Source organism: Cryptomeria japonica, chromosome 6 (assembly GCF_030272615.1).
Source record: "Cryptomeria japonica chromosome 6, Sugi_1.0, whole genome shotgun sequence".
Lineage (NCBI taxonomy): Eukaryota > Viridiplantae > Streptophyta > Pinopsida > Cupressales > Cupressaceae > Cryptomeria > Cryptomeria japonica.
Window position 1 is genome coordinate 446,149,852 of NC_081410.1, and position 60,948 is coordinate 446,210,799.

At 35.9% G+C, this 60,948-nt stretch overlaps 1 protein-coding gene across 1 annotated transcript; it reads left to right on the forward strand.

The window, feature by feature from the left end:
* Nucleotides 1–21,436: 21,436 nt before the first annotated feature.
* Nucleotides 21,437–38,493, forward strand: LOC131037491 (endoribonuclease Dicer homolog 3a). Its single transcript, XM_057969645.2, has 27 exons — nt 21,437–21,641; nt 24,318–24,381; nt 24,580–24,760; nt 24,876–24,971; nt 25,074–25,208; nt 25,283–25,352; nt 26,168–26,232; nt 26,335–26,544; nt 28,344–28,473; nt 28,957–29,062; nt 29,148–29,337; nt 29,562–29,722; nt 30,046–30,431; nt 30,964–31,241; nt 31,343–31,848; nt 31,950–32,241; nt 32,374–32,583; nt 33,549–33,983; nt 34,128–34,403; nt 34,683–35,012; nt 35,830–35,934; nt 36,049–36,463; nt 36,661–36,891; nt 37,317–37,397; nt 37,658–37,738; nt 38,086–38,212; nt 38,295–38,493. The coding sequence occupies exons 1-27, from the start codon at nt 21,437–21,439 to the stop codon at nt 38,470–38,472; spliced, it is 5,544 nt and encodes a 1,847-aa protein (XP_057825628.2). The 3' UTR covers nt 38,473–38,493.
* Nucleotides 38,494–60,948: the final 22,455 nt, after the last annotated feature.

Here is a 60,948-nt window from a genome sequence, read left to right on the forward strand (position 1 = left end):
CCTTACTAAAAATGAGAATATCATCTAGGTATGCCACCACAAATTTACCTATGAAGTCCTTCATCACCTCATTCATGAGTCTCATGAAGGTGCTTGGAGAATTGGATAAGCCAAATGGTATTACAAGCCACTCATAGAGACCCTCTATTGTCTTAAAGGCAGTTTTCCATTCATCACCCTCCTTAATCCTAATTTGGTGATATCCACTTTTAAGGTCAATCTTGGTAAAATACTTGGCTTCCCCTAAACAATCCATTAGGTCTTCTATTCTAGGAATTGGGAACCTATATTTGATGGTGATCCTATTTATAGCTCTAGAATCAGTACACAATCTCCAAGTACCACCTTTCTTTGGGGCTAACACGGTAGGGACAACACAAGGGCTAATGCTTTTCCTAATTAGGCCTTGGTCTAAGAGCTCTTGGATTTGCTTGGAAATCGCAACATTTTGTTGGGGAGTCATTTTATAAGCTGCCTTGTTAGGTAAGGATGCTCCGGGAATGAAGTCTATTTGATGGCTTATGGTTCTTTTAGGAGGTAATGTGGCTAGTTGTCCATCACTTACTATTCCTTTGAATTTCTTCAACAAATCTTGCACCTCTATTGGCAAATCTGGTTGCTCTTTCTTGTTTTCCTCTTTAGGCTTCATTACTAGTGCAAACCCTATATCTTCACCTTCCTCAAGTGTCTTCAAGAATTGCTTTTCACTTACCAAAAGAACATTAGGACTTGTTACCCTCTTTTCACCTTCCTCAAGGATAGACTGAATCTTGTAGGTGACTCCATCTTTCTTGAATTATTATGCATTCTTGGCTCCATCATGAATAGCTTGTCTATCAATTTTCCATGGTCTTCCTAGTAGAAGATGGCACGGGGTAGGACATCACATAACACCTTGTCCTTATACCTCCCAATAGTAAAATCCACCCATGCTTGCTCATTGACTAGGACATGTTGGCTTATGTTCAACCAAGTGACTCTATAAGGGTTGTTATGAGGTATCCTTTGAATTTTGAGCTTACTCACTATCTCTTCTGACACAATATTGTCTGATGACCCTGAATCAATGATCACTTTGCAAATTTTGTCCATAATCTTGCATTTGATCCTAAATAAGGACCTTCTTTGGCTTGACTCTTCTCTGACCGGTTCTTTGATCAAAGTTCTCCTTATCATCAAGTTGTCACCTACCTCTGACTCTAAGGCAACCTCTGAAGTCTTTTTGCTTGAAGAATCTTCTTGAAGATAGTTCACTCTTCTTTCACTACCATGTGATGATGTTCCCTTCTCTGGACACCTATATGCTAGATGACCAAGTTGGTTACAATGGTAACACTTCATTGTTGCAAAATATGAGGAACCTCTACCTTGGCCACTGGATCTTCCTCTGAAACCACTGTTGGACTCCCTTCCTCTATTGAATCCTCCTTTACTAGTACCACTCTCTTGCTGCTTAGTGAGTTTAGACTCTCCTTGTGTTCTTTGTTCAGAACTTCTTCCTACAAAGCCTCCCCTATGGCCTCTATTGTCTTTTCCTCTACCCCTGACCCTATTGTTGCTTGAGTCATGTCTTCTTTTCAGTTTTTCTTCCACCTTAAGAGCAAGTTGATAGGTTTGATGGACTATTTTTTGACTCATTAGACTGATTTCTTCTTGGATGTTCCATTGTAGACCATTTAGGTACCTAGCAACCTTGAGACTCTCTTCTTCCACTACATGAGATCTAATGCTAAGTTTGTGAAACTCCTCTATATAGCTACTGACATCAAGGTCTTTTTGTCTTAATTTTTGCCTCTTCCTATGAATTTGCACTTCATAGTCATCATGGAGATAGACTTCTTTGATGATGACTAACATCCCTTTCCAAGAAGAGATGGGTGCTTTACCCATTTTCTTCCTCTAATCTTGCACAAATTTCCACCATTTGAGAGCATCTCCTCTCATCCTTGACTTGGCTACCTTGACTCTTTGGGCTTCAGTTATGCCTTCACATTCAAAATGGTTCTCCATGCCTTCTATCCATTCTAGGACCACTTCTGCCTCTATCTTACCAGTGAACAATGGCAATCCTTCCAGTGATTTACCACTCAAGGCCATCAATGCCTTCATGAAAGGTTCTTGTTCTAGGATGGGATCAATTTCAGGTACTTTGTCTATCTCTGACACTTCTTTACCCTTCCCTTCTTCTCCTTCAACCTTTACCAACACTTCATCTGCCTTGGTTTCAATCTCACCAAGCTTACTCTCTAATTCAAGCAATTTCTCCTTCAGGAGTCTATTTTCTTCCTCCTGATCATCTACTTTCTTTGCCAACTCTACATTGGTCACCATGTTTTTATCTCCTACAGATTCCACTGAGGACATCTACTCACCTAGCCCAAATCTTATAGGCTCTGATACCAATTTGATAGGGGTTCACCTAGTTTGCTCAACACTTCACCCAGTTGGTGTTGCTCAATTCCACCAACTCTTCAGGACTAATTGCATCCTAGACCTCCAATTCCTTCTGAATCTCTTCTAGGGCTTTCTTCTTAACCATTCCAAGGTGTTTTCTTCAAGTGTTTTAGCTAAGAACCCTACCAAGTTACAATGCTTCCCATGTGCTCAACTATGGCTTTCTTGGCTTCAACTTTATTGTTGTGAGTTAATGTAGAGGTGTGGAGGTGGCTACTAACATGTTTTTAATTCCTTTTGGGTCCATTTGAGGTTTTCAATCTTTTCCCTCCTTGCCAATTTCACCATTTTGCCTAGAAAAGGGCTACAAGGAATTAGCCCTATTAGGCCTCCAAAAGCCAGTTTTCTAGGGCTTGGAGGAAAACGGTCCAAAAGACCCCCTAGAAAGTTTGAATTTTCTTCAAATATACACCTAACCTCAATTTATTTTTTTGGTTTTGGCTCCTTACTCCACCGTACAATATGCTAACCCCAAAATGAGGGTTTTGAAGGGTTTTTAGGCCTTCTAGCCGGCAGTGACTGGTCAAGTTGGTGTTTGGGCATCAAATGATTTTTTCAAGGCTTCTCCTTGCATTGGAAACTCTATCCCAACTTAATGGACCCTTCCAAAATATTAGATGGTGGTTTGGCATTCACCCCTGCACTTTGCACCTCAATTTCACCCAGTTTCCTCTAGCCAGGTTGCTCCTGGACTCACCTAGAACAAGGTGACATTCATATTGAAAATCATCTCCAACACTTTTCCCTACATATGTACACTATAAAAGTGGTTTCCCTTCATGTCCCAATAGGCCATGATGGTAGCACATGTGGAATTCATGGGGAAACCATTTTACATAAAACTGTTATATACAAGCCAAAACTGGCGGTGTGCAAACCAAAGAAAGAAAACACTAATGTAAACTATCTACAAAGATTGAAATGGAACTAAAAAATCTATAACACACCAAATAAACTCAATTCATTTCTATATTAATGGATTCAATCCATTTGCATTTACAAAAATGAACAAAACAAGCCAAGATGTTGCCAACTAGTCTAAAAATGAGTAGTTTCAAATTGTTGAACTTACAAAACCAAGTCTCCAACCTTGGTAACCATGCAAGAGAGGGTTCTTATATAATTTCCAATGTGTTGAGTCTTTCTAGGGCATTGGAAAATCCCTAACTCCATCTCTAATCAAATTAGGACAAAAGTTGTCATGACAACTTTTTGCAACTTTGCACTTTTTCTCACTTTTTGGCCTTCTCAACCTATGAGGCCTATTCTAAGTCATCACACGTGACTTTTAAAACATTTATAAGACTAATTTAACCCTCCCTAATTCCTATACCAAGTTTTGACACTTTTGACCATCAAGAAGGTCAACTACCTACTCAAACCACTATTTAGCATAAAATGCAAACCTAAGAAGAATGAACTCAACCTAGGCCTACATTGACTCTAAACACTAACTCTTGGACCCTCCTGGAGTCCTTATTCACTAACTAACTTGGCTAGAGTCAGTACAAGACAAAATTGATAAATCACTACTAGCCTAAGTCCTAGGTGCTCCTGCACCATCGGTAAAACACTGATGGGTTTCATCGATATCATTTCGGTCAGATTAGATACTTAAGTAAATGACTAATATGCATATCTGATGGCTTCAGCTTGAGTGATAATTTTTTTAATTTTGATGTCGATGAAAGTGCTAAAGGTTCTATTGAAATTCTTAAGGGCATGGTTAATTTTTATATCTTTTTAAGAAAACTTTTGTAGCTTTAGTTGAAACTATGGGATTCTATTGATTTCAAAATCAATGGTTAACACCTTCTATGTAGCGAAAGAGAAGATCTTTGGAGTCTTCTACAAAATTCAACAACACTTATTAAGCACTCATCAAGCATTCTTTCATCAATTGGGGTCTTTTGAAGATATGGGAAAGCAATAGGAGATCACCGACTGAAGATTGGCTTGTACCTTTCCCTTGGGGTTGGGTATGATTTCATGTTGTTTCTATGTCTTTGTATGAGCTTCATTACATCAATTTGATTTAAATTTATGCTTTAGATCACTTTGCATCATTGATTTGGAGCATTTACTTTGTCAACTACAATTATTTAGGGTTTACTCTTTAGGGTTGCTCTAGATTGTTTATTCTCATCCTAGGATCTTACACACACAAGGTTCTTGCACACACTATTTTAATATACAAATCATCTATTTGTTGAGGTGGAAATCACCAAAACAGGGGTTTGATTACGGCAAAACCTCGTATAGCCACCCAAAACCCTATTTTTAGCTACATGTGTAGATTCAGGATCCAAGCGTCACTGTAACTTTTAGGACTGGGAGAGCACACAAAAACTGTTCTGAGGGTCAGATTTGGTCAGAAACCCCTCTGATAGGGACATGGCACCCTGTTTCTCCTTGTTTTCAGCAGAGTTTGGCAGATCAACAGTTCAGAATCCAAAGATCTCAGTCTGTCAGGTATAGCTTCTAGTCTACAAAATCAAGACAGGGGCACAACACTTTGGTCCCGAACATTTTTGCTCAGATTTCTACTATAGGTGCACATCTGAATTTGTCTCTTAATCTGTACTTTGCAGCAGTATATCAGTTATTCTCAATTTTGCATTTCTAGATTAGGGTTGTTTATGCATACTTGTATTCTAAGTTAAATCATTCAAATATGCACTTTTGTATCACTTCTTTCTCTCATTTACAACAAAGAAATAGAAACCCTAAGAGGTAATCCTTGACTCTCTCTTCCTCACAAGAAGTAGCCAAAGTGTGTTACCTCCCTAGGCTCCTTCGTATTCTATAGTGTGTACATGAGAGTGGGATTAGGGCTTGTTTGCTTAGTCTCACTTTTCCCCCTACACACTTTCATAAAAATTTGTTTGATTCGTATCCCAATAGTGTTTTTCATGTGGCTCATGATTTCTAGATCCAATTCGCCTTCTAATGACATCTCTTTGGTTGGGCAAAACCCATGTGTTGTCATGCCAAAAAATTTCAATTAATGTTCTTAGTTCTTTTGAATCTTTGTGGTTGATGTAATAACACGTCGAGTAACATTATGGTTGATGTAATAACACGTCGAGTAACATTAGAATATTTAGTACGTGATTTTGAACCAATAGCTTGATATGCATCAAATAGATTTCTCACTATAATTCTTTCACTATTACTTTCATATGATCTTAGGCCTAGAATTTTCATTATCTCTCTAAAATTCAAATTTTTAATCATTTCAACAATTAATTGTCATCTTCCAATTTAATTTAAGTTCTCAAAATAGTGTTTCCATATTCTTTTAACCATTCTTCTACAAGTTCATTCATGTAATTTATTGGGCATCAGCTTTAAAATATTCTCATCGATGTCAATTAGATACTTTGGTTTCCTAAGAATAATTCTAGGAGGTGTTAACATTGGTGCATTACATGCATTAGGTACATTCATCGCATCAAATTGAGTTGGTGTATGTTCATCATTTGATTGATTATTCATTGTGGTCTCTTCTTCAATTGCATTAGGTTCATTCGATAAATCAAATGACCATAAAAATGAGTATTATCATTATTTTTAATAATCAAAACTATTAAACAATCTAAATAACATTGACCAAACTAATTAGAACAACAATTCAATCATTTGAAATCATGCAAAACAAAACTTTCACTTACTTTCACATATAAAACTGTCACAGAATCACAGTATCAGTTGCAATGAGGCCTTCAACGACTGCAAAAACTCCTTTTGTGGTCATTGAGGCCATTGACAAAATAAAAATTTGTGCAAGAAACACGTAAATGTAACCCATACGTGTATTTAGCCCCTAAAAATACCTCAACAAGCCAATGTTCATAATTCCCATAACCCATACATGCTTCTTACGTTAAAAACCCGTACGCATATTTAGTCCCTAAAAATACCCTAGCAAACCAACGTTCATAATTCCCATAACCCGTACGTGCTTGTTATGTTCAAAACCCATACACGTTACTTATAGTAAAGAAATGGTGAAGGAAAAGGGGGAGAGAGAGAGAGAGAGAGAGAGAGAGAGAGAGAGAGAGAGAGAGAGAGAGAGAGAGAGAGAGAGAGAGATGGTAAAGGGAGTGAGGGATAGGGAGATAGAGAGAGGATGGGAAAGGAAGGGAGATAGAGGGGAGAGGGAGAGAGAAAGAGTGGGGAGGGAGGGAGACACACACACACATAAAGACAGAGAGAGAAAGGAGATAGAGGAGGGAAGGAGAGAGAAAGAGTGGGGAGATAGAGAGAGAGAGGAAGGGATGGGGTATGGAGAGAGAGAGAGGGATGGCGTACGACGTTGCTTTTTATATTGTAATAATGGTTCACCTTGCCCCCTTAAGACACCATATGACCCCTTAGAACACCATACGACCCCTTAAGATATCATGTGGTCCTACTTGGGGTCATATGGTTTTCTAAGGGGTCATATGGTGTTGTTAGGGGTCATGTGGGGTTGTGTGTGTTAAGGGCCTAGGTGATCTAAACTTATTTTTGTAAGTAGTATTGGCACTGCTTTTTATATTGTAATAATGGTTCATCTTTCCCCCTCTAAACACCATATGACCCCTTAGGACACCATACGACCCAATAGGACACCATATGACCCCTTAAGACACCATACGACCCCTTAGGATATCATATGGTCCTACTTGGGGTCGTATGATATGTTAAGGGATCATATGGTGTCGTTAGGAGTCATGTGGAGACCTAATGGTGCCACACATGTGTTACAACACCATATGACCCCTTATGAGAACATATGCTCCTAAGAGGTCATGTGGTGTGCTAAGGGGTCACATGATATCATTAGGGGTCACGTGGGGTCCTAATTGGGTCACACATGTGTTACAACACCAAATGACCCCTTAGGACACCATATGACCCCTTATGATATCATGTATGTCCTAAGGGGTCATATGGTATCATTGGGAGTCATGTGGGGTCTTAATGGGGCCGCACATGTGTTAAAAATCACATGACCCCTTAGGACATCATATGGTCTTACTTGGGGTTGTATGGTGTGCTAAGGGGTCATATAGTGTCATTAGGGGTCATGTGGGGTCGTATGGTGTGCTAAGGGCCTAGGTGATCTAAACTTATTTTTGTAAGTAGTATTGGCACTTCTTTTTATATTATAATAATGGTTCATCTTGCCCCCTCAGGACACCATATGACCCCTTAGGACATCGTATGGTCCTAAGGGGTCATGGGGTGTGCTAAGGGGTCTTATGGTGTCATTAGGGGTCTTGTGGGGTCCTAATGGGGCCACACATGTGTTAGAACACCATATGACCCCTTATGACACCATACGACCCCTTAAGACATCGTATGGTCCTAAGGGGTCCTGTGATGTGCTAAGGGGTCTTATGGTGTTGTTAGGGGTCATGTGGGGTCCTAATGGGGCCACACATGTGTTACAACACCACATAAACCCTTATGACACCATATAACCCCTTAGGACATCATATGCTCGTAAGGGGTCAGTGGTGTGCTAAGGGGTCACATGATGTCATTAGGGGTCATGTGGGGTCCTAATTGGGCCACACGTGTTACAACACCATATGACCCCTTAGGACACCATACGAACCCTTAGGATATCATATGGTTGTAAGGGGTCATGTGGCATGCTAAGGGGTCATATGGTGTCTTTAGGGGTCTTGTGGGGTCCTAATGGGGCCACACGTGTGTTAGAACACCATATGACCCCTTAGGACACCATACCACCCCTTAGAACATCATATGGTTCTAAGGGGTCACGTGGTGTGCTAAGTGGTCATATGGTGTTGTTAGGGGTCTTTGGGGTCCTAAAGGGGCCACACATGTGTTAGAACACCATATGAGCCCTTAGGATGCCATATGACCCCTTAGGACATCATATGGTCCTAAGAGGTCATGTGGTGTGCTAAGGAGTCACATGGTGTCGTTAAGGGTCTTATGGGGTCCTAATGGGGCCGCACATGTGTTAGAACACCATATGACCCCTTCGGACACCATACAACCCCTTAGGACATCATATGGTGTGCTAAGGGGTCATATGGTGTCATTAGGGGTTATGTGGAGTCCTAACAGTGCCACACATGTGTTACAACACCATATGACCCCTTAGGACACCATGCCACCCCTTAGGACATCATATGGTCCTAAAGGCTCATGTGGTGTGCTGAGGGGCCATATGGTGTTGTAACACCATATGATGTTAGAACACCATATGACCCCTTAGGATGCCATACGACCCCTTAGGACATCATATGGTCTTAAGGTGTCATACAGTGTCGTTAAGGGTCTTTGTGGGGTCCTAATGGGGCTACAGATGTGTTAGAACACCATATGACCCCTTAGCATACCATATGACCCCTTAGGACACCATACAACCCCTTAGGACACCATTAGGACTCTACATGATCCCTAACGACACCATATGACCCCTTATCACACCACATGACCCCTTAGGACCATATATGGTCCTAAGGGGTCATGTGGTGTGATAAGGGGTCATATGGTGTCGTTAGGGATCATGTAGAGTCCTAATGGTGCCACAAATGTGTTACAACACCATATGATCCATTAGGACACCATATGACCCCTTAGGACATCATATTCTCCTAAGGGGTCATGTGGTGTTTTACGGGGTCACATGATGTCATTAGGGGTCACGTGGGGTCCTAATTGGGCCATGCATGTGTTACAACACCATATAACCCCTTAGGACACCATATGACCTCCTAGGACACCATATGACCTCTTAGGATATCATACATGGTCCTAAGGGGTCATATGGTGTCATGTGAGGTCCTAATGTGGTCACATGTCTTAGAACATCATATGACCCCTTAGGACATCATATGGTCTTACTTGGGGTTGTATGGTGTGCTAAGGGGTCATATGGTGTCGTTAGGGGTCATGTGGGGTCCTAAGGGGTCGTATGGTGTGCTAAGGGCCTGGGTGATCTGAACTTACTTTTGTAAGCAGTATTGGCACTTCTTTTTTATATTGTAATAATGGTTCATCTTGCCCCCTTAGGACACCATATGACCCCTTAGGACATCATATGACCCCTTAGGACACCATACGACCCCTTAGGACATCATATGGTCCTAAGGGGTCATGTGGTGTGCTAAGGGGTCTTATGGTGTCGTTAGGGGTCATGTGGGGTCCTAATGGGGCCACACATGTGCTAGAATGACCCCTTAGGACACCATACAACCCCTTAGGACATTGTATGGTCCTAAGGGGTCATGTGGTGTGCTAAGGAGTCTTATGGTGTCATTAGGGGTCATGTGGGGTCCTAATGGGGCCGCACGTGCTAGAACGACCCCTTAGGACATCGTATGGTCCTAAGGGGTCATGTGGTGTGCTAAGGGGTCTTATAGTGTCATTAGAGGTCATGTGGGGTCCTAATGGGGTCACACATGTGTTACAACACCATATAACCCCTTAGGACACCATATGACCCCTTAGGACATCATATGCTCGTAAGGGGCCAGTGGTGTGCTAAGGGGTCACATGATGTCGTTGGGGGTCATGTGGGGTCCTAATTGGGCCACACATGTTTTACAACACCATATGACCCCTTAGGATTCCATACGACCCCTTAGGGCATCATATGGTCCTAAGGGGTCATGTGGTGTTCTAAGGGGTCATATGGTGTCGTTAAGGGTCTTGTGGGGTCCTAATGGGGCCGCACATGTGTTAGAACACCATATGACCCCTTAGGACACCATACAACCCCTTAGGACATCATATGGTATGCTAAGGGGTCATATGGTGTCGTTAGGGATTATGTGGAGTCCTAATGGTGCCACACATGTGCCACAACACCATATGACCCCTTAGGACACCATACCACCCCTTGGGACATCATGTGTTCCTAAGGGGTCATGTGGTGTGCTAAGGGGTTGTATGGTGTTGTTAGGGGTCTTCAGGGTCCTAATGGAGCCACACATATGTTAGAACACCATATGACCCCTTAGGATGCCATACGACCCCTTGGGAAATCATATGGTCTTAAGGGGTCATATGGTGTCATTAAGGGTCTTGTGGGGTCCTATTGGGGCCACACATGTGTTAGAACACCATATGAACCCTTAGGACACCATACGACCCCTTAGGACATCATATGGTCCTAAGGGGCCATGTGGTGTGCTAAGGGGTCATATGGTGTCGTTAGAGATCATGTGGAGTCCTAATGGTGCCACACATGTGTTACAATACCATATGATCCATTAGGACACCATATGACCCCTTGGGACATCATATTCTCCTAAGGGGTCATGTGGTGTTCTAAGGGGTCATGTGATGTCATTAGGGGTCACTTGGGGTCCTAATTGGGCCACACATGTGTTACAACACCATATAACCCCTTAAGACACCATATGACCCCTTAGGACATCATACATGGTCCTAAGGGGTCATATGGTGTCATGTGGGGTCCTAATGTGGCCACACGTGTTATAACACTATATGACCCCTTAGGACATCATATGGTCTTACTTGGGGTCGCATGGTGTGCTAAGGGGTCATATGGTATCGTTAGGGGTCATGTGGGGTCCTAAGGGGTCATATGGTGTGCTAAGGGCATGGGTGATCTGAACTTATTTTTGTAAGCAGTATTGGCACTTCTTTTTTATATTGTAATAATGGTTCATCTTGCCCCCTCAGGACACCATATGATCCCTTAGGACACCATACAACCCCTTAGGACAACAAATGGTCCTAAAGGGTCATGTGGTGTGCTAAGGGGTCTTATGGTGTCGTTAGGGGTCATGTGGGGTCCTAATGGGGCCACACATGTGTTAGAACATAATATGACCCCTTAGAACACCGTACAACCCCTTAGGACATCGTATGGTCCTAAGGGGTCATGTGGCGTGCTAAGGGGTCTTATGATGTTGTTAGGGGTCATGTGGGGTCCTAATGGGGCCAAACATATGTTAAAACACCATATAACCCCTTAGGACACCATATGACCCCTTAGGACATCATATGCTCGTAGGGGGCCAGTGGTGTGCAAAGGGGTCATGTGGGGTCCTAATTGGGCCAAACATGTGTTACAACACCATATGACCCCTTTAGGATGCCATACAACCGCTTAGGACATCATGTGGTGTGCTAAGGGGTCATATGGTGTCGTTAAGGGTCTTGTGGGGTCCTAATGGGGCCGCACATGTTTTAGAACACCATATGACCCCTTAGGACACCATACGACCCCTTAGGACACCATACAACCCCTTAGGACATCATATGGTGTGCTAAGGGGTCATATAGTGTCGTTAGGGGTTATGTGGAGTATTAATGGCGCCACACATGTGTTACAACACCATATGACCCCTTAGGACACCATACCACCCCTTAGGACATCATATGGTCCTAAGGGGTCATGTGGTGTGCTAAGGAGTCGTATGGTGTTGTTAGGGTTCTTAGGGGTCCTAATGGAGCCACACATATGTTAGAACACCATATGACCCCTTAGGAAGCCATACGACCCCTTCGGAAATCATATGGTCTTAAGGGGTCATATGGTGTCGTTAAGGGTCTTATGGGGTCCTAATTGGGCCACACATGTGTTAGAACACCATATGACCCCTTAGGACACCATACGACCACTTAGGGCATCATATGGTCCTAAGGGGTCATATGGTGTCGTTAGGGATCATGTGGAGTCCTAATGGTGCCACACATGTGTTACAACACCATACGATCCATTAGGACACCATATGATCCCTTAGGACATCATATTCTCCTAAGGGGTCATGTGGTGTTCTAAGGGGTCACATGATGTCATTAGGGGTCACATGGGGTCCTAATTGGGCCACGCATCTATTACAACACCATATAACCCCTTAGGACACCATATGACCCCTTAGGATATCATACATGGTCCTAAGGGGTCATATGGTGTCATGTGGGGTCCTAATGTGGCCATACATGTTAGAACTTCATATGACCCCTTAGGACATCATATGGTCTTACTTGGGGTCATATGGTGTGCTAAGGGGTCATATGGTGTCGTTAGGGGTCATGTGGGGTCCTAAGGGGTCATATGATGTGCTAAGGGCCTGGATGATCTGAACTTATTTTTGTAAGCAATATTGGCACTTCTTTTTTATATTGTAATAATGGTTCATCTTGCCCCCTCAGGACACCATATGACCCCTTAGGACACCATACGACCCCTTAGGACATCATATGGTCCTAAGGGGTCATGTGGTGTGCTAAGGGGTCTTATGGTGTCATTAGGGGTCATGTGGGGTCCTAATGGGGTCACACATGTGTTAGAACACAATATGACCCCTTAGGACATCGTATGGTCCTAAGGAGTCATGTGGTGTGCTAAGGGGTCTTATGGTTTCGTTAGGGATCATGTGGGGTCCTAATGGGGTCACACATGTGTTACAACACCATATAACCCCTTAGGACACCATATGACCCCTTAGGACATCATATGCTCGTAAGGGGCTAGTGGTGTGCTAAGGGGTCACATGATGTCGTTAGGGGTCATGTGGGGTTCTAATTGGGCCACACATGTGTTACAACACCATATGACCCCTTGGGACATCGTATGGTCATAAGGGGTCATGTGGCATGCTAAGGTGTCATATGGTGTCTTTAGGGGTCTTGTGGGGTCCTAATGGGGCCACACATGTGTTGGAACACCATATGACCCCTTAGGACACCATACCCCTTAGGACATCATATGGTCCTAAGGGGTCATGTGGTGTCCTAAGGGGTCGTATGGTGTTGTTAGGGGTCTTCGGGGTCCTAATGAGGCCACACATGTGTTAGAACACCATATGACCCGTTAGGATGCCATAAGACTCCTTAGGACATCATATGGTCCTAAGGGGTCATGGGCTGTGCTAAGGGGTCATATGGTGTCGTTAAGGGTCTTGTGGGGTCCTAATGAGGTGCCGCACATGTGTTAGAACACCATATGACCCCTTAGTACACCATACGACCCCTTAGGACATCATATGGTCCTAAGGGGTCATGTGGTGTGGTAGGGGGCCATATGGTGTCGTTAGGGGTCATGTGGAGTCCTAATGGTTCCACACATGTTACAATACTATATGACCCATTAGTACACCATATGACCCCTTAGGAGCATTGTGGTGTGCTACGGGGTCACATGATGTCATTAGGGCTCATGTGGGGTCCTAATTGGGCCACACATGTGTTACAACACCATATGACCCCTTAGGATATCATACATGGTCCTAAGGGGTCATATGGTGTCATTGGGGGTCATGTGGGGTCCTAATGGGGCCACATGTGTTATAACATCATATGACCCCTTAGGAAATCACATGGTCTTACTTGGGGTTTTATGGTGTGCTAAGGGGTCATATGGTATCGTTAGGGGTCATGTGGGGTCCTAAGGGGTCGTATGGTTTGCTAAGGGCCTGGGTGATTTGAATTTATTTTTGTAAGCAGTATTGGCACTTCTTTTTTATATTGTAAAAATGGTTCATTTTGCCCCCTTAGGACACCATATGACCCCTTAGGACACCATACAACCCCTTAGAACATCGTATGGTCCTAAGGGGTCATGTGGTGTGTTAAGGGGTCTTATGATGTCGTTAGGGGTCTTTTGGGGTCCTAATGGGGCCACACATGTGTTAGAACGCCATATGACCCCTTAGGACACCATACAACCCCTTATGATATTGTATGGTCCTAAGGGGTCATGTGGTGTGCTAAGGGGTCTTATGGTGTCATTAGGGGTCATGTGGGGTCCTAATGGGGCCACACGTGTTACAACACCATATAACCCATTAGGACACCATATGACCCCTCAGGACATCATATCCTTGTAAGGGGCTAGTGGTGTGCTAAGGGGTCACATTATGTCATTAGGGGTCGTGTGGAGTCCTAATTGGGCCACACATGTCTTACAACACCATATGACCCCTTAGGACACCATACAACCCTTTGGGATATCATATAGTCATAAGGGGTCATGTGGCGTGCTAAGGGGTCATATGGTGTCTTTAGGGGTCTCGTGGGGTCCTAATGGGGCCACACATGTGTTAGAATACCATATGACCCCTTAGGACACCATACCACCCCTTAGGACATCATATGGTCCTAAGGGGTCATGTGGTGTGCTAAGGGATCATATGGTGTTGTTAGGGGTCTTCGGGGTCCTAATGGGGCCACACATGTGTTAGAATACCATATGACCCCTTAGGACATCATATGGTCCTAAGGGGTCATGTGGTGTACTAAGGGGTTATATGGTGTCGTTAAGGGTCTTGTGGGGTCGTAATGGGTTCACACATGTGTTAGAACACCATATGACCCCTTAGGCCACCATACAACCCCCTTAGGACAACATATGGTCCTAAGGGGTCATGTGGTGTGCTAAGGAATCATATGGTGTGTTTAGGGGTCATGTGGAATCCTAATGGTACCACACATGTGTTACAACACCATATGACCCATTAGGACATCACATGTGACTAAGGGGTGATGTGGTGTGCGAAGGGGTCACATGATGTTGTTACGGGTCATGTGGGGTCCTAATTGGGCCACACATGTGTTACAACACCACATGACCCCTTAGGACACCATATAGTCCTAAGGGGTCATGTGGTGTGCTAAGGGGTCATATGGTGTCGTTAGGGGTCATGTGGAGTCCTAATGGTGCCACACATATGTTACAATACCAGATGACCCATTAGGACACCACATGACCCCTTAGGACATCGTATGCTCCCAAGGGGTCATGTGGTGTCGTTAGGGGTCACGTGGGGTCCTAATTGGGCCACACTTGTGTTACAACACCATATGACCCCTTAAGATGTCATACATGGTCTTAAGGGGTCATATGGTGTCATTGGGGGTCATGTGGGGTCCTAATGGGGCTGCACATGTGTTAGAACATCATATGACCCCTTTGGACATCATATGGTCTTAAGGGGTCATATGGTGTGCTAAGGGACCTTATATGATGTCATTGGGGGTTATGTGGGGTCCTAAGGGGGAGAGAGAGGGAGAGAGAGAGAGATTTAAAGAGGGTGGGAATATAATGTGCTAAGATATTGAGAGACAATATATATGCATATATTTTCCATACATATATGTATACATACACATACGCATATTATATACATATACATACATATTACATATATACACATATTATACATACATATTATATACATACACATACACATATATTTTATATACACATATATATACATACACATACACATATTATATACATATACATACATATTATATATATACATATATACACACATATATATACATATTATACATTTACATATATTTATACATACTCATACACATATTATATACATACATATATATTTCTATATATTATAATGCTTTTATGTTGACATAACCCATACGGGTTTTGTTCTCTCTAAAACATGTACGAGATTTTTTCTTTTTATAACCCCGTACACGCTTTTATTTCTACGAACCCCATACACGCTTTTGTTTCTACAAACTCCGTACGCACTATTAGTTAAAAAAACCCATACGTGTTTAGTGCATTTAGGCTTGTGAATAGGCTTGGATGACAAGGTTGAGGGTTGGGAGTTTAATTTTCCTCCTTTTTGACGTGTTTTGTTTTATCAAATTGGTTTCTCGACTTTGTCATCATCAAGTTTACACCTCATAAATTGGGTATTTCTAAAATTTCCACCATATTTTCACCCATCTTATGAGCTTTCTAACCATATTATTTTTTTAAAATTTGAACAACAATAACATTAATCTTGAATTTCTTTTACCAATGTCTCTATAGTTCTCAGAGACATATGTGTACCATTTTTTTAATAAATTTTGATCTACTTATCCAAATATAAAAAAATTTATATATTATTGTAGTGCACTTGATTATTTACACTTTTAAAAATAAAAAAATTGCATTTTTGATTATTTTGGTGCAAGTTATGCTTCACGCACAAACAAGTACCTAATTTTCAGGATGTGCTCGATTCGAAAAATCACAAAAAAAAAATACTCAACAAAAAATTACAAAAAAATACACAACTTCTAGTGCCCACTCTTAACTATCTTTCTACCAAAGTATTTGTCAAAATACTAAATCTAACTATGACTTTTTTGATATGCACGTCAGACACTATGTTATGTTTTTTAGAAAAAGATCAGGATCTATTTTTCGTGCGTAAAGAATTTGACCCCCTTAATCTTATCCAATTTTGAAAAAAAATTAGTAGTTTGGAAACTAGATTCAGAGTACTGTAATCTTTGTTCTTTGAGTATCTTCATATTTTGAGTGGATGACTCTCAAATTTCTCCTCCAAATTCAGGTTTAGCCGATTTCAGAAAAAAAAAAAAAAAAAAGGTGTCTACTTATACCCCCCTTTTTGCACACCATCTTGGTGCACTTACCCCAACGGAAGGACGAGATTCTGGGTACCCTTGTGCAATTTCAGGTTCTCTATCCATACAAACGACAACACAATGCACAAACATCCACGTGACATGCTAACGTCCTAAACTCAAGGCCAAATCTACCATGTGGTAATATTTGCCTTTCCTGTCCATACAACTCTGTTATAACAAAAAAATCATTTTTGTACTATACGTTTGTGGTATTCAACCATTGTTAGTTTATGTGCTAGTTTGGTAGTTGCTTTATCTTGTATTTGTTCATCCTCTAGCTCAACTTTAGTGCTAGTTTAAGTGAGGTTTAAGTGAGGTAGTGGTGATTGGTTTGTTCTCTGAGATTTGTCATCTTAGAGGTAACAAATCCCCTCCTCTACAATCATATCACCTCACCTCCTCTTTCTTCTCTCCTCCACTCAACTCTCCTCTTCCTTCCTCTTGTCACCTTCATTCTACTTTTGTTTGTGTTTCCCTCAGTCATTTATCTCTCTTCTACTCTTCTTTTTCTCTCCATGTCTCCTTATTCCAATGACCATGTCCACCTTCATTGTTTGGAAGCCTTAACACCTCCTATTGTTGCTATTGTACCTTGCATTCCTATGTATGGTAGTTACATACAATTTACTCCTTCCAACCCTTATCCTTTGTGCATCCATTTCGCTAGCCACACCAACCTTCCCCAATGCCCGCGACAACCTTCTGCCTACCATCTACACGAAGCAAGTAATCCAGGGATTCAAACTGGGAACATAGTATCAACACTGCTTGCAATTTATCGTTGCATTGCAAGGCGAACTCCAATATTACTTTAAATTTTATTTCATAAGTTATTTTATATTTATATTTTTTATGAGATGTTTATGTTAAAAGAAAAGCAATTTCATTAAGCATTATTTTTTAGTTAGTATATTTACTTAAAAATTATTTTATTTATTTTATTTAATTAAAAACTATTTTATGATCTAGTTTTAATTAGATTGAGAGATTTATCTTCAATAGCAATAAGGGGTGAGATGTGAGCATGTTAACAAAAAGTGTCTAGCAAAAAGTATTAAAAAGGCAACATACAAAAATATCGTAGTAAGGTGAGATGTGAGTGTGTTAACAAAAAATATTTTTGTATGTTGGCTCTTTGATACTTTTTGTTAAGAAGCTCACATCTCACCCTTTCTACCAAAAGTAGTTACACCTCCCCACATAGTAAAAATAAAATAAATTTAAAGAAAAAAACACTTAAGCAAATAAAACTAAAAATCATATAACCTTTAAATTTTGTTTTTAGATTTTTTGTTAATAGGCCAACCTATTCACTATAGTTAGGCCTCTCATTTTGAAAAAAAAAATGATTTATGATATTATTTTCATTGATTGGTCCTCACACTATAGTTATGCCTCCCAATGTGATAAATAGTTGTATAATAAAATTTTCTTTATAATATTTTTAAAAATGATTTACCATATTATTTTCATTGGTTGGCTATCTATTTAATTATTTTCTTGTTAAGAGGCCGACCTATTCAACTATAATTATGCCTCTCATTTTGGAAAATTGATTTATGATATTATTTTCATTGGTTGGCTATTTCATTGTTTTATCTAACATTTTTTGTTATTAAGCATACCTATTTATTCATGCTCCCACTCTAGATAATAAATAGTTGTATAATAACGTTTTCTTTATTATTTTATTTAAAATGCTTTGGAAAAATGATTTACAATATTATTTCATTGGTTGGCTATTTATTATTTTATTTAACAATTTTTTTTAATAGGCTGGCCTCTCAATAAATAATTGTATAATAGTACATACACTAATTTTTTTACTATAATTTCTTAGAAAACAAGTTGGTGGTAGAGGTTGTGAGTAACACCAAATTATATATTATTGTCAAATTATATGAGAGTCTCTAGCTTCCATTTCACATTAAAAATATAAATTATCTATTGGGAATTTCACATTATATCAAGTTTCACACATTTTAACGATTTTTTACAAATAAATAGATACACATTGTGAAAAACATATATTAGAAAATTGTATTCATTGTTCATAACCTTTAATTCATATATAAAATAAATATAAATATTATTCATTTAAGATTTCACATTATTCTAAGTTTTAGACACTTCCCAACCTAACCGACATTACACCCATTTATATTAGCATTGCACCCATTCAAAGTTGTATACTATAAATGAAAGTTAAAATTTTACATCTCCATTTTTCACTACTCTAAGAGTTTTTCATAACATTGCCTACAAATTTGAAAGTTTTTTTTTTTTTTCTTCAAGTTTGTTGTAATAGAAGATCATCATGGGAGGTGTGAGTGAAGGTACAGATAGGAGGTATGATAAACAATTTTTAATTTTGTTTTGGGTTTAGGGTTTATGATTTTTCTGTAATCAATATAGATGAGTTAAAATTCTTATTGTTGCTAATGATAGATCAGTGAGTGTGATTCATATTGCTAATGATAGATCAGTGAGCGTGATTCTTTTTTTGTAATCATTATAGACCAGTTAAAATTTATATTGAATTGTCTGTGTAAGTGTTTTTTTATATTATTAATGATAGATCAGTGAGTGTGATTCTTTTTTCTAAGTTTTTTTTATATTGCTAATGATAGATCAGTGAGTGTGATTCTTTTTTTTGTAATCATTATAGACCAGTTAAAATTCTTATTGAATTGTGTGTGTAAGTGTTTTTTTTATAATACTAATGATAGATTAGTGAATGTAATTCCAAATCTAGATGTCTTTTTTGTTTTTAAATCATAAAAGATTAATGCCAAAAATAAATTGAAAACACTTCTATTCTATTATTTTCTAATAATAAGGATAGATCATATCCACTATAGTGGTATAATAAATGTGTTAAAGTGGCTATATCAATCAAATCTCTCTGTAGATCTATAATTAATTGATCCATATTGTTGAGAGAGGGTACCAGATTAAATATTATAATATTTAAGAAGTCCTATCATAAAATCACTAAATATAAAAATCTTTCTAAAATTAATGATAGAAAAATTTATAGTTGAAATGATGTTGCTTTTGAATTAGATTGTGTGTGAGTTTTTTTAATCAATGTTTTAGATCATACTAATCACACTGTATGATTTAGATAATGGAGAGCTTAGAAAGATAAAATATGGATCACAGAGTGTGATGAGAAATGTTGATAAAATAATTCATACATAGCCTAGTAGAACTATTTACATATACAAGTTTTGGTGTGTAATATTTTTGAATTTTAGAGACCTAAGAGAGACAAAAGATGGATCATGAAGTGTAATGGAAAATTTTGTAAAAAAATTCATACAATTGGTAAAATTATTTACATATATATGTTTTCAGTATAATATTTTTGAACTTTTTTTGGTAAATTATTTACATATATATGTTTTTAGTATAATATTTTTGAACTTTTTTTTGGGTAATCTTTTTTTAAAATGATTTAAATTAAATAATATTTTTTTCCTCTCCTTTTATTGGCACGATGGATCATAGAATATGATTTGAAATGTTGATACAAAAACACAAATAAAACTAAAAAATAACAACAAACAACAATATGAATTGTAAGTTTCACTTTAGAGTTTCTAGCTACTTTCTTTAAGACTAATGAACTTCATGGCTTATGTTGTGATATTTTGCCTCTCGTGGTTTGGATAGAACTATGCTTTTTTTGATGTGGACTATTGATAGGTTTTGATTGGGTTTGTTGTTGGAGGTTAATGATTCATAGTTTGCTATTTGCTATTCCTTTTTTAGTTAATGTTAGAGAGCCCTCTCCTTGCTTACTCAATCAAAAACAATATGAATTGTAAAAACCTAATATCAATACAAATAATCTTAATTTTCTACATGTTTTTAATAAATTCTAAAATTATAATTTTTTAAACTTAAAAACTAAATTTAATATAATAAATAATAATTTTATTTTTTTTAAAGAATTTATTTTTAGTAATATATACAATTTAATAATAATGATAAAATAAATTTAATATTTTTAAAAAATATATAACATAATATGTATTAATTAAAAATTTCAAACTTTTTAATTTATCTCTAAATTATAATTTATGTTAGAATTTAACATATTTTTTTTAATATTATAAATTATATAAATCTAAAATCCTTAATTTTTTTTCATTTTTTTATTTTTGTATAAAAATGATAATTATTATTATTTTATATTTTTCAAAAACAATCAAATCAATTATTTTTTAAGTAAAAGGTCACATATTTAAAGATAAATGTAATCCCTGATTTATTATAATATTATGATCATAGGTTATAATATAAATTAAAGTAAGTAAGAATTCAAATTTTATCTTCAGAATGCAGAAATTCAAACCCACCAACTTGTAGATTAGTCTATGGAGGGAAAATCCTCGTCTGAGAATTTCGTAATAATTATATGGACATTGAAGAGCGGCTTTGTTTCATTTTCTGTAACCACTCAATAAAATTCTCTAAATAGAATTGGAGCTAACCAGGAAGATTTCCCTATATGATGTTGGATGGCGGCAAAAATTTAAAACAAGGGTTGTTAGGCCCTTACCTGCGGGACGCCATGATTGCACAAGAACAAAATGCTATATTACAATGGAGGGAGGAGGTAGCCCTGCAAGATTTCGGAGAAATGCGACAAGACCAAGGGCAAATAGAAAAAGTAAACATAAACGAGAACAAATTGAGAAAATTAGCAGGAAACACTAGTTGGAGACTTCATTCTCAGCCAGGCCTTGGGTTTCTTATATACAATGCAATTCAGGCGGGTATTACTCTGGTTTATTTTGTTGAGTCTTTTCTTGATCGTTAAATTGAGTTGTTTCGTATTCTGGCTTAAAACTTTGCTTTTTTATGGGTTTATGGGTAATTGATAGTGACTTTAGAAAAACTGAGGCATTCTCTGTGTGAACGGCAGGCATGTTAGCCCTCTTTTAAGTTTTTTGTACATAGAAACCAAAGAATTAAGAATTGAAGAGCTGAAAGTTACGTATGAAATCATATTGACCGCTATTACTGAAAATTCACCTTTTTTGTACATAGAAACCAAAGAATTAAGAACTAAAGAGGTGAAAGTTGCGTCAGAATCATATTGATCGCTATTACTGAAAATTCAAGCTTCAATCATGGCATATGTGAGGCAATAAAATAATTGGTCTCTAAACTTTTTTGAAATTCATCAATAATGCTAATTGCAAATGGTTCACACATCTTAGAAGATACTGGGGCTCGGCAGTGTCTCAAGAAGCCAAAGGGCAATTCAATTTGCAATTGACAATGTCTCAACAAGCCAAACAGTGGGTCAACAGGCAGCTAGTATTTCAGGGAAAAAAATCCACTTGTCAGCTATTGGATCTTATCAAGGCCTACCCAGTTGACACATTTATGCAACTGTGATATATCAGATTCCTTCTGCATTTGGAAATAGAAAGAGGAAACGCAATGTTCTGTTCTTTTTTGGAGACATTCAGTTACCAAGTTGTATGGGATGTCTTCAGGCCTAATCCAGATTTCTCTTGACTGCCCCCCTCTCTCATGGAATATATAGTCAGGGAAAGCTGCAAGAATTTAGGGAATACCATCTACTTGCCAGCTATTGGGTCTTCCAAACTAGTTGATAATAAATATTGCATGATAATTTGCTTAGCAAAGTTTGTATGTTTGCTTAGGATTCCCTGTATTTGTGTAGAACAAGACTCCCTCACATCTCCTTTTTCATTTTCTATGGCAATGGTCAACATTAAAATGCTTTGAGATAGAAGCTAGTGGTGCTTTGTCATGCTTGAAACCTGCAAATGTGAAAATAATTGATGTTTCCTGGGTGTCCTTCCCATGATCATCTCAATGGTGGTCATTGCTGCTACAACTTTATGTTGTTAGCTGAAACTCTTCATGCTACAACTTCTGTGATGCATGATACATACTACAATTGTTGCCATGAACTAGAAACTATATTGCAGACAATTGCTAGATGTTCTGTTCATGTTATAACTTTCTGGTTGATACTACTTTTGGCTGTGAATGATTTTCTACAATGAAGGCCATACGTTGTTATAATGTTTACTGTCATGTTAAAGTGCTACTAGGAATGCTATAACATTTGAGATCATGTGGATTCTCGTATTACAACCATGCACATGCTATACCTTATGAGATTTTGTGCAATATACAATAATGTTGACCATGTAACCCACTGGTGTGATGCAATCTGAAACTTCCTCTCTTGGAGTGCTCCACTTCTTCCACTTACTTGTTACACACAAGTGATGAGATTTTTTATGCTCCTACTTGCCATTCCCAATCAGTTGGATTTTGTTCCCATACTCAAACATGATAAGCAGGGTGTCTCCCTCAGTTGCCCACACAATCAGTGTTGGTTCCACTTTGTTGCTATACCATACAACATGTGGAACAAATACATATTACAGAAAGTGGAACAAATTCATGCTGCCACGACAAAATTGCCATGAAAAGATATGCAAGTTTACAACACAAGAAAATCTTCTAATGATAGCAATAGTTGTGAACTCTGCACATACATTGGATTCTTATCTCCTTTGACTGCGTTCCGACCTTCCTCTTCCTATTGTCTTGCAGAGTGGCTGCTTCTTTTGTCATCCTTGCTGTGGAGTATAGGCTCCTTAGTGGTGTTTGTCTTGCATAGTATCTTAAGTTATTTCACCTACAAGGAACAAGATGCTTGTGTTCTTGCATAAAATATCCTTCCTTCTTGCAATTGAATTTTTTTACCTTCCTTGGACCATTCTTGGTCTGCACATGGTGTAGATTCCATCTTCCATTCACCAATCTTCAATTATCTGATTCCAATGTCCTCTTATTGAGATCTTTCCTCAACCGTGAGGTGTTTGATTGTTCTTTGACTCTCCTTCCAAAGTTCCATTCCATCATAGCCCATCCGTATTAGCAGCTTGGAGTCTATACCCTTGATATGCTTTTCAAATTTGCCAACGGATTTATCAGATTTCACATCTTACAAGAAAACGTGTTTGTTGTTGCTCTCTTTGCAAGCCTTTTCGTTATTTAAGACTTAGAAAATAGGTTCCTGTTGAATAAATACTAGTGTATGTTTTGCTTTTTCTATAAACAAAATAAATAATTGTATCGAAATCTTATTCCTAATGTTGACGTGTAGAAGGCTGAAAACATTAGAACTGTATTTCAAGATAAGAGCAGTACCGTACTCTCGAACAATGTAAGTGTGTATTTGTGCTTCATGTTCTTCGAAGTCCGTCACATTCTGTGGAGTCAATCACATTCGTTTCAAAGTGCTATAATAACCATTCAATCCATATTTTCACTCTTTAATGCAATCGAGGTTGGTTATGATGAGTCAAAATAACTGCCGAAATTTTGGATTTTGCTTTGGTTCTCTTGTCTGTTATACTCGTTGCTGTTTCTAGTAATATTTATTTAGTGTCTGCTAGGAACATTTTATGAGTCACTAAGCTTTAGGTCTAAATTGACCATTCTTCTGTGTTTGAATACGTTGTGAGTCTATGGCATTTAGTCGTGTCTATGTCGATGCAAAATAGTGTACTAAGCATAAATTGATCTTTATCTTTAGAACGTTCTATGTGTATTTGGTAAAATTCAACAAATAAAGTGTCTTTTCCAATATTCAATTATGGAGATAGAATTTGCTTGATTTCATTGAATGTGACTGGATAAAAAATATAATGTATACAGCTATCAATTGAAGATTCTGGGTACGGCTATTGAGAGGAATACAATTGTTCTATTAGAAACAGGGAGCGGAAAAACACATATTGCAGTTCTCCTAATGAAATATATTGCTCAAAACCTGAAAAAGGAACGCAAGAAATGCCTAATAATATTCCTAGCACCCGCAGTTGCATTAGCCAAACAGGTAATGTTGTACACTTTTCTGTTAATTTAAAACCAAATGAAAGATAAGTGTAGCAAGTGCCTTTGGACTGAAAACACAATTAGTAATCTCTCTTCTTAAACTTTGAAAATTCCAGCAATTTGAATATATAACAAGACATACAAACTTGCGAGTGGCATGTTATATTGGAGGGAGAGCAGTAAAAGATTGGAAAGAAGCAACATTGAATGAGGTATCTCAAATTAAATTTGAATATAACATACCGTTGGATTGAAATTACTTGTTTTCTATTTGTGTTCTGAATGGCCTGGGGTCTTACCTCAATAAATTGCAGGTCCTTGTGATGACTCCTCAGATTTTACTGGATGGCTTGGACAGTAATTCATTAACACTAGATATAGTCAACCTCATGGTCTTAGATGAGTGCCATCATGCATGCAAAAAGCATCCATATGCTAAAATTATGAGAGTAAGTGATGATGCTTGTTTAAAGAATTTGCTAAAATATGAATGTAAATAACATGTTATATGTCTGTGTTGAAGGTTTATCAGACACTGTCTCAAAACAAACCCAAAATATTTGGAATGAGTGCATCATTGGTCACGAAAAAGGGTGAGTTTACTATCTGATATAGGAAGGTAAAAATGAAGTAAAGGACTATTGTCAAATTCAATAAACATTATTCCTGAGATTTCAACTTTCTAGCTGGTATGCATATGCATTATATTTTTTTAGATCATATGTACCTGGACCCGTTAAGAATTTTGCAATTACAGAATTACTGTCTGTGCATCATCTTACAAACCTATTGTTTTCTAACATCATTTATATTCTGGACTGATGTTGATATGGAAGTTGTTAGGTCTTTGGCCCGCCACTTCATCCTATGCTCCTTGTTTCTGGACTTTAATTCTCTATTTGTTTAAGGCTGATGCCTAAATGATAATCTCATTTCAACTTGCCTAAAATTTATTTCTACCCGTAAAAGAGCAGGATGTTTCTTGTCTCATGTATTTAAGAATCAGAAGGATTCATTGCCTTTCATAGGTTTACCCTTGGTACAGGGAAAATAACTGGTACAGAGAAAATAAGTTAATAATATGTAAGTGAATGGAGGCTATTTTTTTGTTTACAGATTTTACACTGAAATATCAGAATATTAACAGTGAAAAACGGGTGCCAAGAACAAGAGTGGTACTGGTGATAAATCTTCCTAAAAATTAAGTCTAAGACTCTAAAGACATGTTTTAACCATAATTTACTGATTCATTCCTTTATTTTGATAATATAATACAATACTCCGTTTTTCACAGTGTAATTAAGAAGTATATATCTCTTGGAAATAATACTTCAACAGTTCGAAATAATATATTTAATGTTGAAGTGAGGATATTATTAGCTATTTATATTTGCGTTTGTTTCCACAGGGGTCTCTTCCAACACTGATTGTGAGAAACAAATAGCGCAAATTGAAGGCATCTTGGATGCTCAGGTAGATCCGATGACCCCTTAATTTTATTGTGAGCAACTAGTAAAATTTTCTTCTTCTTGGATCTTTGTTGTAACTACACTTGTAATTAACATGTCCAAACAGGCCATTACAGTGAAAGATAAGCGTGAGCTGGAGTCGTTTGTACACACTGCAAAACAAATAACTAAACTTTATTCTTTGTCAAGTGAACATCAACCCCTCCAAAAAAAATTGGTTTCTCTACCCCATTTTTTTAGGGAAAACAAAGCAAAAAACATCAGAGCACATATTGAATATTGTCTTCAGAATCTGGGTTCGTTTTGTGCTTTCAAGGTATGTTTTGCAGCCTATTTTAATTTTAACTTCATTAATTATGCTCTTGAAATTTTTGTTTGTCACACTAAGTGTATGCAGGATATTTAAGAAAATTTGTGTACCTCTTATGTTATTTAAGATGGGCAATTGGAGATCGATTTATCGATTACTCTAATTTACTGATTACTTCAACCAAAACCCTTCTCTAATTAAATATCGCCATGCATTCGTTCCTTGGCAAGTCTCAGTATGGTATCTGCCATTCATTACTCTATTGTTGGACCCAGCTCTCACTTGCATCGCTGCCTTTTTGTGCAGTGGCATAGCTTCCTTTTGCAACTTGCTTGAATCACTTAGTGTTGAACTATGCTAATTCTATTATTTTTTACTTTTTAAATTCATGAACTTAAAATATTTTTTATGCCAACATTCCTCCATGTTAGCTTGTTTCTCTTTCTTCAAACAAATTTACTTTAGGATTAGAGTTTCCCTTCCTACAAACTGACCTTGCTAAGAATTCTCAACAAAGCATTCAACTTTTCACACACTGGGCATCCCCTTGTGCACTTCCCCATCTGGTTGTGCATATCCATATGCAACTTATCCGCTATCCTGGTTGCGTATCCCCACTCTAAGCTCCTCCGTGCCACTCATTGACAATCCACACTTTTGCACAATGGCTAAAAATTGTGGTATCCAAATGACCTTGGCCTCTCATGCTAAGAGAGTTGTCGAAGCCTTTGTGCGCAAAGCTTTAACTCTATAATTGTGTACCTTCATTATTCTAATTGCTTAATATTCACATATCACCCTTGTTCCCATCAGGCAATCACACCCATAACCTAAATAACTATGCGCAAGCTTGATCGTGAAATACTTTATCAATGCTTGATTCTGGTTACATTCTTCATGGATGCCTACCTGCATGTGTACTAAACATGCAGGCTGTATCTCTTCCATAGTCATGTAGCTATCTTGCACAAATCAATGACTTGCCTGTATCAGACCTAATTACATTAAGGTGGATTCTTTTGATGTCCACCAAGTAGTTCTGCTAGGTTTCTAATTTTTATTATCTAATGTTGTTCTCTTCTTAGAATTGTGATTTAGTCATCATATAGATTCCCTCCACTTTGTTTTTGGTGGTTCTGTGGTCAATTAAAATTCATCTTTGTGACTATTCCACCATGTGATCCAATGAAAGTTTGATTTCAACTGTGCAAATGCAATTTTTTTTGATGAATACTAAAATATACCTCAAACTGTTGTCAACGATCAAGCTTATCTATATCTACTTGGCTGTCATAGCTGGAGATAAATCTTGGTTTCTGCCTTGAATTAGATCTTAAGATGGTGCAACGATTGAGCTCTCTTTTGCTTTTGTGATCCTATCCTCCTTTACGGTATACTTAGAATGATCAAGATTCAAACTAGATAACAAGACTTTCAAAAAGGGCTTGGCAAACATGAGCTTGTCTATGTTTAAAGAGATTTAAGATACATTCCTATCTGATTTATGCAACCTCTTTTCTGGATAACATTGTGATATTATACCTTTGCTCCTTGAGAACTATGTTTTGTTCTGCTTTATATTCTAGTTGTTTGACTGAGCTATATGTGCACACTTTTACCCACACACACTTTAAAGGACTGCATCAGGCTTAGTGCTTATTAATTATAGCTAAGTGAATTATATAGTTTGTGTTTGATAATAAATTTGTTCAGAACTTCTATTCATGTTTTCTAGTTACATGATTAATTACTAAACTACATGAGGTTGGTTTTATACATTAACGTGAAATCTGTAAATCGTACAGGCTGTTCAGTTATACTGTGAAAAAGAGAAGTCACGTGAGATTGTTACTCGAACAGTAGAAACGGAGCAATATGCTCTAGATGGTTATCTAAAGGATGCCCATAAACTCTTCGAAGAAGAATTGCCATCCGGTATGCATGCACATCATATTTTCCAGGGGTAGTAAATCATGAACAAAACATTTTCACATGAAAATTATATGGTTAGTTGAGAAATCATTATTGAATTTTTTGCTTTGCACTTCTAGCTAGAACCTAGATAAGCATGCATAACTGCTAGGCTGGTCAGAGCGCCATTATGCAATCCAGCCTCAATCATATAGCATAGATATAAGATTGCTCACAATTTGTATAAATAAGCATGGTAATCACTCCATCGACATTCAGGATCCTATTAAGAAAAATAGCTAAAACTGATGAAAAAAAAAAAACCTGATTGAATCTGACCATTTTACGCCTGAATTCAACATTCATATGGAATTATAGACTCGACAAATTGCAGCTAATAAACCAGTTCCTGCTTTTCTTGTAGAATAAAATATTGTTACGTATTCAATGTAAACATTAAAATTATGTTAGCATCTTATGACAGAAAATTTGAATTTGGCACTTCAGATGTGAATGAATTATTCAAGACACCTGAAGGAATTCGGAATACTGTCGAAGGCGGCATTTTAAGTCACAAGGTGGAGCAGCTAGTGCAAATTTTGATAGAGAAGAGGTACAAGTGATCATAGTAGTATGAGGAAAGGGTATAGTTTTTTTAAATTGCATTTTAATAGAAGACTAACTCCTAGTTTTAACAGTGGCGAAGATCCTAAAAAGGTTTGCTGTATAGTATTTGTGGAAAGAGTGATTGCAGCTGCCGTAATCTCAAGTTTGTTACAACAGATTGATTGTTTGAAATGTCTCAAGATTGATTTTTTATCTAGTGTGACTTCTACATTTGGTAGCAAGACACAGCAAAAAGCTTTAGAGAACTTTTCTTCTGAAAAGGTTGGTTGCATCTTTCACAAATATAAAAATGTTAATGTGATCACAGCTATGTGATCCAAAGTTACCTAGATGTTAAATTTTTTTAGTTGGGAATCAAATGTTTCATTAAATTTTCAGTGGCATCTTTTCCAGAAGTATATGTAGAAAGGTTATTTATACTGAATTTTTCAAAAAGCTATTTGCTATATATTGAATGATGATGCTTTTTGAATATGAATGTGCAGGTTCAAGTTTTAGTTTCAACAGATGTGATCGAAGAGGGTATTGATGTAAAAAATTGTAACTGTGTCATCCGTTTTGATTTACCCGTAAACATGCGCAGCTATATTCAATCCCGTGGGCGTGCTCGTCAAGAAAACTCAGAGTACATCTTATTTCTTCAGAGGTAACTTGTGAATATAGAATCAGTAAACTCAATTAATACATTCCATTTTTTAAAAAAATGCATAGAGCACATTAATATTACAATAATCTTTGAGTTTGGCATTATAATATAAACCACAGTCAATAGGAGATGTATAATGCAAGTAACTATTTTTTTTTTCTTAAATAGGATGTGAGCCTAGCCATTAATTATTTCAAATGCCTGATAATTTCAAATACCTTAGAATGATAAGACATTTGAAATTTGATAAAATCTAGGAATCCTATAGCCAACATTAAGGCTAAATATTTACACTAAATGTTATCAATTTTTGAAATTCTCAGAGGTAACAAAAAGCAGGAAGACGATTTATTCGATGTAATCAAGAGTGTAGCCCTAATAGAGGACATAATATCGAGTAGAAATGATCCTTCTATAAAAGAGAAAAGTACAATTGAAAAGGATGTACTAGTAGATGCTGATGAACAACTTCCAGAAGTGACACCGATTACAAATAGTATGCCTTGCACTAAAGAGAAAAGTGTGGTTGAAAAAGATAAATCTAGAAGTTCATATGAAGTTGGAGATGTTGGTGAAGATCTTGGAGGAGTTAGTGAAAGAGAGGACAAAGTTGAAGATGTTGATTTTGATCTTCAAAGAGTTATTGAAAACAAGGATGAACTAAAAGAGGATGGCAATGTCAAAGAGGGAAAAACATTTACAAAATCAGGTGTGCAAACAATTCATTCTCTTGTATCATTGGAGAACTTGCAATTAGAAATAGTTTTGCTAAACTATTTGTATGATTGAAGAATTTTTATTATTTTCCTTACTGATGGATAATAGGTTCATTTTTACTGTTTACTAGTATTTCTAGCATTTTGGATTTTTATAATTTTAAATTTTTTTCTATAAGAGAAGTAAAATAATATTATTATCATAATAAAATTAATATTTGATAAATTTGATTCATAATTTTTTAAAAGAAAATTTTAACTTTCCAAATAATTATGAAACTTATTTTATTTTTTATTTTCATTATATTATTTTCTTCATAAAAGTGCATTTTTCAATAAATGTGATTATGTATTTTTCTAACATTTTCATGAACAAAATTATTATTAAATAAAAAATTAAATGAAACCACTTTTTTAATCTTTATTTATGATAATTATACACTTATTAATAGAATTTCCTATGATGATTAGCAGGTTGTGATATTTGAAGATTTAATTGTCTGATATTATCTGTCTTTATTGAAGGTATATCTAAAACAAAGGAGTTACATTCAACTGCTAAAATAGATGTTCTATCTGATAAATGGGATGAAGAAGAGAGAGGAGTAATTTTGAAAGTTTACGAACTTCGTTTTACATCTCAATCCAATGATGATAAGATATATTCAAATTTTGGCCTTTTGATAAAATCTAAATTGGATGATGATATTATAAATACAGAAATAGATCTGTTTGTAACTACAGATAAGATCGTTAAGGCAAAACTTTTGTCAAGAGGAGAAATGACTTTGGATTTAACTCAGGTATTGAAAGAGAAACATATGAATTTCAAGTTCCAATATATACATTACAATTTGCTTCTTTTTGTATGTAACTGATATTAGTTTTGTGTATTATGTAACAGATGAGGAATGCAAAAGATTTTCAAGAAATAATTTTCAATGGAGTTTTCGGAAATCTAAGGAAAAAGAAAAAAATCACTGAAATGAAAAATCTATGGTGCAGTTCGTATATGTACTTCCTTTTGCCCTTAGAATCAAATAAGTCTGGTGTAACTGCTATTGACTGGAAATGTATTGAAATATGCGCAGCAAGAGCTAGAGAATTTAAATCACTTTCAAGTATTTCAGAAGAGTACCACAATATTATTGATATTGATAATATAAAAGAGGCTCCTATGGCAGGAACAACACATTTGCGTAACCAAGGGGAATCAGAAATCTTGATTTTGGCAAAGTGTGATATTTGTGAGTCTTCAAATTTGATAGATAAAACAGTACTTACTGTTCATAACGGAATGTTTTATCAAGTTGTAGAAGTTATTCATGAAAAAACTGCTAAGAGTCCCTTCCTTCTGGAAAAAGATTCTAATTCACGTTATAACAGCTACAATGAATATTTTCAGAAAAGGTGAGTATATCTCATTTTCGTAGTCTTAAATGCCCATCCAATTTTATTTACATAAAATTGATCGCAATGGTTCTAAATTGGTTATTATGATGAGTTTGCAGGTATAGAAAGAAACTTCAGTACTTAAATCAACCACTTCTTAGGGTGAAGCATGCTACGCGACCCCGTAATTTTCTTACAAAACACCAAGTAAAGCCAGCTGAGAATGAAGGAACATTTGTGGAGCTTCCTCCAGAGTTATGTCTGAATTTGGATGTTCCAAGTTTTGTTATGAGATCATTGTGTTTGGTTCCATCTGTTATGCATCGCCTCATTTCTTTAATGCTTGGAAACCAACTCAATAAAGCAATTAGGAAAGAACGCCCAGAATGTCCCCCTATATCCATTCAACTGGTACTTTTATTCCCAATGACTTCAAACTGAAACTATGTTTTATTTATTTATTTAAGATTACTTGCTCCACTTTTGTTTTACTATGTCATATGTAATGTTCTTGACTTCTTATCGACTTTATTTTGGTGGTAGATAATGGAAGCAATCACTTCACATAAATGCTTAGAGTGTTACTCATATGAGCGGTTGGAGTTATTGGGTGACTCCTTTTTGAAATATGCCATTAGTTTGCATCTTGTTATGAAATATGAAAATGAGGATGAAGGATGGTTATCAGATCGTAGAGCTGAGGCAGTCTGTAACAAAACACTTCATGATCTGGCACTGGATCGTAATTTACAGGTATTAAAATGTTATATTTCAATAGTTAATAAATAAACTTTGATAAATATATTTAAGATTAGAAATCACAATGTTAAAATGAGCTGCTGTTTTGTGTTTCTTTTACTCTTTACCATTCATTTGCATGCTTGTCTCTATTTCTTGTTGTCTTTGAACCTTCATTATTATAGTCTACGCATATGTCAGTATCTAGAGTTTACAGCACCAACGGTAATAACTAATATTAAAACTAACACATGATAGCATTCAAATTCTATCAATAGGAATATCCAATGTTGAAACTTGACCCTGCTAATAGTATCAAAACTTTTGTAAATAGGGATAAACGGTGTAAATTTTTTAACAAGAATAGAGTAGCAAAGACTTTATTAGTTGTATTGACAAATGCATAAGTGGATAGGATTACGGATTTCCACAGGCATACAATTAAGTTCATTATAATCACATTAATGAAAAAATACATATTGATATATTAATGAATTGATAACACTTTCTTAATATTAATGAATTGATAACACTTTCTTAAAATTTATGCTCTATAATTTGTTAAATATAGATAAATTTCTCCGTTGTTTGTCTCCTCAGATTTCAATGTATTCAGAATTATAATGATTTTTTGTTTGAAAAAGGCTTAAAAATAAGTGGCAAGCACAATATGGACCTTAATATGAGGAAAATATATTGATAATTGCCTTGGAGGCAAAAAAAAAAAAAAACGTTTGATTCTTTATATAAATTTCTTTTATTTTTCGTCTTGGCTTTTTACTTAAGCAGCTGATAGTGACTAATACTGTTGCTATGGAAAGCCGTTGCTTGCTTATTTGGAAGAATTTTGTCTTTGATATTGTCTATGCATAGTGAGTTTTTGTCTATTTTAGGTTTAATTTAATAATTTTCTTTTGTTGTTTACATATTCACTTAACATATGATTTTGAGATGATGCTTTTATTTTGCTCTGTAAAAAGGGATACATTATAGATGATCTATTTGATGTGCGCAAATGGATGGCTCCTGGATTATTTTGTAGTAGTTTTGTTTCCTGCTCTTGCAATCCAAGAGATCCTAACAGTCTCCAAATGGGAAAAGTTTGTGACAAGAGACATCGATGGATTTACTCGAAAACAATATCAGATGTTGTGGAGGCTTTAATTGGAGCACATTTAGTTGGAGGGGGTACAAAGGCAGCCCTTGAGTTCATGAGGTGGATGAACATGGAGGTTGACATTGAAGACAAATCAGTAGAGATTGCATTCAATCGCCATTTTGATTGTCCTGATGTCGTGAAAACAAGTTTGGATGAATTGCAATCGCTCCTAGATTACGACTTTGAGAACCGATGCCTCTTAGTGGAAGCACTCACACATGCTTCAATGAATGAACATGGAGGATGTTCCTACCAGGTAATTTGCATTTCACCTTACATTGCGGAATCCAAATATTGCTTTGATATTACTTACAAGATAGAAATTCTCCTGGAATATAGGACTGAATGTTAATATTATATCTATAGGACTGAATGTTAATATTATATCTATATTTGACAGCGGTTGGAATTCCTAGGCGACTCTGTGCTGGATCTTCTTATTACTCAGCATCTATATTCAACATACGAAGAATCATGCCAGGGAACTTTATCAGATTTACGACAGATAGCTGTTAACAATGAGAACTTTGCTCAAGCAACAGTTGAACATAAGATTCACAACTATCTTCGACATAATTCAGATGAATTACGAAATCAAATAGCAAAGTTTGTTGAGGAATTTGAACAGCGTAGAGGTGGTGATTTATCATTTGGAGGAGGAATGCATGCTCCCAAGGCAAGTTATTTAGTTTTACATTTGTGAGAATTCTTCCTTGAATTTTACTTAGCCAGCTGATTTTTTTATTAATTAAACATCAAAAGTACATAAATAGTTATACAATAAAAGATTTCCTGTGGGTATTCACAGAACAGATTTTAATTTATATTGTTATTTAGTAAGTAGATCATAGGGATTTTATAGTCATGCGATTAGCATTGCACTTTACATTTATATTAATATAAACGTTCTCTTCGATTACAACTTACGTCATTTTGCTATTTTTATTCAATGCAGGTACTAGGAGATATATTAGAAAGCATTTCAGGTGCAATTTTAGTGGATACTAGACTTAAACTAAATGTTGTCTGGGAAAAAATGAAACCCATTTTGTCTCCCACTGTTAGACCTGATAACATTGAATTGCAACCAGTACGGGAATTATATGAGCTCTGTGATCAGCAACATTATGGACGCAATTGGAAGCCCATCAGTAGGATAGGGAACGTTAATGTGGCCACTATACAAATAGAGCTCGAGAAATCCAGTATATCTGGAGAAGGGTCAGACATGAATAAGAAGTCTGCAGAAATTAAAGCTGCCAAACATGCGTTGGCACAGTTAAAGGTAATTTCAAACATTGATGTCAAGCTATTTTTCAGGGAGGCTTCTTGATCAAACATGCGTTGTGACACCCGAGCGCTTTCCCCATGCAAAATGACCAACAAACGCCAATGCTAAAAGTGGATAAACCAGGCCGCCATATATCCTAAAGCTGGTCATTGCCATAACTATGTGTTGGAAGATTAGCCTTTCTTCAGCCTTTCTTTTGTGGATTACGGTATGATATGAATTCAAACCGGGAAAGAAATTAATTGCTGTTGTTTCCTGACCAGAGAGCTGTGTGACTGAGTATATATACAGAGAACCAATTGGTTGTGAGCTCCCTTCTTGTTTTGTTTGGTGGGTTGGTAAGCAATGTCAATCTTTAACACCAGATACAAATCCATATTAGTATCATGGTTTCTAAAACTGTCTTTGTTATGTCCTGTCTGTTTTATTTTCGTGTCTTATTTGCTTCGCATGTTGTGTGAGATAAGGCGTGGCTGTGGCTACTGACACTAAAGTAAAACACTAGCCCATTAGCCACCAACTACAAATATTTAGCCATTCTACATTTTTCCAGTAAATAGTTAATTCTTGTAAGGCAAGCAATGGCGGAAATCCATTACTTCCAGACTGTCAAATTAAGTTCTCGTTGGTACAAGGCCCGCCGCCTCCCTTATATTAACAAAGCAATTTGATCAAGAAGCCTTTAGTGCATACAGTTAAAGTGGTTTAATTGGTGTATTTAAATTTATTTTTACTAATCAATAGCATCACATGGACAAGCCTTATAATAATTGGGAATTTTTGATCCTGAAATGGTTGTTTTGTAAATAAGGTAATGGGAATATATCATGACCGTCATACCTATGCCCAAAGTTCAATGGATGCGACTGGGAATGAAGCTCCACATGGATCCAATCTCATTGCTCAAGAGAAAATGGTTCGTCTTTCATATTATGTTGAGTTTAAAAGTCTGTTTAATTATGCTAGCTGTAATTTTTCAAAAATAAAGTCGAAAGCAGTTAATGGAGATAATATTTTAATGTTGCGACAGATAATTGCTAGCAGTCCACAAATAAATTCAGAAGTGGATATGGTTGTTACACTCGATCAGTTTCACAAGGAAGAAACACATCAGGAGGCGAATTTATTTTGTTGTAGCAAATCAATGCAAGTTAAAGACCTGGATCCATTTCCACATATGAAATTCACTAACAAAATGGATAATACGTTGTCAGCTAGGAAGCATAAATTGGAAGAGGGAAAGGAAGAGGGAAAGGAAGGTGTGTGTATAACAGATGTGCTTACACATGATCATATAGAAAGTAATCGTCCAAAGAAGAGGGCCAAAGCTAGAAAGACAGAACTGTTGGAGGTAATAGCGAATCCCTTAATATCTGAAGACTATATTGGTGATGGAAAGGATGATGCCATAATGCACAATTCCAACAAGAATTGCTCCCCCGGAGGTAGGGTTTTAAATAAAAATTCTTTTTTTAAGTTTTAATCTATTCTGTTATACATAATTAAATCTAAGGGATGATCTATGGTAATGAAACACATCAGGAGGAGAATTTATTTTGTTGTAGCAAATCAATGCAAGGTATAGACCTGGATCCACTTCCACATATGAAATTCACTAACAAAATGGATAATACGCTGTCAGCTAGGAAGCATAAACTGGAGGAGGGAAAGGAAGAGGGAAAGGAAGGTTTGTGTATAACAGAAGTGCTGACACATGATCATATAGAATGCAATCGTCCAAAGAAGAGGGCCAAAGCTAGAAATACAGAACTGTTAGAGACATCAGCGAATCCCTTGATATCTGAAGACTATATTGGTGATGGCAAGGATGATGCCATAACGCACAATTCCAACAAGAATTGCTCTCCCGGAGGTAGGGTTTAAAATAAGAATTTAACTGTTTTTTAGGTTTAATCTATTCTGTTATACATAATTAAATCTAAGGGATGATCTATGGTAATGAAACTAAATATCTCTGTCAAAGGGAAAAGCTATCTTTTCGAAGATAAGGCTACAAGCACACTAGTCTTATATTTTTTTCTAATGGATTAAAAATGTAGATATATAAAAATGGTTATTCTTTGGAGTTTTTTTCCTACTTTTTTCACTAGATAACTTCTGGTCATCAGTTGTAGTTGTGTCCTAGGAACAACTGAATTGTTAAAAGTATACACAAAACTTGTTAAAGTATCGAAATTCCAGTAATGTAAAAATATGGAGAACTGAAAATAATTGTATATTTATATTTTTTTGATTTCATAATTATAAATAATAATTATTTTGCTATGAACAATTCAGGTGGCTTCATAAGTATTCCAAATGAGGATATAGAAAGTAGTCATCCGAAAAAGAAAGCGAAGAAAGTGTGTTCCCTTCCAGGTATGCAACATTCATAAAGTAGATATATAAAAATGGTTATTCTTTGGAGTTATTTTCCTACTTCTTTCACTAGATAACTTCTAGCCATCAGTTGTAGTTGTGTCCTAGGAACAACTGAACTGTTAAAAGTATACATAAAATTTGTTAAAGTATCAAAATTTCAGTAATGTAAAAATATGGAGAATTGAAAATAATTGTATATTTATATTTTTTTGATTTGATAATTATAAATAATAATTATTTTGCTATGAACAATTCAGGTGGCTTCATAAGAATTCCAAATAAGGATATAGAAAGTAGTCATCCAAAAAAGAAAGTGAAAAAAGTGTGTTCCCACCCAGGTATGCAACATTCATAAAGTGTAGCCTTATCTTTAAATATTTCTTTAAAATCAAATCAAAGTATCTAAGTTACCTATAATCTTACTCCCAATATATCTAAGTAACCTAATTTAAAATGGGTCTCCCTTATCCTGTCATGTCATGAATATTATCCCAACAAAAGAGTGGTAGGTTTGTGTTAAATTGTTGAAAAAATGTTTAGTTATCTGAATCATTTTAAATAAATAGTATTCACTTTATAAATTGATAAGATTTTATAGACAAATATATTGTTTGATAGTTGATAAAATTTTCTTACAAAGATTAATATCATTTAGTACTCATTTTATTGTGGATTTCTTTTACAGTACACATTTTTCTCAATTCGCAACGAGGTGATTATAGACGCAATTTATATGAATTGTGTCAAAAAATGCACTGTAGTGAACCTCAATTTACATTGGTAGAAACATCTGACATGCCTCACAAAGCAAGGTATTTTCTAAACTATATTTTCACATTGATTTTATTAGTATCTTAACTAATATTTTCTTATGATTTTTTTCTTTTGGTGTAGATTTCTATTCAAAGTGGTGGTAAAAATTTCTAATAAAGAAAGTTTCTCAGTCCAAGGTGAACAAGAAAGAGACCATGCAAGTGCAAAAGATACGGCTGCTTATAAAATGTTGGTAGAACTTCAAAAACATGGATTATGTTCTATAAAAACTTTCAATAACAATTGTGAAAATATCTAACATTAACATAGAGATGTTAAACCTCCATAAAGATCAATCATTTCCAATTTATGATTTATGATTGATCTAGATTGGTGATTAACTAATTCATAATTAATGTAGTCAAATGAATATTTGATCTATACATAGCTTATGCTTGTGTTATCATTATGTGATTCACTATGATTTCATTGGTAAACAAGGTACCGAGATGCATAATGATTATAATACATTAAATAATGTGTTTCATTGACATAAATCCCATGCATTTTAAAATGCAACAAAGGTGTAATTTGCCTTGTGTTTACTCTTGCACTTTATTTTGTTTATACTTAAACTATTATTTTGCAATGAGATTTATGATGTGCAGTGACAATACAATATACATGGATAAACCAATATCAAACATAAAGAGAGTTGACCTGTTGAATTCCCATCATCTTGCTCCACCCCTTGTGGTGATGAGACTATGACTATATGTAAAGAGTATGAGACTCACTTGGGGACCTAAATATGGCGTTACTTGGTTGTCTTTATATTTGATTGTTTGTGGTAATTTATTTTGTTTTTAAATCTTTAGGAGAGGGTTGTCTATGTATGCATTTATAAATTAGATTTAAATTAAATTGTAAATGTGAATTTTCTTTCTAATCTTTGTTTTAGTATTATATTTTTTGACTAATCAAAAATATGTTATTTTTGTAACAATGCTAATATTTATTCTTTGAATGTCGATTTTTTCAAATTCTTTAGAATGGGTTGAGTTTATTTATGTAATTTATAAATTAGATTGAAACTAAATTGTAAATGTGAGTTTTCTTATTAGTCATTGTCCTAGTAAGTATTAAGATGAACAAGTAATAATTGTCACTATTGATTGTACTTTTTAATCAATCAAAAATATTATTTTTTCCTAACAATTTTAATATTTATTCTTTGACTATGGATTTGCATATTTATGTATTAATACATTTTAAAAAATGAATTCTTTGCATTTTTGTTGTCTAAATATTTAAGAGTTATTATCAGAGCTTTTATATGAATTAAGAAACACATCATATCATATTTATTGAAGCAATGATAAAATTCTTTAAGTGAGGTGACTACTACATTTATTTATTTATTTGTTTTTTTATTAGTAATTGTCTTTTTTATACTGGAGTTTCTAATCAGACCAGCGAGGGTCACAGTTGGGGGACCCCCTCCCCATGGTTATAATATCCTCTGAGGTATTAACACCTCCAAGTTCTTCCTTTATCTCTCTGCTTGCCTTTATCTAAATATTTAAGAGTTATTATTAGAACTTTTATATGAATTAAGAAACACATCCTATCATATTTATTGAAGCAATGGTAAAATTCTTTAAGTGAGATGACTATTACATTTATTTATTTATTAATAATTGTCTTTTTTATACTAGAGTTTCTAACCAAACAAAAGAGATTCACAATTGAAAGACCCCCTCCCCATGGTTATAATATCCTCTGAAATATTAACACCTCCAAGTTCTTCCTTTATCTCTCTGCTTGCCCTTATCTCTCCATATCACTCCTTATACCTCCCACTCCTTATCTCTCCACTCCAAGCTCCTTATCGCTCCACAAACCCTTATTACTCCATTCCTCTATTGTCAGTCGCAGCCCATCCCCATACTCCTGCACTAGTATCACGCCTTATGTTCGCAATTTTTTGATGGGGCATTAACACCCCAACAACGTCCATAAACCTCAAACTTGCGGGCCCTGCAACATTTCCATCCGTGTCCAATCTGCCGACACACCAATGCCATTAGGGAATCCACGTTCGCAGAACACACTGGTCTGAACCGAAGAGACATTAACATCTCTACCGTGTCACATTCAGCACCGTCTACCCAGCCCTTAGGATGCACTGGCATCTTATGCATACATTAAATGTTATATATACATTAAATGTTATACATACATATAACTGCATGACAACGTCTACCACATCCTATGCATACAATACATGTTGCCCATACATTACATGTTACATATATATCTAACTCAAAGTTCCCAGACTCGGACTCGGCAAGGCCGACTCGACTCGTGACTCAGCTATGACTCGGCGATGACTCGGCTATGACTCGACAAAATAAAAAACCCTTGAAATTTAGAGATTTTTAACGATTTAAAACTTGTTTCATGCACCCATTATTGAATAAAGCTTAAAGACACTATAACATCATCAAATAGAAGCTGATTTGATCACATACATAAACATACATCCATCACATGCGTAGAAATGTAAATTGTAGCTGAAGGAAATAGAAAACATAGATATATAGAGTTATAAATGTTGTCAAATGTATATAAAATCCATGACATCAAATGTTCCCAAACATATATATAACTGTAAACAAAAACAAGTCTATGGCTCAGGCTCTAGTTCATCCTGAGCCTCAGAATAGTCTGTTTGCCTCCTACAAATGCGTCTAAGGTAGGTCCTGGATGACTAAGAAGCCATAGTCTCTGCCTGTGAGGTGTCTGTGCCGGATCGTGCTCTATCCTCCTCCTCTGCCATAGCCACAGCCTCAGCCTCTCTGTCTGCCTGGTCAACCCACTCATGGTCCTCCTTAGTGAAGACGGGATCGGTAGACTCAGTGATCCACTCAGACTCTGGATCGATCTCCGCTAAAGTGATCGGAGAGGAGTCAGTGTCCAAAATATGTTTGGTCCTAAGACGGAGGTTGTAATGAACAAAAACAAGATCATTCAACCTCTCCACAAACAATCTATTACGCCTCTTCGAGTGGATGTGCTCGAACATGGACCAATTGCGCTCACATCCAGAAGCGCTGCATGGCTGGCTCAAAATACGGATGGCAATTTTTTGAAGGTTTGGGGTTGAGGGCCCAAACATTTGCCACCATCTATCTGAAATAATGAAAAAGAAAAAAAAATCAAACTCATTTCCAACTTTAAGGCTAGATTATAAAATCAAAAATTAAAATGCATAAGCCATAAACTTAAGAATCTTAAGTTTACATATATTTCTATCTGGCTGCAATTGTGTTCGAGCCTCTATGCACATGCTGCTTGAGAAGATTGCCCCTTCTCAATTATTATATTTATCCAGTTGGAGCGTTGTTCTTGAGGCTGTGCTATCAATACACAACTTTTGAACCACTGTATACAGGCCACTAAGAACCTCCTCATTTGCCTTGAAGTCATCACGGAATCGAAATGCCGAATTGAGGTAATAGGCTACTGCATGGATGGGCCTGTGAAGCTGGTTCTGCCATCTCCTATCAATAATCTCCCAAATGGGGCCATACTTATTCTCATCTCCTGCATATATGGACCTAATGGCCTCCTTGGCCCTATCCATACCCTCATATATATAGCCCATAGAGGGCTTCTCCCCATCAACAACTCGTAGGAGAACTACGAGGGGCTCAGTGACCTACACATAATGTTAAACAAAAACAATTAAGTCACAAATTAAATTAAAAAAAAAGAAAAATTGCAAAGTTAAATTGTTAATAAATTAAAATTAAATTACTAAATAGTAGATATTAGATAGTAGATACTAAATGTTAAATTGTAATAAATTTACCTGCACGGTTTCTCCACATGGGGTCCAAAACCTGACTCATCAAAAATGTAATTTACCACATCTATCCCTGCAGTGGTCGTAGCATAAGATGAGGAAGTTCACTCCTCACCAACAAACATACGCCTCAAAGCCACCTTTGATTTTATCAAGGATTTCAGTGTGAGGAAGTTTGAGGCAAACCTCGTGATACCTGGACGAGCCAACTCCTTTTGCCCCGTGTATTGCCTCATAATGCTAAGGACCAATGCATGATTGTAGATAAACTTGCTGATATTTTTGGCCCTTTCAACTATTGATTTCACCCATTCAAGCATACCAATATCCTCCAACATGAGGTCAAGGCAATGGGCCGCACAAGGAGACCAAAAAATTTTTGGGTGCCTCTCCATCAAAAGTTTACCTGCAGTAATTTTAAGTTAATTAGAAATTTTGATGTGTTAAGAAAATTTTAAATAATCATAGATGCCTCTCCATCAAGACTTGAAAAGTTCAAAATTTACCTGCAACAACATAACTTGCTGCATTATCTGTCACCACCTGCACCACATTTTCTTCCCCCACCTCTTGTATGACTTCCTCAATAGCCTCACATAAGTATGTGACATTTTTCATATGTGAGGAAGCATCAATAGATTTCAAGAACATGGTGGATCTTGAAAATAGAGTTTCAAACTTTCAACAAATCAAAATTTAATTTATTCAATGCATTTAGGGAAGTACAAATTAGAATGAATCATGATCAATCACCTCCGCAGGAAACAAGAAAATTTAGGAGTGTTCTATTCCTCCTATCCATCCAACCATCTGTCATGATGGTGCAACCCTTTTGGCTCCAAGACTGTCGGTGGTCCTCTAGCTCAACTTTCATATCCTCAACCATTTGTAACAAGAGGGGGCCACTTAACTCAGCATTGGTAGGGGCTTTAAACACCGCACCACAAATGGTTATGTAATCTACCATGCCTTGCCAATAAGGAGACCTGTCACAAATAGATTATGATTAGACAAAGTAGAGTTCAACTTCAAACTATAAATTTACTTTTAAACTTAAAGCAATCAAATCAAAAAGAATTACCTGGTTGCAATAAATGGAATGTTGCAAAAGTACCAAAACTTGCAAATTTGTTTTCTTGCAGCATCATGAACCTCCTTGTTCCAACCCATGCCCTCAAGCGAGGGTTGTGCCCCAGGAGTACTACGCGGCACAAAATAACTATCCAACTTGGATTTCCGAACTCTAGGGCCAAAGGTAATAGTGCCACCAGGAGGAGTAGAAGTAGAAGCACTAGCACTAGCAGAAGCACTAGGGTGAAAGGGAGGCATGGAAGAACCCTCTCCAACACAGCCTACGGATGTGGATGCGGATGCGGATGTGGGTGCATGGGAGCCAATAGCACTTAACTCTTCCAATTGCCTCTTCTTAGTTAACTTTTCTTGTTCATGTGTTTCTAATTGGACATAACAGAAACGTTTTGCCTCAGAAGTTTGTAATTTGCATACCTCAATATCATGGCTAGGTATGCCGGCAATATGGTATTTAAATCTATTGATGCCACCAAAATTAATTTCTTTACAAAAAAAACATTTTGTTTGATTTTTTTGTCTGCCAATAAAGTCTTTAGTATATTTCTAAGCCTAATCCTTTTTAGGCATTGTGAAAAATGAATGTTTTTTAAACGTGAAGGCTGCTGCAATAAGAAAATTTAATAAAGTTATAAACTAATAGAAAAAATCAGCAAACCCTACTTTAAACAAAAAAAAAATTGTAAATACATGTTTACAATTTTTTTCTAAAAAAATGTAGGGTTTGCACTTTGCCATTATTTTACTTCTCTCATTGTAATTAAGTTAAAAAAATAAAAACATTCAAGATTTGGAAAGTTAACTATTAAACTAAAAAAAAATTAACAAACAAATGAAAAAAATCCATTAACATACTTTAAAAAAAAAGCAAAATCTACCTTACCTCTTTCAAATGAGTTGAGAAGTCTTGCTTTGGACTCCTTGATGCTCTCAATGCAAGCCTATGGCCTCCCCAATGTGATTTGTGGTCTCCTTGATGCTCTTCTTCCTTGCTGGTTGCAAACCTATGGCCTCTTGTTTTCCTTCCTCTCTCTCACTTTTCCTCTCTTCTTCTCACAACTAACAATTAGAAGACCTTTTAGGGTTATATCAAAGAGAAAGGGAAAAAAAAACAAATGAAAAAGCTTTTATTTTTTTTGTTTTTTAAAATCCGAATTGCCCCTATCGCGCGACCGAGTCCTGGAGCTCGGACTCGGCGAGTTTTGGCAAAACTCGCCAAGTCCGAGCGGCGAGTTAGCAAAACTCGCCGAGGTTGGCTCGACTCGCCAACTCGGCGAACTCGCCTGACTCATGGCAAGTCTGGGAACTCTGATCTAACTGCATGCCTACATGCTAGTGCATCCTAGGGGCTGGGTAGACATTGTCATCACATCCTGCATACTCCGCATAAGACCTGGGCAACATATCAACTGATTGAGGGGTTCGAGCATAGATTCGAACACGAGACCTCTTAAACAAGAGGCACACAACATACAAGCAGTGGTGCAGGGTCAACCCCCACATTTGTTTATTTGTTTTATTTACGTATCAAAATAATCTTATATTTTTATGTTCTCTATCCAATTTTTTTTTAAAAAAACGTATGATTAGACTTCTTATTTACCTTGAATATCTTATAGTCTTATAACTCGTTTATTTGTAGACAAGTATATAATTTACCTTGAATATCTTATAGTCTTATAACTCATTTATTTGTAGATAAGTATATAATTTACGTATCTTTAGGAATTTTTGAGTAGGTAAATGATACACTCATGTGAGCATGATGACATATAAGAATTTTATTATTCTATGAAGACTTGGAAAAATTATTGTAATGAGACATTAATGAAGGGGTTACATAATGGACTTATTAGAGCATATTACATTAATAAGTGAATATGTGCTTCATAGGGAGAGTGCTTAGGAGTTACATTGGTCAACTTGAGTGGTAGAAGTTAAATATGTTCTTCAAGAAGTTATATTCTAATTTTGGAGACAATTCTCATAAAGTGGGTCAGGAGAATTCTTACCATGGGATTTTGGAACCTTTTTTTCTCTCATGGGTTTGCTTCCTAGTGGCTTTGGAGGATTTTTTGTCATATTTCCTCTAAGATTGAAGAGTGTTAATCTCTTTTTTTTCTTGACGGACCATCGGACCATCGGACTTTGAGAATGTACTATGACCATTGATTGTTATTGAACAAACATTGGGTGCTCTTTCAATGCCATTTTTTTCCAAAACTTGATTAGATGTAATAACAATACTGCAAAAGGCTTAATCAACCACACATGCAAGATCTAGCAAGTTAGAGCACAAAAGATGTTCACACAATTAATGTGGAACCCGTGTGAAAGAAAACCATGACAAAATATTGCTTTTGTAATGAAAATTCTAACAAATTTTGTAAGCACCAACCTACAAGAGACACCAATCCCCTCTAGATGATTCCATAGGCACCAACCCATTGGAGACACCAATCCCCACAAATGAACACCAACTCAACAAGAGACACCAATCTCTTTGAGAATAAAACATAAATGATTATCCCCTTCTTCAATCAATTTTGAAACCCTTCACCAACCTAATAAAAAGATTCTTCTTAAATCTACTTAAATTATTCAAGAAACTCTACTCAAAGATCTGCACTTATTTTCCTTTAATATGTGCAATAGATGACCTTTAATGTCCACACATACTTTTCAAAATTTCTGCTCAAAAAGGTCTGAAACAAACTGCTACAAGTTTGAAAATTGTTTGTTCTTTTAAGTGTGAGAATTATTTTCTCACAATATCTAAAATGATCTCCACGTGACCTCTTATTTATACCAACTATTACACCTCGTTACCAATAGTTGCTTCTCTCAAGAACAAGTCGGTCAATATAAATATTTAATTCAATTTTCATTTCCCTTCAAAACCGAACATTCGATCCCACAAGGTCAACCCAAAGGGCATGAAATATATTTTGTTTTATTTTAATTTGATCTCCAAGAAGGGCACATATATTAAGGAGGTTGGCCTATTTAGTAAATATGAATTCATTTAACTTTATGCAAGTCAAACCCCTAGAAAATATGAACTTATTCAACTTTATAAAAGTCAATCACAAGAACTTGTCTTTAAAACACCTTAAAATAATTAAAAAAAGGAATATTCCTAGAAAGATTTTGAAATGGGCTCTCCTGCTCGCAAGGTGACCGTTACCTTGGCAGCTCCTCCCTGCAACTCTACCTTTGCTCATGCCTGCACCCATCTGTTGTGTCTTCCGTTGTTTTTGTGGGTTGTGCAATAGTTTTTGGGGTGGATGTGAGTGTTGTTGGCGCTGGTGGGTCCTTCTCGCCTGGTGTGGCCTCTTTTGTTGATTTTCCCCCACTTCCTCCTCGTGTCAATGGTGTTCCTGGTGTGGGTGCAGACTCTTCTGCACCCACACCCCCTAGTTTTGTTTCCCGCACTGATGGTTGCACCGTTGTGGGTGTCGTTGGCGATGTGGGTGCTAGGGTCTCTACTCTGCATGGGGCTGTGCTTCCTGGGGATTCTGCCAAACCCTATTCTATTTGTCGAGGGTTTGGATGCTAGCTCGGTTTCTTTGAACGTTGGTGTTGGAACCTCTGCTGTTGTGAACACTGGCATGGGTGTGGCTCCCAAACCTCTTCCTCTTGTTGTTGGGCGAAGCTTTGCTCGCATGGCTAGATCTGTTGCTGCTTCTCACAAAGGTATTTGTCCTCTTCCTTGTGCCAAGACCTCCCCTATTGTGGTTTGTGATAAGGAGGTTGTGGAAAATGTTGACTTCTATCAACACAGTGCTTTGGTTTGTAGATTTACTAGGTTTTGGCCTTCTCTTCTGGACATGCGTCACTGGGTGTGAGATTCTTGGAAGCCTTTAGTTGCTCATGGTATTGATTTTTTCCTTGTGCTAAAGGATTTTTCATTGTTTCTTTAACCTCTACTCATGATTGTGATTTGGTTTTAGGAAAATTGTGGTCTTGGGGGGATCACTCTCTCTCTATTAAGCCTTGGACTCCTTCCTTCAACCCCCTTACTAAATCTTTGATTGTTTGTCTGGTTTGGGTCTACCTGCCCAATCTTCCCCTCCATTTTTGGGAGTCTTCTTGTTTCCAGGCCATTGGTAATTCCATTGGAAACTTCTTGAAGGTTTATGATGCCACGTACTCCATGGGTCATTCTACCTTTGCCCGTCTATTAATTGATGTCGACATATCTCTGCCCCTTCCCAGGGATGTGATTCTAATGGTTGGAGATATGCCTTGGACTCAACCGTTGGATTATGAGGGCCTCCCCTTTCATTGTCGAAGGTGCTTCTCAATGGGTCACTTAGTTTTAGACTGTTCTCTCTTGTCATAGAGGTGCTACTACTTGGTGGAAGGACGCTCCTGAAGATCATCTGACAATTAATGCTTCTGAATCTGTTTTGGTTGATTCCTCTCAAGAGGAGAATGTTGTTGATGTCCGTGAAATCCCAACTCCCGTGGCTCCAACTTTGGATTCAACTCCTATCACCTTCGACTTGCAGCTCTACTCCACATCTTCTACTTCTACTCCTGAAGCCACTCCTCTACAACAACCTACTATTGTTGTGCAGCAACTGACTGTTGCCTTGGTGCTGCACTCCCTCGAACCTTCTGATGGTATCTAAGCAGGGACCTTACCACTTGATCACTCTCTTGTCTGTCCCAAGGACAATATTGTCTGGACAGTTGTTTGTTGCAGACGAAGGGGAAAATTTTCCCTGTCCCCCTAAACCCCTCCTGGTGTGGGTGTCCCTACCCCTCCTTGAGTTTGGTTTGGGTTGTTGTTGAATTGTGAGGTTTTGTTGTCACATTTGTATTTTTGATAGTCTCTGACTATGTAAAGGGTCAACGCCCTAGTTATCATTGCTTTTTTAATCAAAACAACTTAAAATAATACAATTTTAATCTATTTAAATTGGTTCCTTTTCTCAACAATATCTCGATGATACCGCACTATCTAATTCTGCCCTTTTCCATTAATGACAATAGTTTCTAACACTAATCTTTTATTTTTATTTTTATTTTTATTTTTTTCCTCTAAGTATTGTTTACAAGTTGAAATGTTGTTGAAAGTTTCGTGTTATTGTGACATTTTTCTTGTAAGGTTAATATGGAAATACTTGCATGTTTCAGTTTAGTTTTGAGAATTGGATTTTGTGAACATATTTCCTTACAAAAAAATATTTTTGATAGTAATGTTCCATTTTTAATTTAAGGATAAAAATGCGTTCTTATCATGATAACTCATATTGATAAATCTAAAACACAATATTGGTGTGCACAATGTAGCCTAATATACTAGGATATGAATGTTGCCTTATGAAGAAGAAATGAAACACATGTAAAGAAGTAAATGATACATTAATTTTTTTATGTTTTACTTCTTTAAATATTATTGATATAACATGTTATCTTTGTTGATGTCAAAATAATTTTTGATATAAAATGTTTTCATAGAGATTCACTCAATATTTTATTTCTTAGAAAGTGGATGCAATTGATGATTAAAAAATAATGTAGCAAGGAGATATGACATAAAAATTATTATGACTTATATTATTATCAAATGAATAGAATTTTAATTGTAAATTTATGTTTGCACTTATTAGTACTTGCTAATGGGTTTTAACAGGTTATTGGTAATAATTCTCAACCAATTAAAAGTATCTATTTTTAAAAATCAATGTCAATTTTTTCACATATTAATATGCTCATGTTAATGGATAGTAATTCGGCATGTTAATGGGCCTTTGTGGATATCCATCTTTGCAATAAAAAGAGGAAGTAGAGTGGAGCAAACCAGATGAAGGATGGATTAAGATAACATTTGATGGGGCCTCTAAGGGATATATGAGGCTGTTAGGAGTAGGATGTGTTTCCTAGGATTGAATGGAGAGTATTTTTAGCGATAGGAGCTCAAAAGATCATAGACGAAACAAATAATGAAGGGGGTTGCAAAGGCAACTTTGTTCACTGTCAACTTGGCGAGCAAATTATTGGTATTGAAATTACATTTAGGAGACTCACAAATAATTATAAGTGCAATCATAAAAGGTGAAGCACAAGATTGAAAATTAAATAAATACATTAAAATGATAAGATCAAAACTACATTCATTTTTAGATTTTATTATATCACATATTAGGTGTGATGGAAATAAGGCGACAGACAACTTATCGAAGTGGGCAAGCACATTCAATTCAGAAAATGATGAAATATGGTGGGAGGATTATCAGGAAGTGCAGATGGAGGATGTAGTGGTATGAAGTGTAGAGGTCGAGCAAGGCAATTGGATGTCATTGAATGAAGTGTGCCTCCTAAGACACCCACAATATACAATCTAAGCCTTATGGAGGTGGTATTGATGAAAAATATTCTTTTCAATTGAGAGTTAGTTAGAGTTTTGATTATTGCAAATGAAAGATGGAAGCCAACTTCACTCTGAGAACAAAGAAGCAGCAGTTGGCGACCACCTGAGAAAAATCTTTACATTTGATGATCCAATGTTCTTCCAGATCATAAAAATGATGTTGGGAGAAGAGTACATGGCGACATAATATCATTTGAGGCCTTTCCTACTATGGAGTGTTGGGTGTGACAAAGAATATAGAAGAGCAAAGGCACAGTTGGGGTGGAGATTTGTGAAGGAATACATTAGTGACTGGGAGAAAGAAAAAGCAGTAGGGGTGCAGTCTAGGAAAACACCGATGGGGAAGCGACTCAAGTTCAACAAACGAGATTACTAGGGGGAGTAGGCAAGGAAGAACCAAAAAAACCTAAAGACAATAGGCATATTACCAGTTTTTTAATTTAGAATTGAAATTCTTTGTAAATCTCGCACAAGGCAACAAACTTATTGTGTGTATTTTTTTCCAATTATTGTCAGTAGAATGGAGGGTATGAAGGGTAGAATGATCATGTTGATAGTAATGGGGTGCGGGGTGTGGGGTATGTGGTATGGGGTTTTTGTGCAGAACAACGATTTCAAACATGATTCTTTAATGCATATTTTTTAATTATAAATATATAAAAACTCATATTTCACTGACAAAAAAAAATATTAATTATTTGAAATGTCATTAGTTAAAAGCCTACATGTAGATATAGAAAATATTTATTTAGATTTATGATTTTATATAGGGAGCACCAACTCAACTAGAAAAAATGACCATAAAACATAGACTTTTAACAACAGAGGTAGTTGCAATCAAGAAGAATGTAGAAGGCAAAACAAGAACTCAAACAATAAATTCAATGTTTTTCCTACACTAAATTGACACCTCATATTAATATAAAGGATCACATAAAAGAAGCAAGAAAATAAGTGTTCTCTCACTCATGACTCATTGTTGCACACAAAATACATGTTATTGTACTCCAAAGGATTTGTTCTTGTGAGATAATATGCAATTCCTCACTTAGATAGCATGATTTTCCAAGAAGACTTATGAAAATAGACTATAAGAGGGCCTATTTATAGAGTGGATGGATTATTGATTAGGGGTTGGCATTGATCCAAGGGATAAATGGTTGGGAATGATTGAGAGAATTGGAGAGAGAAGCCCTATAGGGCTACCTTGTGATTGGTGTACTTGAAGAGGGTCAAGATTAATGAGATTTGAATAGTCAAGATTCTCTTGAGAAAGGATGAAGGTCAAGGATCAAAAAGTACATTTTTAGAAATCCAAGAGTTCCTTTTTTGTAGAAATGTGAAGGGTAAGGGTTTTCTTAGAAATATGTATGGATGAGATTGCATAAGTAGATTTTGTGGGGAAGTGGGAAGCATGGACCATGCACATGCATGGCCTGTGAAAGTTTGACCATGACTAAAGCACGCATAAGAATATGCAAATAGATTTATTAGTTAACTAGTTGGTAATGGCTTGAGGTGGAAAAGGGAGAATTAAAAACAAGTCATTTGTATTTATTTATTTTTTATAGGATATGGATACAAATGATGAACTTAATTTTAAATAAATATTAAAATTAATTAATTAAGGTGGACTCTAGAGGAAAGGGATAAAATAATAAATTAAATAAATAAATTATTTAAATTTATTTACTTAATATTAGGATGACTATTGGGAAAGTGAATTAATAATTGTTTTGATTTAATTAAGACTAAAAGGGGAATAAATTTTGTGAGGTTAGGATCTAGCTAATTTAGGTTTTTTATATTTTACTCCTCTTTGAGACAATGTTGTGACTCAATTGAGAAATGCGATTTCAAAGAAGAATATAATATAATAGTTATGGAAGAGATGGAACTATTAGAAGGATTCCCTATTCATTATAAGGATGGCGGTGACAAAGAGCAAAGAGGTAGCTATGCCTCGTTGAGAAAATATGTGAGTTCGAAGAACACGTGTCATCTCAAAATATATGAAGAGATTGGAGGATAAAAAAGGAGATAAAGTGATGGATAGATGATGTAGGAGCATACCTAGTTCATAGCAATCTTGCATCAACCAAAAAAACATTTTTTTTCTGTTTGCAGTTTCAACTTTTCTTTCTATGTGTCTCGGTTTTGGCTCACCGGATTCTATGGAGTTGGATTCTACTTGAAGACTTGATCATCTTTCTTATTTTCAGACCGCATCGCATTTGGATGATTTTTCGACAAGATATCGCTATCAATTTCCTGGACAAATTCTTGTTAGGCTGTTACCGGTTGCCTGGACCTATTTTGGTGATCTAGTGGAACACCTTCCAAAGCTTGTGGAGCCTTGGGCGTTGATTTTAATGTTCCTTGGCGTGTGGCTGACCTTTTCCCGTGATCTACGTTTCATCCTTTGGATTTTTCGGAGGAATCTTTTGGCAGAGGCTGACCTTGTTTATTTTACATGTTAGGTCTTGTTCTTCTGGTTTTGATCTCTTTTGGGCTGACTAGATCCTTTGGATCGATATATATATATATAATTGTAATTGCACATTAGAATGAATCAATAACATCATCAAGTAGCGAGACTGTGCGAAGAAGATAGATCTTAAGATTCAAGGTCCCGGTTGTGGCCTATTTTGTCTTTTCTACCATATATATATATATATAAAATTGTAATTGCACATTAGAATGAATCAATAACATCATCAAGTAGCGAGACTATGCGAAGAAGATAGATCTTAAGATTTAAGGTCCCGGTTGTGGCCTATTTTGTCTTTTCTACCAGGCCTGTGAGTCGGTTATGCTGTAACCCGGTTGTTACCAATTGGTTGTAATCAATTTTCATGAAATAAAACAATCTGTTCTGCATTGCCTCCATCATATCTTTGTATTTTCGTTGTGTTACTCTTACTAGTCGGTCCAGATTGATCTCTTTGAGGTCCCTCCTCATAGATGACTGCTTCAATAGATTAGGGGTGGAGGGAATAGAGATGTGAATGAATGAGGGGAGGAAGCCAGTCATACTAAATCAATTGAGAAACCTTTGTTTCTATTGCACTTGACTTTATGCATCAAGGTATAAGGACTAAGTTGATGATATGACAATTTTATAAAGGACTAGCCCAAAAGAAAAGATTGCAAGAAACCATATATTATATCTTGTTAACAAGAGGAATGGGGAAACTACAATCCGGAGATCTGTAACCCAAAGCTATTATTGTACTCCTTTTGTGACACCCAAAATCCCTCGAAGGTGTGAAAGATGAGCATGCACTACCTCCTAGAGTTGTTTAATCTAGCTCTTTAGTTGCTCCTTCTAAATGTGCACTTGCTATGATTGTCTATTGATTGTCTACATCCACATTCTTATTGCTCCATCCATGTTCACTAGTGGATCATATGTTTGAGTTGCCCACGTGATCTAATCTTCTAACTATAGTATTTGATCTTTCAAGCACATTGTTGTGTTTGGCCATTGTAAGCAACATTGGTAGATTACTTTGGCCTCACTAGAACTATCCATCAACTTATTTGTTTCTTTATCCAACTAGGCTTGTGTGGTGGCACACTTACTCGTGTACTCTTCTATTTTTTGCTTGATTATTTCTTCCTAGGATTATTTTCTTACACTTTGTTCCTCAAACGCTAGATCACCTTGCAAGCTATCAACCAAAAACTTGATTTTTTGCGACAATGTCAATGCTATATCCCTTTGAGTATGTAGGATGACACTTTGTAGTGCAGTTACACATCCTCCAATTGTTCAATTTTTTGCACATGCTCATTGAAGATCTCTTTTTTGGTGGTAGCATGAATGAATTCTCCCAACCAACCTTTTGGAGGGGAGAAATGCTTGACATGTCCACTTGCTAGCCTACCATTGGTAATTGTAGCAATTGTAGCGCCAATTGTAGTTGTTTCTTTTGTGTCTGAAAGTTTCTTATTACATTTACTTGATCCTTGGCTGCAGATGATTATTTTGTATTGTCATGGCCTTTCTCCCCCTTCTTATTCTTTCCTTCTTCCTTCTTTGTTTTCTCTTCCTTCTCCTTGTTCTCTAGATCTCCTTCCCATTTCTCCATGGACTTTTCTATTTTCTTCTCTACCTCTACTTTGTGATCTTCTATGTTAGTTTTGACAGTGTCTTTTACTTGCATCCCTGTTGTGTTATTGCCAACTTGATCATCGTCGTTCTCTTTTGTAGTTTTAGCCGAATTTTGTTTTGGCAGTAATGGCGCTTCAACCTTTCCCTTTTCTCCATCTCTCAACATGTTTTCATAGAGATTTCAAGTCACGTCAAGAGCCTCTTACCAAAGCTTGGCTTCATTCTCCATAGTGCCTTGGATAAGTTTATCAACCCTTTTCTTAGTGTAGAGCTCTTGTGCTTGAGCCCATACTAACTTCCTTTTGCTCCTCAATTATGTTTGTGCTAACCTCTGAAATGATCTCATATCTATTTTATTTCTCTCTATCAAATACCGTAGCCCTTTTGAATTTGATGGCCACTTTGATGTCCTCCAAAAAGTCTTTCATTGTGTTCTCGAGCGACCTATTGAGGTAGTTCACATATTTGACTAGGTGTCATAACCCTCCTTTTGGACCTCGATATGACTTGCTATTATTAATTTTATGAGCAATGTTAGTTGGAGATGAAAATTGAATAAGGATGGAATTAGTTTTAAAAGAAGAATTAAACAGTGGTGACGCACTCGTGAGGTCATAATTTACTTGGAAATTATTTATTTCCTTAATATTCTAAAAAAAAAAATTAAATTCAAAATATTAAGGAATAAATATTATATTTAGCAAATATATGACATGGGAGTTACAAAATTAATCTATGACAAGAATAATTCTATTCATGACTTTTTTTTATGACAAAGGAGTTACAAAATTCATTTTTGATAAAATGAAGGAAAATTCAATTTCAAATTTTTGCATGTAAACCCCACTATGACAATAATCATTTTGCATGGGATTATTTCAAGAAAAGAATCTCAAAATCAATTAATTCTTTTGGTAGTGGGAAAATAGCTCTTTTTTCTATATATTGAATTCTAGATTTTCGAAAAAGGGGAGACATTCATTGTTTTTGTGATAAAATAGCCTTTGAATTCTTATGAAGTTAGTTTTCAATATCATGTTATTTGTAGGAGAAATTTTGTAGTGATATTGCAGGATTTTAGAGGTTTTGGAAGGAAATTGCCATTAGAATTGCAGGAGATGATGAATTTAAAGAAAGGAAGTTGGAAGAAGGAGCTTGTTATACAAAGAAGGATTTGATCTTTTGTGGATCCAATTCTTGGGTATCCTTGAGGAGGGATTAGTGTGGAGAAAGAGTCCACTTCTTTTCAAGTTACATAGAAAGATAAGTCTTCTTTACTTTACCATCTTATGATTTAATGAATGATAGATGTTCATTTAAGGAGATTCTTGTTTTGTAGAATTTATGAGATTGGTGGAAGTGCATATAGTTTTTATTGTGTTATTTGGGTCATGCTTGACAAATTGGGTTCTAGGAAGTTATATAGGATATTGAATGAATTATTATCTTCCTCATGAAGAAACTAGAGAATGCTATTAAGTTGGGAAATATTAGTGTAGACACCTAAAATTGTCATGCCTAATTAAATAAATATCTTTATTTATTTAATTATTTTTAGCCTAATTCTTCTATTAATTGAATAAATCTTTATTTATTTAATTAATTCATTTATCATCTTCTAGCCTTATTTCTCATTTAAATAAATACATTTATTTATTCAAGTTCCCCTTTTCCTAAATTAAATAAATACTTTTATTTATTTAATTGATCCCACTTCTTCTATTAATTATCCGGACAAAGAAACCCACTGATCACTCCTCCCAGTACTACTGGTAGTGCTAATCCTGTCTGTGTCATGGTATCCCAAGCCACGTGTCTAGCCCTCATTTCCAATCCCAAATCCTAGAACACTCGTCTCAATGCATCCATGTCTCTGTCTTGATCGTAGGGTACTAACTCCCCATCGATCGGTATCCTCAGAATCCTATGAACATCCTCTAAGGTGATTGTCATCTCACCCATCGACAAATGAAAATTACAAGTCTCTGAGTGCCATCTCTCAGCCAGTGCAGTCAGCAACCCCATGTTTGCCCAAAACTCAGGCACATACAAAACATATCACAAGACCATAGCCTGGACTGTTGCTCTCTCCTTGAGTGTCAGCTCTGCTCGCAAGCTCTGAGTCGAAGGAAATCTCTCCCATGACTCCAGCATAGGTAGGTCCTCCTGTAGTCAAGCAAATCAACTGTGTCAATCCTAGTGGTACTTCCTGTTCATCACAAAGTGCTACTTTCTATCCTAATAGCATTCCTTGTTCATCACAAAGTGATGCTTTGATCCTATCTTTTAGGGCGCCTACTTGAGTGTATCCTCTTAAGTAGCCTAATCCAATTGACAACGTATGTTCTATCACAAAATTGTCAATCTTTTTGGTACTCCTTGTTTATCACAAAGTGCCTTGTTCTGTCCCATCCTAGGGTCTCTACTTGAGTGTATCCTCTTGAGTAGTTTCTTGATTGGCAACGTATGTTTTATCACATAATTGTCAATCCTAGCCCTATCTTCTATCCTAGTCTTCCCTAGAGGACTTGTTTGAGTGTAACCTCTCAGCAACTTATCCAATCAACAATGTATGTTTATCACAGAACTGTCGATTCGACCTTGAAGACATTAACACACATTCATAACACAAATGTGCTTGCATACTTGACATAGATGCGCCTAGCCAGCCCAAACGCGCCTAGCACCAACGCAGATGCGCCTTACCATTTTTACCTCATTTGACTTTTTTTTGAGACCTACCTAATGCGCATTTATTACCCTACCTAGCATGCATTTATGACAACAATTAATGCAACAAAGTACAATGAGGTTTTGTGGTACTTACCGGCTCTCCTACATCTGCTAGCCTCTGAAATCGACGAATGCAATCGAATCTGTGAACCAATGTCATTGTTGTTGACTGATGCTGCTCTATTCTCTCTCTACACTCTAATCTCTTGGATGTGTGGATGACAATGAGGATCTTTTCCCCTCATGGTCTATCTTATAGACTACCCTAGCCCTAGTCCTAGCCCTAGTCTCCCGTGTCAGTCTTCGTTATCCTGTGACTCTATCACTCTATCCTATCCGGTCAGTCCATTCTACCCTTTATTTCTTATCGAAAGACTATCTGTGATCTTTTCAAACATTTTCATCCAATCTCTCGATGGGGCATATCAATCCCATCTTGGGGCAACTTTGTATCAGTCCATATTACCTTCTTTGAAACAACGCGACAAGTTGCATTGTCTCAAAGAGGGGCAAAATGTAGACACCTAAAATTGTCATGTCTAATTAAATAAATATCTTTATTTATTTAATTATTTTTAGCCTAATTCTTCTATTAATTGAATAAATCTTTATTTATTTAATTAATTCATTTATCCTCTTCTAGCCTTCTTTCTCATTTAAATAAATACATTTATTTATTTAAATTCCCCTTTACCTAAATTAAATAAATAATTTTATTTATTTAATTGATCCCACTTCTTCTATTAATTAATTAAATTTTTATTTATTTAATTAATTCATTATCTTTTTCTACCCATGACACATGTCATTCATCTCTTAATTCCTACACTACCTACCCTCTTATTATTTTCTTATTTTCTCTACCTACCCTCCAATCATAGCCGACCATTTATCTTTTACACCTCTTAATCTTATCCCTCCATTTCTTATAGTGTCTTCTATATAAGGAGATGCTTCTCTCATTATCAACCCTATTCAATCTATTCAATAAGCTAATCATTCAAGGAACTTAATCGATCTTTGAAGCCTCCTAGCATTCGAACTTTCATATGCGATCAAGCTATCAACCACATTTCTGTTCTTTGTTGAGCTCTTGTGCACACATAAAATCTGAGAGCAAATATATCAAGCAAGATCAATGGAGATAGGAAGAATGTAGATCCAAACCCTATTGGACATGTGATGATATAATATTTGTGATTTCATTTGATTTGCATTGTCTTAGGTAATCTTCATATGTTATGGTGGATCTTTGTTGTTGTTAGGCTAGGGTTTTGTGGTTGAATCTATTTAGTCTTTCAATATTGTTGTATCCACTTTTCACCATATACAATTAGTTAATTGGCCAGCTAGTTAGGTAGTATAAGATACATTCAACTTGTATTTCTTATATTTCTAATTTACATCCATAATAGTTTATATATTGCAATATTACTTGAAAGATATAAAATTTATGGAAAAATCTCTATGATTAGCTAATGCCTTTTATTCCCTTAGATTAATTAGTCTTTGAACCAAAAATTATATTTGAATAAAAAGGGTGTTGTCATAGTGAAATTGTGTCTATTTTATGTACTGTATAAGAGTTTATGTAATTACCCATTTATTTATCTATTTAAAAATGTATATATAAATTTAGGAGAAGAAAACGTATGTTGTGATTAGCATTATATGGCTCAATAAATATACATTTACATGTATAGGGAAAAATATTAGATCTGATAAAATTTAGATATGCACATAATTTAATTTTAGTCTCCAGATGACCTCCCTCGAGGAAAGTCATGGCATCTGCAACTTCAATAAATGGAAGAAAAGCCCTAAATTTTAGTATTAGTATTAAGATTTTAGGGTGGTGGGTGAACTCTACATCTAAAGACTAAGATTAATCTAATCTAAGGGTTGAGATTTCTTCCTTTATTTGTTTATTCATAAAAATAAAAAAGAAATTATTTCATTTATATTTAAATTTAATTTTATTAGGGTATTTAAGATAACATTTTTGTGAGGCAATTTTATTTAAGACAAATATTAAGTAACCTATTTGTTGATAAACATAAATTTAGATAACATAAATAAAAAGTCAGTTACTATTGGTTGTTATGTTCTCTTGTATAAAAATTAATCATACTTATAATAAATTAATTGCTTATTTTATAAATAGATATTAACACCCTTAATTTTGAATTGCACCAATAGTTTTGAACTAATGATTTAATCGACTTATTATTTAATTACATGAATATTAAAATTTAAAATGCTAAGGGATAAAATTGTCTTTTTTGATAATTAGTAAGTTATGTAAAAAGCTTTAAAACTTTCTTATTTGCATTTCCCTATTAAAGCTATAAATTTTTAAATCATTTGTTAAAGTATATTTATTAAAAAAAATAATCTTAATTTAAGTGTTTGGAAATTTTATTAAAAAATAGAAAAAAACCAGATTTTATTTCTTTTCATATTTGGATGATTGTTGGGTAAAGTTTACTTTTGACCTTATTATGTGCTCTCTAATTATTTAAATAAAACTTAACTTTTAAGTTATTTATAAGTAATATGTTGACAATGAATTATAATTAAGAGATCAAATAACATATGAAATAAATTATTATTAATTAAACATTTTGCTTATTATTAAATGAAATGTAAGCTCCTTCAAATTATTTAAATTATGGTATACTTTTCCAAAGTCTTGCTATTTAATCATTTAATTTTCTTTTAAGGTTATCATTAGAATTAGTTGGTTTATCAATAATGTGGTTATTCTCAAGCTTATTAATATTTACGTAAGGTTACCATTTGTAGAAAATAATTAAAGATAAAATTATGCTATTTCAAATGGAAGAGTTAGTTGGTTTATTAATAATGTGGTTATTCTCAAGCTTATTATTGAATAGTTTTTCTCTTCAACAAGTTAATGTTAAATTCTTTTCCAAAGTCTTGCTATTTAATCATTTAATTTTCTTTCAAGCAATTTAGTACCTTTCAAGTTTTAAGTGTAATGGTCATTTTTGCAAGCTATCTCCTATATAAGTACTATAGTTTTCAAGCAGTTAGTACTTTCATGTATATAGTTCAAGTTTTAGAATTTTAATTTTCTTTCAAGAAAATACTATTTCCAAAATGGTTGAATTGTTTAGCATGTAATACTTATATCTCAGTTTTTAATTCCAAACAATTTACATTAAACCATAGTTAGAAACCCAAACTACATACTTTACTCCTTGATCCTGTGCCGAAACGGGTATGTATGTAGTTAGGTTGAATTTTTATATACTCTTAAAGACAGTGACCTCGGTGCATTCCTAGTAGAGGAGTGTAGTCTTTAGACCCTGATGGTCCCGATGAGTCTAAAGTCTCTGGCCAAAGCATTTCTTATTCTTATGAATAGATGCCTAATCTATTTGAGTAGATGCCTATCTCGGATTGGATAGATGATACCTCATGTCTCGTATGGATAGATGGATAGATGCATTGAAAGTTGCCATTATGTTGATTGGCTCCTTTGCTAGATCTAGAATTTCTTGTTCCACCCTTGAATGTTTCTCCATCATCTTTCTCTTCTTTTATGTCCTTTGCAATGTAGTCTCTATCTCTTTTTCCTCTTCTTTATCCACATTATGAATTTCCACGTCTTCTTCTATTTTTGTGGTGGTCTATGGTGCTGATCTCTTTGCCATTTATTTTTTATTAAGGTAAAAACAGGTTTTGAAGGGACCCCGAAACCCTTTACAAAAGGACCTTACAAGATTAAAGCATTAGGCAACCAGGAGGAACAAACCCAAGAAAAGCCAGCAAAAGCCCCAAAAAAACAACAAAATCCGACCAGACCCGACAAAAGGAACTAATTAATATTTTTCAGGGCATTAGTCAAGTTATTGCTCATCCCATACATGTCTTTGATATTTTCCCTAAGATTAGGGATCTCCTTAGCAGACGCAGCAACAAATTTCTTAATAGTCTCTCTGGTTCTCTTTCCAGCTCCACCCGATGTAGCTTCACCACTTCCAATCTCGATAGCATCTTCATCCATGTCGAGGTCCACCACTAGTTTGGGAGAGATGGAATTATCAAGGACCTTCGAAATATCCTCAAGGTTTTTTGTGACAATAGACAAGATATTCAGGATAATACCCAACAGGTTTTTCATCGCCACTTTCCCTTCTTCCAGCAAGTTAATCTGAGCAGCCATTTTATTAACTTTCTCCTCCATTTCCTTCTTCCACTGCTTATGATACCTGTCATCTTCCTTCCTTTTGTCATCCATCTATTTCCCATTTTTCTCCAGGTTCTTCAATAGTTCATAAGTCCATATGTCATAACCCAATCTAGCCTCAGTGAGTTTTTTAAGGCTATCCAAGAATAACCCTTCTCCAATACTTTCCTTTTCCTCACTCAAAATATCCTTTGTCATATCTTTCTCAGGTTCCTTGTTCATCTCCCTCTCAGAATTCAAATCTTTTTCCTCATTATCCTTGTCATCCACATCCACCATAGGTTGGTTGTTGTCGTTGCCAGGGCTAGCACTATGAATTGGGCTATCATTGTCGAACTCGTTCTCACCTTCTTCATGCTTTGCACCCACATCCTCATCTTTCCAGCC

Coding starts and splice junctions, on each gene's coding strand:
- LOC131037491 (XM_057969645.2), top strand. CDS start 21,437: ATGATTGCACAAGAACAAAATGCTATATTACAATGGAGGGAGGAGGTA. Junction 24,382..24,579: donor CTTCTGTGTTTGAATACGTT/GTGAGTCTATGG, acceptor TAATGTATACAG/CTATCAATTGAAGATTCTGG. Junction 32,584..33,548: donor CACTGGATCGTAATTTACAG/GTATTAAAATGT, acceptor CTCTGTAAAAAG/GGATACATTATAGATGATCT.